The sequence below is a fragment of the Selaginella moellendorffii genome, unplaced genomic scaffold, assembly GCF_000143415.4.
Source record: "Selaginella moellendorffii unplaced genomic scaffold, v1.0 SELMOscaffold_31, whole genome shotgun sequence".
In the NCBI taxonomy this organism is placed as follows: domain Eukaryota; kingdom Viridiplantae; phylum Streptophyta; class Lycopodiopsida; order Selaginellales; family Selaginellaceae; genus Selaginella; species Selaginella moellendorffii.
In genome coordinates, this window is record NW_003314292.1 from 737534 (window position 1) to 804732 (window position 67199).

At 44.1% G+C, this 67199-nt stretch overlaps 6 protein-coding genes, 1 non-coding gene and 1 pseudogene across 8 annotated transcripts; 1 reads left to right on the top strand and 7 right to left on the bottom strand.

The window, feature by feature from the left end:
* Nucleotides 1-2181: 2181 nt before the first annotated feature.
* LOC112348607 lies at nucleotides 2182-4269 on the bottom strand. Its single transcript, XM_024681448.1, has 2 exons — nucleotides 3172-4269; nucleotides 2182-3091 (listed from the first exon to the last, which is right to left on the bottom strand). Exons 1-2 carry the CDS (start codon nucleotides 4267-4269, stop codon nucleotides 2693-2695), a joined length of 1497 nt encoding a protein of 498 aa, XP_024537216.1. The 3' UTR covers nucleotides 2182-2692.
* Nucleotides 4270-4920: 651 nt separating this feature from the next.
* Nucleotides 4921-5004, bottom strand: TRNAL-CAA. Its single transcript has one exon. It is a non-coding gene; the product is annotated as a tRNA-Leu (tRNA).
* An 824-nt stretch (nucleotides 5005-5828) lies between these two features.
* Nucleotides 5829-8244, top strand: LOC9649147 (serine/threonine protein phosphatase 2A 57 kDa regulatory subunit B' theta isoform). 2 transcript variants are annotated; one of them, XM_024681503.1, is made up of 3 exons: nucleotides 5829-6094; nucleotides 6150-7567; nucleotides 7631-8244. In XM_024681503.1, exons 2-3 carry the CDS (start codon nucleotides 6314-6316, stop codon nucleotides 8000-8002), a joined length of 1626 nt encoding a protein of 541 aa, XP_024537271.1. In that variant the 5' UTR covers nucleotides 5829-6094; nucleotides 6150-6313; the 3' UTR covers nucleotides 8003-8244. The 2 variants fall into 2 exon arrangements, with proteins under 2 accessions (XP_024537271.1, XP_024537270.1); XM_024681502.1 differs by having other exon boundaries at nucleotides 6159-7567.
* On the bottom strand, nucleotides 8206-22265 carry LOC112348608 (annotated as a pseudogene).
* LOC112348626 lies at nucleotides 13046-15052 on the bottom strand. The gene is made up of 2 exons (XM_024681504.1): nucleotides 13971-15052; nucleotides 13046-13901 (listed from the first exon to the last, which is right to left on the bottom strand). The coding sequence occupies exons 1-2, from the start codon at nucleotides 15015-15017 to the stop codon at nucleotides 13503-13505; spliced, it is 1446 nt and encodes a 481-aa protein (XP_024537272.1). The 5' UTR covers nucleotides 15018-15052; the 3' UTR covers nucleotides 13046-13502.
* Nucleotides 22266-48749: 26484 nt separating the features above from the next.
* On the bottom strand, nucleotides 48750-49572 carry LOC9649149 (putative ripening-related protein 1). Its single transcript, XM_002976636.2, has one exon. It carries the CDS (start codon nucleotides 49508-49510, stop codon nucleotides 48815-48817), a length of 696 nt encoding a protein of 231 aa, XP_002976682.1. The 5' UTR covers nucleotides 49511-49572; the 3' UTR covers nucleotides 48750-48814.
* A 130-nt stretch (nucleotides 49573-49702) lies between these two features.
* Nucleotides 49703-50640, bottom strand: LOC9649522 (40S ribosomal protein S18). The gene is made up of 4 exons (XM_002976637.2): nucleotides 50552-50640; nucleotides 50336-50496; nucleotides 49959-50147; nucleotides 49703-49894 (listed from the first exon to the last, which is right to left on the bottom strand). The coding sequence occupies exons 1-4, from the start codon at nucleotides 50552-50554 to the stop codon at nucleotides 49789-49791; spliced, it is 459 nt and encodes a 152-aa protein (XP_002976683.1). The 5' UTR covers nucleotides 50555-50640; the 3' UTR covers nucleotides 49703-49788.
* An 11-nt stretch (nucleotides 50641-50651) lies between these two features.
* Nucleotides 50652-52128, bottom strand: LOC9649523 (two-pore potassium channel 1). The gene is made up of 2 exons (XM_002976638.2): nucleotides 50934-52128; nucleotides 50652-50853 (listed from the first exon to the last, which is right to left on the bottom strand). Exons 1-2 carry the CDS (start codon nucleotides 51860-51862, stop codon nucleotides 50700-50702), a joined length of 1083 nt encoding a protein of 360 aa, XP_002976684.1. The 5' UTR covers nucleotides 51863-52128; the 3' UTR covers nucleotides 50652-50699.
* Nucleotides 52129-67199: the final 15071 nt, after the last annotated feature.

The following is a 67199-nucleotide window of genomic DNA, read 5'->3' on the forward strand; positions in this document are numbered from 1 at the left end:
TCAAGTCTATATTGACTCCATCTTAGACTCCATTTCAGGTCCATCTCAGGTCCATATCGAATTCCATCTCGGATTCCTTCTCAAACTCCTTCTTGAACTCCTTCTTGTGTCACTTTTTTAAAGACTTATTCATCGATTGCTTCGTGCTTATTCCTCAAGTATTTTGTTCAGAGTTCCACTCCCACTCTCAACTTTCCAAGTTGGAGCTTTTGGTTCAAATATGTTATGGTTGTTAGACTTCCACTACTATGTGGCACCTTTTTTGCTTCATTTTGGGGCTTAAGAACTTGTGTCTCACACAATCTTTATGAGTGGCTGCACTCAAACCATTATACCATTGCAATGTCGTCCCTTGGAAATATGTGGGAAATTCATGCAAATACTGAGCATCATTCCAAGAATGATATGTGGCAATCATTATAAAGTGATTAAACCAATGATACACATCATCTTTAAGACTGCCATGAAAGCACTCCGACCAAACACAAGGATTAGCAGCAAGAGCAAAAGAAGCTGTACTATGTAGCATAAATGTTGCTATAAATTGAGTCTGATTGTTCAATTATAACTATATAGCATCAACCAAATGCACTAACTACTGTTCCAAAGTCAAAGGAGGAGAAGGGTATTACTTTGCTATGAAGATGAATGAAAAGGAAAAAAAATAAATAAATAAATTGAAAAAGCTAAAGGAAAAGGATATTTAGACAATGCAAAAGTTAAATCTAAATCAATCCAACTACTCTTTAAAGACAATCAAAGTTGATCTTTACCTCCACTAATGTGAGTGTATGGAATATAAAAATGAAATACAGAAATATGTATATCAATTAGCCTAAAAACATTAATTTATATACAGGAGCAAGTGGTTTAGATTGAAATCCATCCGACAGATATCAAATAACACTATGCTAATGTTAATATACGGCATTGTACTTAAACCTCATAATTATAAATTCACGGACCTTTATGGTTGTTAAACTTGGTTGATACTTTATTTCGTTAAAGTGGGACTTTTCATTATCCCACTTATGGTGTGTGGCCACATGCCATTTTTATAACAACAATAAAAAATTGAAGTTTTAACTTTATAATTTATAAATTAAAAACTTTTCATATGATTTTGTGTTATAATATTGTGAAATATAAAAAAATAAATTAAAAAACTGATAGAAATATTAATAAATATTAATTAAGTACTAGGAAATGCACATGCTAGTTAATGTCCCACTTTACTGAATAAGTCCCACTTTAACGAAATAAAACATGTTGTTAAACTTGCTTAGTTCCTGCTCAACATGCGGCTGCTTCTCCATCCAAGACTGATCAAATTCCGTATCTGGGCTTGAAAAAATCTCCACAAGAAACTCTTCATCCATTTCCTCATTGGAATCAAACCTATAAATCCCTCAAGGCTACCACTTTTCAATCATGTTTCTTTCTCTCCAGGTCTTCTGTTTTTCTTGTGTCTCTGCTTGAGAAAACCCTTTCCTTTGCCCTTCTTCTTGCACCTCAAGCATTCTCTCGTTCGTGGAGCCACATTTGGCAGCAAGGTTGCTGGTGGTATCCATGTGTCTCAGCTCAGAAGCATCATGAAGATGTCCATGGAAAAATACCACACTTGATTGCTTGGGCTTTTTCCTTGTTCTTGGACTCTCTTGTGCAAAACAAATGATGAACTAACAAAAGAGAACTTGGAAAAATACTTTGATATTCTGCAAAATTTTGAATTTGCATCAGCATTAGTGCTAGGCCGAGCTTGGCACTTTTTTGTTGCATGTTCGTGTCCACTTCACTCGACATTGAGATAACGGACTTGGATTCAACCGGGCCTTGATCATCATCAGGGCGTCCAGGCCATTACATCCCACTGATGGAGAAGGTGTTCGCCTTGGTGGACAGCTTGTGGGATATCTCGGTTCCAATGGTGGTCCTCGTGAATGGGCTCACAAGGTGCGAGTACGAGGTATTGTCTCCATCAACAGCAGCATTGAACAGTTTAATGGTCGGCCTGATGCAGAAGTTTTGACAGTTCACGACTTGGAGTTTGTCAACCGGCCACCATGTAATCTCTACCGTGCATCTCTTCAGTGCCAGCAGCTCAGCCAGGTGGCATCTTAATAACCAATCGATAAAAGGAAATTTTCAATTCGTACAGGCAAAAAAATCCGATCGAATTGCTTTAGACAACTCAATTGTATTATTATTCTTCGCAAGCACCTGTGATTCTCGTTCTTTCAAAGAAAAGACTCTTAAGAAAACTCTTCGACATAGACAGATCTTTGATATAAGCCTTCACGATCTGTCATTCCCAATAAGCTTGTGCCACTTGGACGCAAACTCTGTGGCGTTGCCCAACGAAATGCGACGGGCGACGCTTGCTCTCGATCATCTGGAGCTCTGCGTGGATGTGATGCGTCGCATCCCCACAAAGACGATGGAACTGTCCCCGCTTGCTCCTTCTTCACTCCTCACAACTCGGCCACCTTATGAGGTTTCATTCCCACGCCATCTTCGATCTCATCGGGCGATCTCCTGGCTCCTGGCTCCTGGCTTGGCATTTCGATACACCAGCAGCTGAACCACGCCCGCAAACTTCTTCCCGCTCGCCGCATAGATGCTCCACCTCTAGTCTCCAATGCGTTGACCGGTGGCAGATTGCCAACGCTGGCGTTGACCAGGAGGCGCTGGTTCACGCACACGCCTCCGTGTTCTCGTCGAAACCTGCGCACCGGTGGTGGATTGCAGTGTAGGGCGCCTCCGAATCAAGCTTGGGCTTCATGCAGCGCCAGACAACGCCGCAGTGCGGTGGCATGCCAAAGCGGATGGGATGCACCTTGACACGACCGGGGAACGCTGTGCCCAGCTCCACGATCGCCGGAGGCACCTGGGGCCGGAATTCAGGCGGCTCCTCAATGCACACAATGCCTGTTACTTCGAGCTGCGTCACACAGCTGCTGCTCACCACCAGCTCCTGCACAAACTCGATCTCGTCACTGTCCCAGCACGGCACCCGCTTGTTCGAGTAGGAGGTGTCAATGTGCACGCGCAGTGGCGCGTGCCTGCTGCTCCACCCCGCAAGGCTCAAGCTCTGAAACACAAAAACGAGTCCCAAGTTTGTAACTGGTACACAATATGGATACGATCCTTGAGAAAAAAAAATATATGTACCTTGATGGTGAGACGAGCAATGTAAAGCGCCTCCAGGCCATGGAACGGCTCCAAGAGCTGTGCGAGGTTAACGGATCTGGGCTCGAAGTCGGCCGAATCCATAAACAGGTCGAGCTGCTTGATGCCACTGATGCTCGACGTCCTCAAAACAAACGGCTCGAGAATTAGCTCGACGTGGGCATTGCCTCGGAAGGTATTGGTGACCGTGAGCCTGTTGAGCTTGGACATGACCAAGCCCTGGATGATTCGCACTTGCCCATGCAGCTGCACCCATTCCACGTTGCACGTAGACGGCGAGAGCTCCACGCGGGGTACCGCGTTGACAAACATCCACCGGAGCTTGGGCATGTCGAGCGCGAGAGAAAATTTGGTAACGCTCCTGCCGCGGACCCTGCTGGCGCGAATCACCAGGCAGTCGAGGCTGTGACTCTTGAGCAAATGCGTCCCAGCAGACTCCACAAGCAGCTGGGTCAGCCGGAAGTAGACGAGCGAGGGGCACAACTCGAGGAGCTGCGTCGTTGTGGCCACGTCCAAGCGTGTGCGTATGAAGCAGTAGACAAGCGCGGGAAGAATTGGAGCCGCTGCCTTGGTCGTGAGCGGGCCACCAAGCTCGACACCATCGTTGATATGGAGACACCGTAGCTGCTGGCAGGCGAGAATGCTGGACCAGAAACCATCCACACTGACGCTGATGGTAAGGGAGTGGAGGGTTTTTCCAATCACCGGTAGCCAGTCAAGACAAGAGCGTGGCTGCTTTGAAAAACCTGTCAAAGACAGGGAGCGGAGATTGCTGCTGCTGCTGCTGCCAAACCAGGAAAGGAGACCCTGTTGCTCATGCTCACCGGACGATTCCAACCTGAAGTGCGAGACTAGCCTTGCCAGACGCGCCCACCTCTTGCTCACCAGGCTACACCAATACAATTGGCGCGAGGAGGCGAGCAGGGACAGGATCCGGATGAGAACGTCGTCGGGAAGGTCGCCCATGGAGCACACATTGTTGCGCCTCTCGGCGATCCTCATCCGATCGACCAAGAAGAGCAGCTCGCTGTGCTGAATCTCGTCCGGAAGATCATCCAAGGCGCTCCTCGGCCTTTTCATCCCAGTGCCCTAAAATCTTGCCCTAAAATCTTGCCCTAAAACAATTAAGTAGCCTCGAGGAATTTATAGGTTCGATACCAGCGAGGAAATGGATGAAGAGTTTCTTGAGGAGATTTTTTCAAGCCCAGACATGGAATTTGATCAGTCTTGGATGGAGAAGCAGCCACATGTCGAGCAGGAGCTAAGCAAGGGGCTGCCACCACCGCAGACCTATATTCCCCAACAGCAATATGAATCTGGAATAAGCATGGATGGGGCGCGCACAAACACTTTCAGTGAATGATGTGTTGCAACACTTTTTTTTAAGGCAGAGTGTAATTTAAATTTTGCAAAATTTATAAATTTGTGAAGAAAAAACAGCTGGCGAAAATATACATTGCCACCGCAAGCACATCTATGGAATCACAATGTTATTGGAGCTATACTACAACTACAAGATTTAATTAAGTAACATCTTTGACACAGGCAAGAGCTATTCCTTTAACACTAACATTGGCCTTGATCTCAAGACTTCGCCACCTCAAATGAAAATCATTTTTAAGCAGCTTTTTGCCACGTCATTGTTTGAATGCTACGTGGATAAAATCCGGCGGTGAGCATTGAACGCCGCGGATTTTGCCACGTAATAGAAAAATTTATATAAAAATGCTTTGTCAGAAGTGGGGTTCGAACCCACGCCCTCGGTAGAGGACCAGAACTTGAGTCTGGCGCCTTAGACCACTCGGCCATCCTGACTGACTCCCGTTCAATCTCAACGTTACAATTGCCTCCAACGAATGATTGGGCTGAGTTAAAAGCGACTATAGATTCCTCTTTTTATTCCCTCCTCCTCTAGGGTTTTCTCTCTCTGCGGCTACGCGATGGGCCTGCCGCTTCCTCCCTCTCTGGCGGTCGCCGCCGCCGCAGCGATTGCCGCCGCGGAGGCCAAGCACCTCCAACAGCAGCAGCAGCAGCGCGCGCCTCTGGAGGAGGAATTCGACGCGATGGACGAGGGGGATGATGATGAGGAGGAGGAGGAACAGGAAGAACAGGAGGAAGAGGAGGAAGAGGAGGAAGGGGAGGAGCCCGAAGCGTATGATTTCGAGGAGGATAATCAACAACAGCAGCCACAGGCGGCGCCGCGAGAGGAGGTCACGCTCATGTGGCTAGGGTTCCAAGTGACGATGAATTCTTCGCGAGATTCCCAGAGCGAGAAGGAAGAGGAAGCGGCCTCGGAATCATCCGCGGCCCCAGAAGCAGCGGCATCGGCAGCGATTTGAGGAAAGGAAAGAAATTTCTCTCGTTGAATCCCTCTTTTCGTCGCGGCGGCCATGGCTGTGTGCTTGCTTTTTGTTCCATCTAGAGAGCATTTTCTCTCCAATGTAACAGCGCGGGGTTCGATTCTCTCGTGTAGCAAGAAAAAATTTGTACTGTGGGGTCAGACGGCCAGGATTGGGCCACGTTGACGCGGGGTCAGATAAATGGTTTTTCTTTTCAAATGTTTCTTAGTCGCGCATCTAACGGTTGTGACGGCGCCACGCAAGTGTGAGTGTGGTATATTTTGGGAATATCTCGAGTTTTTCTCTATCGTAAAACCTCTTGGGTAAAAACGTTATTTCTTTTGGGGTGTGTATAGCTACGCGCCTAGCGCTGCAAGTATTTTGCCGGCTGCGCAAGCGATAGATAGCGCTAGGGCATCGCGATTCGAGCGCTCCGCCAGGGACTCGAGGCGCCATCGCCAATCCAGCTCCCGGAAGAAGGCGCAGCGACCTCGGCGAAATCGAGCAGCGAAATGGCTGCGGTTGGGGTTTTGGAATCGTCGTGATCAGATCAGCGCTGATGCCAGGTTCTTGTAGCTAGCCAAGCTCCCGAGCTTCCTAAATTTTGGTGTTTTGTCCAAGAGCTTGCAGATCGCCGCCGTGATTCATACACCAGAAGCTGGGGCTGGATCCCAAATCCGCTGTGAATGAATCGATCTGGCGGCATGGAATGGGTCTAGCCTAGTCTAGAGCGGGGTTTGCAAGGGGGCATTTCTTCGATACAGGCGTACGATCTCTTGCCAGGTATGAAAAAGAGATGGAGAAACTTCTTTCCGGTCAAGAGCTCTTCATCAAAGATCGACAACTCTTCCGGCGGGGACAACAAGCCCTCCAGCAATCCATCGCCACTCCACAGCAATGGTAGAAGCCAGGGATATGTAGCACAACAAGGAACAGTGGCTGTGCCGCGATGGAGTACTCCCAATGACGTCATGAACTCCAATTCGATCACTCTTGGGATGGTGATGGGCAGCAAACAGGATCTTAGACACCTTCCTGGGTCGCCTGTAGATGGGCCGCCTGCGAATTCCTCTTCCGGATTTGAGCACTTACCTTCGTTCAAGGACGTGCCTAGCTCGGAGAAGCTGGCGCTGCTCGGGAGGAAACTCAAGCTTTGCAGTGTTCTATCTGACTTCACGGATCCCTCGAAGAACATCAAGGAGAAGGAGGTGAAACGGCAGACTTTGGTCGAGACGGTGGATTTTATAGGCTCTCCAGGGAACATCAAGCTCAACGAGGTGGCGTACGAAGAGATCGTGAAGATGGTTTCGGTGAACTTGTTCCGGTCATTGCCACCTTCGCCGCATTCTAGCTCTGTCTCCGAAGGGCATGATCCGGAAGAAGAGGAGCCAACCATGGATCCGGCATGGCCTCATCTCTCACTCGTCTATGAGCTCCTCCTGAGATTTGTTGCGTCACCGGAAACGGATGCAAAGCAGGCTAAGAGGTACATTGATCATGCATTCGTACTGAGGCTGCTGGATCTCTTTGATTCGGAGGACCCGCGCGAGAGAGATTACTTGAAGACCATCCTTCACCGGATTTACGGGAAGTTCATGGTCCACCGTCCATTCATCAGGAAGGCTATCAACAACATTTTCTACAGGTTCATCTTTGAGACGGAAAAGCACAATGGCATTGCCGAGCTTCTTGAGATCTTGGGGAGCATAATCAACGGCTTTGCGCTGCCACTCAAGGAAGAGCACAAGTTGTTTCTCGTCAGGGCGCTGATTCCATTGCACAAGCCGAAATGTGTGTCACTCTACCACCAGCAGCTTTCTTACTGCATCACTCAGTTTGTGGAGAAAGATATGAAGCTGGCGGACACGGTGATCCGGGGCTTACTCAAGTACTGGCCGATCACTAACAGTCAGAAGGAGGTGCTGTTTCTTGCCGAGTTGGAGGAGGTTTTAGAGGCGACTCAAGCACCAGAGTTCCAACGCTGTATGCTGCCGTTGTTTCGGCAAGTCAGTCGCTGTCTCAACAGTTCGCATTTCCAGGTACATTTTGGTGTTTCCCCTTGGTTTCTTTTGGTTTGCGGTCTGATTTGCTGGTTTTTATAGGTGGCGGAACGTGCTCTGTTCTTGTGGAACAATGATCATATTATCAGCCTGGTGACTCAGAACCGTCAAACAGTGCTGCCTCTCGTGTTCTCAGCATTGGAGAGAAACACCAGGAATCACTGGAACCAGACCGTGCACGGGTTAACTGTCAACGTACGGAAGATGTTTCTGGAGATGGACAAAGATCTTTTCGACGAGTGTCAGCGCAAGTATCTCGAGGAAGAGGAGAAGTCAAAGGGCCTGGAAGAAAAACGGGAGAACAACTGGAAGCGGTTGGAAGCAGCTGCCGCGTCTAGGATCGAGGCTACGGGTGGTTCGAAGACCAACACGCTTGGTTTGCCGCTGGGTGTGATAGCTGTTGCTGGAAGCTGAGCAGGCCAGATGGATCCTCGTTCAGTTTCTTCTTCAGCGAGCTCGCGAACGTCCCAGGTATTTTGCCACGGGCGTTTTGCGTCGAGAGAGATCTTTGTGCTTACTCACGGGATCGTGTATCTATATTTACTAGCGCAGCTCCTTATGAGGTGGAGGATCAGCGACACGACTTGAGAGTGTGTTTCAAATGAATCAAGGGGCTGTTTCTTGTATAAAGCAGATTTCTCTTACTTTATTGTGTATTTTTCCAGGCACATTTCTCGAAGTCTTGAGTCTTGAGTCATGGTGACTTTGTGTGACGCTTGACCCGTCCCTCTCGAGTGAAGTGTTCTGGTAAGTTGTCTCATTTATTTGTTTGTTTGTTAGTTCTTGACATCTTGCTCGTACTTGTGTCAGGTGCCGTGCGTTTACAAAAGTTTTCGAGATTTATTGGCTCGAATGGGATGGCTGAGCATCACTTGCGATGGAAGATCGGCATCAAGCAGCAGTGGTTAAAGCTAGAGCATCCCCGAAAGAAAAATGAAGACGAAGAATTTCAGGTACAGTGAGATTCGGAAGCTCTCTTGTTACGACGACCACTTTATTGCGAGTATAGCGAGAGCAGCTGCTAAAAGAGGTACATGGTTTGTAAGACACAGGGATCCGGAGGAAGCCGCAGCAAATGTAGTGCCCGGCGGCAGCTGCACAGCTGTTGCGTATTGACGCTCTCGAGGATCAATAAGTCGAGGTGGTGCTGGAGGTGGTGGTACATCGTCGTCCGTATCATAACAGTAACTCAACTGCTGATGACGGTGATGTTCTGAGGACACACAGCGTTAAAACAAGGTTTTGAGAAACTAGTCTGTCCCTGCTTTCGTTTCTCACCTCTATGGGTTTGGACAAGAGTTACTGCTGCTGATGCTGCTGGTGCTGTATCTGGCCAGGAGAGAGTTGAGCTCTCGATCGCTAGAAACTGAACCACAGGTACGTACCTTGTTTGCATTGAACTTGTAGTTGTTCCATCTCACATTTTGCTGGCAGATCAACCGGGACAAAAGACTTGGTGGCGTTGAGAAGCACGTCGCAGGTGCAAGATTCGGCAATTCCCTGGAGATTGTCGCAGCAGGCCTGTGTCGGCCAGTCGTGCGGAGATTGGGAACACGGTTGCAACATCAGTGTTACTTGCTGGATGCTACACGCTCGTGAGCCAGCAACTGCAGCAGCAAGAACGAAGGATAGAGTGGCGACGAGTGTCAGAGCCATGGAACGCCTTCACTTGCAGTCGTTCCTTTTTAAGTACAAACAAGACGTGAATTCCTGGGGTCGCAAAGCATCAGGTGCAACACAAGCGAGGTTCCAAGCGTACGAGGGTCTGTTAAAAAGTGATCACTGTTTGATTGTAATCGAGCTTATTTCCAGGACGAACAGCTTGGTCAAAGTGATCTCCTCTCGATCTTCCTGAGGTAAGCTTGGCAGATATCAACGATTTCCTATTTCTTGCAGAGACGCACACCTTCGTGTATTGTCTCCATCGACAGTTCAATGGTCAGCCTATGGACATCGATCGGCTTTTGACGCAGAAGTCTTGAAAGTTCACGACTTGGAGTTCGCCAACCGGCCACAATGTAATCTCTACCGTGCATCTCTTCGGGGCCAGCAAGATCAGGAGGCGACGCCATGGTAGCTGCCACTACCTCTAGTCTCCAATGCGTTGACCGGTGGCACCAGGAGGCGCTGGTTCACGCACACACCTCTGTGTTCTCGTCGGAACCTGCGCACCGGTGGTGGATTGCAGTGTAGGGCGCCTCCGAATCAAGCTTGGGCTTCATGCAGCGCCAGACAACGCCGCAGCGCGGTGGCATGCCAAAGCGGATGGATACACCTTGACACGACCGGGGAACGCTGTGCCCAGCTCCACGATCGCCGGAGGCACCCGGGGCCGAAATCCCGTGTCATGGAAAAACGCGAACGTATAACTAGCTGCTCAATATCCCGACAGAGATCAACAAGGCACGAGTAGCTGTTTGTCTTCGATTTTGTTTGCGAGCTCGTACCATCAACTAAAGCCTTGCATGCAAGCATTGAGAACACCACCCGAAACAATGCGGTAATGGAGTCCACAGTCTGTGCACTCCCTTGTAAGAACTGGATAGAAGATAATTATTTCTTACCAAGAGCCCGATCGGCTTTCAGTCATTTTAGCCGCTAAGGCGATCAGAAGGTTGTATTGATGTTCGTGCGTGTATGCTCGAGCATGTACACAATCTGGAAAACCGAAAGTTACTCACGAGACCAATAGCTAAAACACTTACGTTTGTCAAGAGCAGCTGTTGGATCCAGTCCAAACCTTTCCGCGATGGGAATGATTCGATCGGGACGGCTGCAAGCATCGTTTAGAATTCACAGCAAAGAAATTAAAGGAAAACGATCATACAATGCCATCTTGGTGTCGATGTCCACTTTTTACCATTAACTTCGTATAAGCCCAACGGCAGATGCTCGGCTTGCGCGAGCTGAGTTTTGCCAGTCCGGAATCGTTGCTCTCGCATGAGGAGGAGGACCTTTGAGACGATTGACAGGCGTCAGTCTTTAGATCGGTCTCTCGGCCTTCGAGATAACTTGTTCTTCCGGAATCAATGCCGGGGATGTGAAAAAGCTCCAGGACGCAGGAAGTCATACATGCAATGGACTGCAAACAAAGAAGGTGCGAATCGATTGATCTTTTCTTTTTCCCTTATCGGATTTTCTTCTATCTGCCAGAGCTTAACGGGATTGTCCGAACCAAAGGTCGACAAGACGGCAGAAAAGATAGTGGTAAGTGCCTTGGATCGCTTATTGCTATTTTCCAGCAAGTCGGCTATCTCACTGGGAATGAGGCTCTTCAAAGCGAAAATCCGTGACACTGGGAGCCAGCTTTTGGATGATCTTCTCGGTGGTATGCTTCTCTCTCTCTCTCTCTCTCTCTCTCTCTCTCTCTCTCTCTCTCTCTGTGGCGAACTTACATGGCGGCCGCGACCGGGATGTTCCTCATCACTGAAGCTCTGGGCAGGAAAGTAACCTTCAAAATGTGGCGGGAACGTGAACTTCTTGAGCTTGACAGGCCCTGGATGGTCCCCACGCCCCTGCTCTGCTTGATCCACTCGACGGCATGTAGACGGCAAGAGCTCCACGATTTTGTGGAAAACAACAGCTGGGAAATAAAAAATTTGCTAGAGTACATCTCCGATGCTGAGATAAGAAAGTGCCATGCTGAGATAAGAAAGTGTTGCGACCGCAAACGCATCTATGGAATCACGAAGAAGTTATGGAAGCTATACATACTCACGTCTACAAAGTCTAAACTTCTCTAGTAACTTCCCTGACACAGACAAATGCTATGTCTTCAACACCGAATCAACTTTGCCACCTCAAATGAAAATCATTGTCAAGCAGCTATCGATGCACTCGGTAACACAACAGGACCAAATGTCTTCGATCATCAAGGTATTTAATTTCTACACAGTTTCTTCTTTTAAGTTTTCCTTTGTTTAGAAAAAGACACCAGGGAAGAAAAAATCCGTTGAGACAAGAAAGAGTTGCTTCCGAAAGCTATGGAATCATGAAGAAAATATGGGAGCAGACACATACTCATGGGTACAATACTTGATTTATCCTGTTACTTCCTGGACATGGTAAACACAAACATTGGCCTTGGTCTTGAGTCTTTGCCATCTCAAATGAAAACTATTATCAGGCACCAATCGATGCGTGCATGCAAGACTTGTTATATCAATTGCTTTCAAACCTAATCTCATATGATAATGCTTGAGAAATGATGAATGTGAATTTTGAACTCTTATAAAGTATGAAATTCCAAATTGTCTAAACTTTGCAAACAAACAGTAGAGTCCAAGCTTATCATGACAATATTCCATATATTCTAGAAAATGCCTTTATTGAGCATTTGATTTTTCACTTATTTCCTTCAATAGACAAAGATACATTTGTTATAGCTTCTAATAAATCTTTTAGAATGGGATTACTGCTACTGTTTTGGGAACAAGAGCCACAATCTTTTAGACCATATGGTTCATCTAGATACTCTTCCATAGTCACATAACCATCCTCCTCTACATCTTTGTCTTTGATATTTTTTCCCTTTTATTTGAGCTCGTTACTAGAAGTTGGCTTAAACTATTGGCCACAAGCGTGTGGATGAAATTTAACCCCATTGGCTAGAACCATAGACCTAGAGCCTTTCTATAGCCAAATCTTTACTTTATAAATTGAGTAAGATCCCTTCTAAAGCACCATACAATCTGGAAAACCCTTGACCTACTCCATGGAATAAGGAGAACAATTGATAGAGCCATATGAAAGAAGAATCAATGCAATGAAATATAGAAAAGAAGTTATTGTCTACTAGAGGATGGACAACACTCCAATCTTTGAATAGTTCAGTCTTCCTGCCATGACGAACAACATACATTAGATAGTTTTGGCCCATCCTTGGCCCATCCTTGCTCATCCAAAACCCTAGATTTTCAATTTTTCACTACAATAGTTAGTACTTGCCTATTGACAAACTCTAAAAGCTTAGCTTATTTCTAAAGTTATAAAAGAAAATTTGGCATTTATATGAACTTATCTACTTTGTTAGCACTACCTTTCAGTTTGCTATTGCCTTTTAGTTTACCAGCAATTTCATGTTGCTATCTATAAGACAATCCTTGCACTTGTAGCTTTAGTAGGTTGAGTTCACATATTTATAAGATGGTCAAATGAAATTTTGGCAATTGCTATTAGTTGTAGTGCCTTATGTTTTGTTAAAGACCTTCCATAGTCCTTGCAGTTGGTTCAACTTACACTACAGTGCTATAGATGAGCAGTCATTAGATTCCAGGGAATATTTATGAATAATATTCCAGGAATATCCAACTATATACACACAGTCTTGACTTGGAGTTAGCCAACCGGCCACCATATAATCTCTACCGTGCATCTCTTCAGTGCCAGCAAGCTCAGCCAGGTGGCATCTTAATAACCAATCGATAAAAGGAAAATTTCAGTAATACCTTTTTAAGCAAAGACATGGACAACTCATTGTATTATTATTCCTCAGAACAACCCGTGATTCTCGTTCCAAAGCTACGTTTTCAAAGAAAAGGCCCTTAAGAAAACTCCACCTTCAAGTTCTTTGACGTAGACAGATCTTTGATATGAGCCTTCACGGATCTGTCATCCTCCTCCCAACAAGCTTGTGCCACTTGGACGCAAACTCTGTGGCGTCGCCCAAAGACATGCGACGGGCGACGCTTGCTCTCGATCATCTGGAGCTCTGCGTGGATGTGATGCGTCGCATCCCCACAAAAGACTTTCGATGGAACTGTAGCCGGGCTCTCTCCTCCTTCACTCCTCGCAGCTTGGCCACCTTCTGCTTCTTCCCGCTCACCGTGTAGATGCTCCGAGCGCGTAGCTGCCAGTACCTCTACTCCCCAATGTGGCAGATTGCCAACGCCGGCGTTGACCAGGAGGCACTGGTTCACGCACACAACTCCGTGTTCTCGTCGAAACCTGCGCACCGGTGGTGGATTGCAGTGTAGGGCGCCTCCGAATCAAGCTTGGGCTTCATGCAGCGCCAGACAACGCCGCAGTGCGGTGGCATGCCAAAGCGGATGGGATGCACCTTGACACGACCGGGGAACGCTGTGCCCAGCTCCACGATCGCCGGAGGCACCTGGGGCCGGAATTCAGGCGGCTCCTCAATGCACACAATGCCTGTTACTTCGAGCTGCGTCACACAGCTGCTGCTCACCACCAGCTCCTGTACAAACTCGATCTCGTCACTGTCCCAGCACGGCACCCGCTTGTTCGAGTAGGAGGTGTCAATGTGCACGCGCAGTGGCGCGTGCCTGCTGCTCCACCCCGCAAGGCTCAAGCTCTGAAACACAAAAAGAGGAAGTTCTGGTACACAAATATAGATACGATCCTTGAGAAAACCAATATGTACCTTGATGGTGAGGCGAGCAATGTAAAGCGCCTCAAGGCCATGGAACGGCTCCAAGAGCTGTGCGAGGTTAACGGATCTGGGCTCGAAGTCGGCCGAATCCATAAACAGGTCGAGCTGCTTGATGCCACTGATGCTCGACGTCCTGCAAACAAACGGCTCGAGAATTCGCTCGACGTGGGCATTGCCTCGGAAGGTATTGCTGAGCGTGAGCCTGTTGAGCTTGGACATGACCAAACCCTGGATGATTCGCACTTGCCCATGCAGCTTCACCCATTCCACGTTGCACGTAGACGGCGCGAGCTCCACGCGCGGTACCACGGTGACAGACATCCACCGGAGCTTGGGCATGTCGAGCGCGAGAGAAAAGTTGGTAACGCTCCTGCCGGGGACCCTGTGGGCGCGAATCACCAGGGAGTCGAGGCTGTGACTCTTGAGCAAATGCGTCCCGGCCGACTCCACAAGCAGCTGGGTCAGCCGGAAGTAGACGAGCGAGGGGCACAACTCGAGGAGCTGCTTCGTCGTGGCCACGTCCAAGCGTGTGCGTATGAAGCAGTAGACGAGATTGGGAAGGATTGGAGGCGCTGCCGTCGTCGTGAGAGGGCCACCAAGCTCGACACCATCGTTGATATGGAGGCACCGTAGCTGCTGGCAGGCGAGAATGCTGGACCAGAAACCATCCACACTGACGCTGATGGTAAGGGAGTGGAGGGTTTTTCCAATCACCGGTAGCCAGTCAAGACAAGAGCATAGCTGTTTTGAGGAACCTGTCAAAGACAGGGAGCGGAGATTGCTGCTGCTGCTGCTGCCAAACCAGGAAAGGAGACCCTGTTGCTCATACGATTCCAACCTGAAGTGCGTGACTAGCCTTGCCAGACGCGCCCACCTCTTGCTCACCAGGCTACAGCGATACAATTGGCGCGAGGAGACGAGCAGGGATAGGATCCGGATGAGAACGTCGTCGGGAAGATCGTCCATGGAGCACAGATTGTTGCGCCTCTTGGTGATCCTCATCTGCTCCACCAAGAAGAGCAGCTCGCTGTGCTGCATCTCGTCGGGAAGATCATCCAAGGCGCTCCTCGGCCTTTTCATCCCCAGTGTCCTACAATCTTGCCCTAAAATAATTACACCCAAGTATATGCGTAGATTCTCCAATCTTCGGCGGAGGTTCGATACCTGCTCGGCGCATCAATGTTGCCGAGATCACGACTAGCTGTTTGTCTTTGATTTTGTTTGCAAGCTAGTACCATCAATTAAAGCCTTGCATTCAAGTATTGAGAACACCACCATTGCTTCTTGCTTCGGCTCAAAGCCTCTGCCATAGGACAGTCCATACTATGATAGAAAATCTTTGTGTTCACGTATGAAAATATAAAATATACCTTTTAATATCCTTAAGATATACCTTTTGATTGAGTACGGTTTTTACCAGTGAACTCCATTAATGACCTTGCTGCAAAATGTGGCTCCAGATAATGGAGTATATTGTCTTCCTTGTAAGCCTAATCTGTCCTTCAGTCATTTTAGCCGCTAAGGCGATCAGAAAGTTGATGCTCGAGCATGGAAAACTGAAAGTTACTCACGGGACCAAGAGCTAAAACACTTACGTTTGTCAAGAGCAGCTGTTGGATCCAGTCCAAACATTTCTGTGATGGGAATGTCGATCAGGACTGCAAGCATCGTTTAGAATTCACAGCAAAGAAATTAAAGCAAAAGGAAAACGATTATACAATGCCAGCTCAGTGTCGATGTAGGCCACTTTTTACCATTATGTAAGCCCAAGTGCGGCAGTGTGCGCGAAATGAGTTTTGCCACTCCGGAATTCGCCAAAGACTTTGGTGAGTGCCATCGTTTCTATACCACCTGGTGCGAGAGAGAGAGAGAGAGAGAGGATATGGATCACGGATTTTCGCTTGTGAAGAGCCTCATTCCCAGTGATACTGGAAAGCCAGAAGAAAAATCCAGAGTTGCGATCCAAGGCACTTACCACTATCGTTTCTGCCGCTTCCAGGATCTTGTCGTCAATCCCGTTAAGCTCTGACAGATAGAAGAAAATCCGATAAGGGAAAAAGAAAAGATGGATCGATTCGCACCTTTTTTGTTTGCATGATCAGTCCATTGCATGTACGACTTCCCGCATCCTGAAGCTTTTTCACATCCCCGGCATTGATTCCCTGGGCGGTGACTGGAAGAACAAGAAATCTAGAAGGCCGAGCGATTGGCTTGCCTGTGAGCCTCTCGATCGAGGTGAACCTGCGAGTACCTCCCATTCTTGTAGTCCTTCTGTTGAGGAAGATCTTCAGCTGGCGGGAACGTGAACTTCTTGAACTTGACAGGTCTCCATACCCCTGTGCTGCTTGATCTACTCGACGTTGCACGTAGACAGCGAGAGCTCCACAAGCCCGGCACCTTGATGACTGATGGCGAGAGAAAAGGTCCGCAAGAGAATCGAGGCTGTGGCTTTTGAGCAAATACTTCCCGGGGGATTCCACCAGCAGCAGGCTCAGACGAGCGAGGGGGCACAACTCGAGGAGCTGGGCACAGACGAGATTGGTGCTGCTTCCGCCGTCGTGAGAGGGCCGCCACTTGATTTCTGTAGAAAAAAAACAGCTGGGAAACAAAAAAACTCCACTAGAGTACATCTCCGATGCTGAGATAAGAAAGTGTTGCCACCGCAAGCGCATCTGTGGAATCACGAAGAAGTTATGGGAGTTATACATGCTCACAGCTACAAGTCTAAACTTCTCCAGTAACTTCCCTGACACGGTGCTTTCAACACCAATGTTGGCCTTGATCTCAAGACTTTGCCACCTCAAATGAAAACATTGTCAAGCAGCTATGGATGCACTTGGTAACGCAACAGGGCCAAACTGGCGATATTAATCAAATGTCTCCGATCATCAAGGTATTTAATTTCTACATGGTTTCTTTTTAAGTTCTTCTTTGTCAGGGAAGAAAAAAATCCAGATAAGAGTACATCTCCTACGGTGAGACAAGAAAGAGCTGCTTCTGAAAGCACATCTATGGAATCATGAAGAAAATATGTGAGTGTACACATACTCACTAGTACAATACTTGATTTATCCTGTTACTTCCCAAAGAGTACATCCTCAACACAAAAATTGGCCTTGATCTTAAGACTTTGCCACCTTAAATGGAAACCATTGTTAAGTAGCAATTGATGCACACGTTAAAGCAAGTCAGTGATAACCAAAAGCTGGCAGATCATAACTTGAAAGGTTTAGAGCCAGAGGAGCTAAGATTCAACAAGGACTCGCTCTTGGGGCTGTGTAATTTAATCTTTTATCCAGTTTTACAGCATTCAATATCCACTTTAGTGTATATTTGAAACATATACTTCAAATATGTAGTGAAAGGTTTAAAGATGTACAGTATTATTATAAGAATTCCATTTTTCACTAAAATATAGAGATCATCGCAAGCAAATTCCAATGTAATCACTCATAATATACTTGAATGATAAAAAGGTGGCAGTGTGGGTCTTCCCTGACTTTATGTATTCTATGACAAAAATAACAACTTTTCTCTTCTACCGAATGGTAGGGCACCTGAAATACAAATGGTGTTTAAGGCACCTTTGAAAAATTGATTGATGTTTAAGGCCAGATTGAGCAAAGGTCACAGTTTGTGTTCATATCACAGACTGTTCTAAAAGTCTTACAATTTCTTTGCATTCAATCATCTTTTAGGGCTATTATTAATCACTAAAAAAATAGGATTGGGCCAATAATGTAATTTTTTTCAGTTTTGGAATATTATTTTGCATTTAGTGGCCAAATGATTTTACTTGGGTGGCACTGTTTGGTTTTGTATAGATGGATATTAAATAATCTTGCGTACTTAATGTAGCAGAAATAATATAGTGGAGGAAGTGTTTCCTCTCTGTTAGTTAATACAAAAATTAAGTTGTGTAATATTCTCATGACTTTGTCACAAAATTAGAGTACTTAGAAGTTTTGTTTTTGAGAAATGTTGCTAATTATCAATGTTTTACATTTGATTTTACCTCCATTCATATAGAGGGGATTAAAAAGTTGTAGAAGTTGCTTACACATCATAGTTTCTATATCAACTGCTATGAAAGATTCTTTGTTACCATTATTAGTTTTTTTTAATTATTCTTTAAGATAATTTAGTATGTGAGGTCCAAGTGTACAACTACAATGCCATATACTATCCAAAGGTAATAACCAAGCTATAATGAAATCAACGTAGGGACAAGTCCAAACCTTAAGAACAATGCAACAGTGTAGGCAAGCAAAGTTGCTATGGTATCACTCCAAGAGAATGTCTAGAAGGAACCACCTTTGCTAAACCTACAAGACTTTAATTCTTCCAGATTAATATTAGCATAATGGGATTTTGGTAGCTGTTAGATTGGTTTCAATCCGGACCATTTGCTCTTATATATAAACTAGGGATTTTGGGCTAATTGATATGCACATTTTTTATATTCTTTTTCCATAGTCCATGCACTCACATTGGTGGAAAAGAAGGGCACCTTTGATTGCCCTTGAGAAGTGTTTGGATTTGGGATTTTGGTTTAGATTAAACTTTTGCATCGTTTAGATCTAGCTTTTTCCATTTCCTTTCTTTTGTTCTTTCCTTTTAGGATTTTGGTTTAAATTTAACTTTTTGCATTGTCTAGATCTCCCTTTCCTTCTAGTATTTTTTTCATTTTTCTTCTTTTGCTCTTTCCTTTTCGTTCATCTTCATGACAAATCAGCAATCTCCTCCTCCTTTGACTCCAGAGTAGCAATTGGTACAATTGCTTGATGCTATGCAATTGCAATTGAACAACCAAACTCAATTAATGGCGGCATTCATGGCACGTGGTACAACTCCTCTTGCTCTTGGTGCCAATCCTCATGTTCAACCAGAGTTCTTTCGCAGGAATCTTAGGGATGATGTATACCATTTGTTCGATCACTTCACAGTGATTGCCACATATCATTCTTGGGATGATGCTTGACGTTTGCATGAGTTTCCCACGTGTCTCTAAAGGACAGTGTTGCAGTGGTACAATGGTTTGAGTGCAGCCATTCATGGGAATTGGAGTGTTCTCCCGGATGTATTCAAACGCATATTCGGATATGCCAATGATTGTGATGATGCCTTCCAACAATTGCATCATTTTTGTCAAGGGCCATCTAAGTTAGTAATGCAATTTGACATTCGTTTCTAAAGTCTTTCGCTTTGTGTGGAGCCAAATATATCAGAGCAAATCAAGCAAGGAATGTTGTGGCTAGCACTTCGTCAAAATCTTGTCGTACTTGTGCATGCACTTGCTCCCACCACCCTTGATGATGCTTTTCACTTGGCACAACATTATGAAATGTCGCCTCTTCCATTTTTCACTGCATGTCCTTCAACTCCACTTTCTGAGGGTGATGGTCCTGTTCCAATGGAGGTTGATGCTGCTACTTGTCAAAACCCCCAACAAAATCAAGACTGGAAAATGTAGAAGACAAATAGAAAAGCTAGTGGAAATGAAGAAAGGGCCTTAGACTGGCATTGATTTAGATTGTGGAGAAATGGAACAAGGCTAACCTATATATACTATAAGTTGATGAGGCTTCACCACTCTTGGATCGAGGATGACCTAAATATAGTTGAGGTCGAGGAGGCACCACGTTATTATCAAGAATGTGGTTCAAGACTCAGGAATCATATGGGAAATCAAAGAGTCAGGAATAGGGAAGTGTTTCGAGAATATGGTTTGTATGTTTGTATGTCAGGAATCCGGCGAGAGTCAGGAATGTGTCAAGAATTGGGGGATTCTTGACAACACCCCCTCCTCAAGAATGAGTGGAACAAGGATGTGAATGAGAATGAAGAGGAGGATGAGATGGGTGGCGAGGGATGGGAAAGGGAGAATGAAAAGAATGAGGACTAGGACAAGAAAGATAGCGGCGGTGGAAATCTTGAACAAGGTCAATAGAATAAATCAGGTTATTTACAGGTTCCTAAGTGCGTTCCTCAAGTTCGTAAACCTTCTAGTCTACAAGATAGTAGAGTTTAGACCATGGGATCTTGGAATCAAGAATGTCCTAAACCTCGTACTCAGACCCATCCTTGAGCTGCACTAATGGAGGTAGAAGAATGGCCTGATTTGGAATAGGACTGGGAATATAAAGTTTAAGGAGAGAGGAGTGAAAAACGGGGTGAATTTGATATAAGGAGGGAAGTGCAAGGTGATAAGTGATAGGATTAATGATGGCAATGATAGAGAAAGGACTGAGGCATTTGAATTGAGTTTAGGACATGGCCTGGTGGTGGAGATATTTCACTTGAGGAGCCAAACTTTATCCCCGATATTGTAAGGAGGACAATCTTGACGATGGACATTGGTGAATGTTTTGTGAGATTCCTGAGCACAATGGAGGTGGAAGGAGATGGAGTTGTGGATTTCCTAGAGGTTGGAGATAAATGCCTCAGAGCGGGGATTTGAATGAGAGGATTTGGATGGAGAAGGAAGTGAGAGATTGAATCGAGGATTTCAGCTAGAGTTTGCAAAGAAGGGGGAAACTTGAAGGGAGGAATGAACAGAGTTGTTATAGGAGAACTTAGCAAGGGAAGGATATCGAATCAGTCATCCTGATGATAGTTGATGAAGCACCTCAGGAATTATTCCAACGTCTGAATCGTTGACTCGGACTGTCTATCAGTTTGAGGATGATATGTCGAAGAGAGGTTGGCCTTCACTCCAAGCAACTGCAAGAACCATTGCTAGAAATGAGAGATGAACTGAGGTCCCCGATCCGAAACCACATTTGCAGAAATCCCATGAAGTCGGAAAATTTCTTTGAATACCAATTTTGCCATGTCCTCACCCGAAAACTCCTTGGTACACGGCAGGAAGTGTGCCATCTTTTTAAAGCGATCCACCACAACTAAAATGTTGTTAAAGCCTCCAGAACTCGGAAGATCACTCAAGAAATCCATGGAGATGGATTCCCAAGGACTTAAAGGGACCGGGAGGGAACGAAACAAACTTGAAGGAAGGTGGTGAGGTACCTTATTTTAGGCGCAAGTGTCACAAAAGGTAACAAAAGCTTTGATGTAGTCGTCCATGTAGGGCCACCAAAAGTCCCATGCAACCAGCTCATAGGTTTTTGAAATGCCAAAGTGACTAACAATCGGGCTATCATGGCACACCATTAGGACCAACCTTCTAGCATCACCTTCAGGAATATAAAGTTACTCCCCACAGTACAACAAGCCATCTAAGAACTCGAACTCATCAAATTGTTGACAGTCAGAAGTCACTAAGTGTCTAGCCGGAAGATGGGGGAAAATGTCGCTGGCGAGGTCATCAGATTGAAGATTGTTTCTGAATGCATCCATCAAGGAGGAGTCCTGAGGGGCCAGGGAAATTGCCATAACATGAAGTCGATCAGGACTGAGGATAACTTGATCTTGTTGATCGAAGGTAGGATTACCAGGCCTGAGACTGAGATAGGAGTGCCTTGAAAGAGCATTAGGAAGGCCCTGAAGCTTTCCAAGTTTGTACTTGATAACAAAATCAAACCGACTTAGGAATTGTGCTCACCTTGCTTAATGATGGCTCAAAACTCAGGAAGTGGCAAAGTACTCAAGATTTTTATAATCCGTCCAGACCATTGTTTGATGGCTTGCCCCCTCCAAGAAATGACGCCACTCTCCAAAGGAATCCATGATGGCAAGGAGCTCCTTATCGTGGATTTCATAATTGATCTCCACATGCTGGAATTTTTGAGAATGGAAAGCAATTGGATGAAATTCCTGATCCGCTCCGAGTTGAGACAGCACAGCACCGATGGCAAAGTTAGAGGCATCCGCCTCAATGAAGAAAGGTTGTGAGGGATTAGCGTGGATCAAGACGGGAGTAGAATTGAAAGCTGCCTTGAGTGTGTCGAAGGCGTACTGGGCAGCAATAGACCAAGAGAAGGGAACATCCTTGTGAGTGACATGCATGATAGGAAGGATAATATTAGAGTAGTGAGCAATGAATTTTTGGTAAAACTTGGCAAAGCCAAAGAAAACTTAAATGTTTGACATTGATTGTGGAGGCTCCCATTCGAGAATAGTCTTGACTTTGGCAGGATCCATTGTGATACCCTCAGGAGTGACAATGTACCCAAGGAATTCCACAGACTCTTGATCGAAAGAACATTTCTCAAGCTTTGCATATAGGCCGTGTTCCCACAGCTTCACCAGCACCTTGCGCACATGCTTGTCGTGCTCCTTTTGAGTTTTTGAGTAGATAAGGATGTCATTAAGGTAGACAATCACCATTTAATCAAGAAACTCCCAAAAGACGTCATTCGCCATGTGTTGGAAAGTTGCTGGAGCATTTCTCAAGCCAAACAACATGATAGTGTACTCGAAGTGGCCATAGCAGGTTCAGAATGCAATCTTCCATTCATTACTAAGCCGGATCCAGATTAGGTTGTATGCTTCATGGAGGTCGATCTTGGTGAAGAAGTGGGCACTGCCAAGGTGTTCCAATAGGTCCGAGATCAGGAGCAGTGGATAATGGTTCCGAACAATCACCTTGTTCAAACCTCGGTAATCGATGACTAGCCGCAAACTCCCATCCTTTTTCTTGACAAAGAAGACAAGCACTCCAGCTGGGGACTGCAAATGCTAAATGTACCCTGAGGTAAGGTTCTCATTCAAGTACTCTTTGAGGGCCTTAAGCTTGGATGGGGATAACCCGTATGCCCCCACGGAGGTGACGCTCCTTCCTGTAAATCAATGGGACAGTTGTAAGGCCGATGAACAAGTAGTACACTAGCTTTTTTCTTATCAAACACATCCCCAAAATCATGATACTTCTCAGGAAGATTGATAAGAGAAACATGCAAAGCAAAAAGGAAAACATGTTCTTCATGAAGGAGTTCTTTCATAATGATTGTGGAGATAGGAGGAGGTGTATGACTGAATGGAATGATGAGACGTGGATACTGTCCAGTGTAAGATGGAAGAGAGGGGAAAGAAGAGGGTGAAAACTTCGTAGAGTCAGGAATAGAACCGTGGGAGATGGTGACGTGGGAGAGACAAACTGTAATTCCTTCCAATAGATCTGAGGCTGGTGCAATTGGAACCAAGGAAGGCTAAGCACCATAGAGGAGGACTTGCTGTTGATGATGTTGAAGGTGATATCAGTGACAGTGGACCCGTTGTGTACTCAAACAGGCAATGTTTCCCTAAGTCTAGAAGATGGAGACACAAAATGTCTACAGATGCCTTCAACCCTCAGATCCCATATAGTAGGAGAAAGAAGAACGTGATATCAGGCAGCAAAGTCCATGTCCATGAAGCAGGATGTTGCACCCGAGTCTAGTAGCGCCAGAGCCTTGAGTCCTGATTGTCCGGTGAAAGAAAGAAGACATAGGATACGAAAGTTGCAGGAATTGGTGGTGGCTTTGATGAAAGATGGTGAGGAGCTTGATAAAGAAGAAAAATGATTTTTATTCGGGGAGTCCAAACAGATAGCTCCTACTCTATTTGGACATGGTCGTTTCCCAACTGCAACGGAGGTGGATCTTGAGGTAGAGTGAACTTGAGCAGTCGGGGAGGCTTCTTGGGACACACAGCTGCTTTGTGATTAGGATCAACACAGTAGAGGCAAAGATTATGAGATACTCAATGTTGCTTCTCAACAGGACTCAACTTCCCTTTAATGAGTTAAGGAGTACCAAAGATATCCATTAGGATCGGAGCAGTAGGTTCAGGAGTATGCCCCAAAGACTCAAGCTAGGATTCCTGAGTCTGGGATGGGAAAACGGTGGTGCGGTGACTTTTCTGATGACATTCAAAGAGATGATTGTCGCATTGAACAGCTTTGTTGATGGCGTCCGACAGGTCCATAGGATCCTCCATGGTGAGCAACAAATTCTTGATACTGTTGTTGAGGCCGAAACGAAATTGATCAATCAAGGCCTACTCATCCCATTGAGTGTCCAATGCAAGGAGTTGGAACTCCGTAGCATAGATCAAGGCAGGACAAGACCCTTGAGAGAGATGTCTCATCTTTGTGGTGGCAGCCCAAACTTGATCCGTCTCGCCAATGTAGGAATAATGATGAACACGACAAGCAGTCCGAATCGTGATCAGATCTCTGGTGATTTCTGATTTGATTGAAGTTGTATATATATATACAGCTATATATGAATCAATGTGTGTTGAAGTGAAATCTGTTGTTCTTGCTCCACTTTTCTTTCTTGGTATCGGAGCGCTGGTTTCTGAACTCTTTCTTCTCCTTTCTTTGTGCCTCACATCATGAGCTGCAGCAAAGTTGGATTGATCTTGCTTCAGGGAGTCACTGCCTTTGATGGGAGGAGAGGGTTCAACACTTGGTCCGAGAAAATGATGCGCGTGCTGCAGATGGAAGAACTCTGGGAAATCGTTTCACCACCAACAATCGCTGCAGATGCTCGTACGCGGCGAGCCCTTGCTACGTTGGGAGCTTCAACTTCAGTGGAAGGAGAAGTCGTGGATGAAGAGGCAATTCATGCCTCTGTTGCAGCAGCTCGACAACAGCTTGATCCAGGGGAACAAGCTGTGCTGGAAAAGAAGGAATCTCGAGCAAAAGGATTGATTCTTTCTAAGCTTGCAGATGCCCTTATGATGCGTTTGCGTCATAAGTGTGCTTGTGAGATCTGGGCTCATCTCCACAACAAGTATGCTGTTCTTTCCCTCTCCAAGATTAGCATGGTCGAGACTTGCATTCGTGAGACCCGTTTTCATCCAGGCGAGAACTTTGAAGAGTTCCTCGCCAAGATGCAAGATCTGTGGATGGAGCTTGAAGGCAGTCCAGCAGCGTTCAACGAAAGCAAGAAAGTTCTGGCACTTTGCGAGGCCATGCAAGATTCTTCTTTTAGTTCTTTCGTCCCTACCGTTCGCATGATGTCGCTCAACTTTGAACAAGCTGAGCAAACGTTACGCTCGGAGCTGGCTGCGAGAGGTTTGATTGTGGACTTTGATCAAAGGCCTTCCCATGTTTTGATCTCACAGTCTACATCAAATGCTTCTGCATCAAGCAATCAGTCAGGGACTGATTCAGCTCTGTGGGATGGAAATCATCGAGGCAGAGGAGGCCGCGGAAGAGGAGGACGAGGCAGAGGTTGCGGGTTTAGGGGAAATCCGCAGCAGCAGCAGAATTCAGGGAATTCTGGTAAAGAAGCAGCACTTCGGGATTGTTTTGTGGGCAAGAACAAACAGGAATGCTGGACCTGTGGGATGCCAGGGCACTACTCCAAGGATTGCCCAGTTGCAGCTTGGCTGCAGCGCATGAACATAGGGCTCGCAGCAAATGCTCAGGAAGGGGAAACACAGGAACTTGCGGCATCATCTGAGGTAGCAGTTCCAAACGTTTCTGAAAAACTGACCATCGATTCAGGTTCAGAGAGACACCTAATGCAAAGCGGGTCGAACTTTGTGCAGTTGCGTGCTGCAAAAGGGAAGTGCATTCGTGTGGGAGATGGAAGCATTTTACCTGTTCGCGCAACTGGGGATGTGCGAGTTCCACTGGGAAGAAAGTCTCTGCTCTTGAAGAATGCGTGGTATGTTCCAAAGATAGTGAAGAATCTGGTTTCTGTAGCCAGGCTTACGGATGAAGGTCTGGATGTGAATTTCTCCAAACATCAATGTCAAGTTCTTGCAAATGGCCATCCATTACTGCATTTTCCCAGATGTGGTAACCTGTTTGAGAAGGAGATAGCTTCTGGAGAAAAATCGAATGCTCCTGAGATATGCATGACTGCAGATAGCTCTCTCTGGCATTCTCGACTTGCACATGCCAATCCCCCTCTCATCAGGCGTATGCAGAAGCAGGAGCTTGTGGATGGCTTCAACGACCACGTTCTTCAAAGTTCAGCAAAATGTCACACTTGCATTCTTGGCAAGCAAACCCGTCGTACTTTCAAACCTGCTGTGACCAGAAGCACTCGTCCCTTGCAGCTCATTCACTCAGATGTTTGTGGACCCATGCGACTGTTTGCTCAGAATGGCACGAAGTATTTTGTGACATTTACAGATGATTTCTCCAGGCACACGGACGTCTTCTTTCTTTGTCACAAAGATGAAGTCTTTAGCAAATTCAAGCAATTCGTAGTAGAAGCCGAAGTGAAAACTGGTCAGAGGGTTGGTTGTTTACGTACTGATTCAGGAGGGGAATACGTCAACAAGTCCTTTCAGCAGTTCTATGCTGAACGAGGAATTCTTCATCAGCGTTCTTGCTCTCATACCCCTCAACAGAATGGAGTCTCTGAGCGCAAGAATAGGACAATCATGAACGCAGTTCGGTGCTTCCTTCAAGAATCAGGACTACCAAAATTCCTTTGGGCTGAAGCAGTTGGATCAGCTGTGCATATTCAAAACCTTCTCCCTCATTCTCGCAATCCCAACAAGATCCCAGAAGAGCTTTGGACTGGTCAAAGACAATCGGTGGTGCATCTCAGGCGTTTTGGTTGTTTAAGCTTTGCAAAAAGGGTGGATGAGCATCTTGGCAAGTTGGAGAGCAGAAGCAAGCTGGCCTTTCTTGTTGGATACGATTCCAATTCAAAAGGATATCGCCTGTACCAGCCTGGTAATCATCAAATTTTTGTAAGCACTGATGTTTGTTTTGATGAAGGAACACTCTACAAAGATCATGTTCAAGAAGAAGGAAGCTCAGATCAGAACATGAACTGGACTCCAGAAGAATGGAGTTGGGATGGTGTTGAAGACGGTGATGAAGATGACGATGATCTGACAATCATCTATCCCTCATCTCCTTTAGCAGATGATCATCCAACACCAGTCTCTGGATCTTTTCTTCCTGAAGAACAGGGCGATGCTACTCATCGTGCACGAACTGGAGAAGTCGACAGGCTCACACGTGATCTACCATTCAATGTGGAGAACTATGGGCGGACATCATCTGGACGATCAAGCAGAGCACCTCATCCCAAGCAATGGTCTTTTGCAGCAACAGAAATAGCTTCTGAACCAGTCAACTTTGAGCAGGCGATTCAAGCTCCTGATGCAGATAAGTGGATTTCAGCAATGCAAGATGAGTTGAATTCTCTTGATGAGAACCAGACTTATGACTTGGTGGAAGCTCCTGAAGGACGTGAAGTTGTTGGATCACGCTGGGTGTTCAAGCTTCACAGAAATCCTGATGGATCGGTACAGCGTTACAAAGCAAGACTTGTTGCTCAAGGATATTCACAAGTTCCTGGAGTGGATTTTGATGAGACGTTCTCACCAATTGTGAAGCAGACAAGTATCAGAATGCTTCTGGCTTTTACAGCGGAGTTTGGTTTGTGCGCACATCACATGGACGTAAAAACAGCCTTCCTTAATGGGAACTTGAAGGAGGAGATATTTATGCGGCAACCCCCAGGCTTTGAGCTTTTTGGATCCGGTTGTTCCGAACTCGTCTGCAAGCTTCGCAAGGCTCTTTATGGCCTTAAGCAGGCTTCCCGTCAGTGGTATGAATGTTTGGATTCTTTTCTTATGGATCTCGGTATGCAGAGGTTGAACAGCGATGGAAATTTATATCTGCTTCAGCAGGGTGATCACTTTGTTGTGATAGCAGTTTATGTGGACGACTGTTTGATTGTCAGCAACAATCACACTGTTTTGAAGGATGTGAAGATCAAGCTTATGAACAGGTTTGTGATGAAGGACTTAGGAGCTGTGCGGCAGCTGTTAGGGATGGAAGTTGACAGGGATGAAGCAGACAGGACAATCACCCTCACACAGTGCCAATATGTGAAGAAGCTTCTCAACCAGTTCAACATGACAAGTTGCAAATCCGTGGCTACACCAGTCGTCACTGGCATCAAGTTCACAAGCAAGATGGATGATTTATTTGATCAGCCCTCGGTCTACCGATCGCTTGTTGGAGGACTACTCTACCTCGCCAACATGACTCGCCCCGACATCTCCTTTGCCGTTGGTCTCCTCAGCCGATACATGCAGTCTCCGAGTTGTTATCATTGGCAGATGGCGAAGAGAGTTTTGAGGTATTTGAAAGGAACGGCTGCTCATGGATTAGTTTACAAATGCTCAGGTCAATCCAAACTTGTTCTTCAAGCTTACTGCGATGCAGATTGGGCTGGCAACTTGGATACACGACATTCAACCTCCGGAATTTGCTGCATAATTGCCGGTGCTCCGGTTTCATGGGGAAGCAAGAAGCAAACGACAATTGCTCTTTCCAGTGCAGAAGCAGAATACGTAGCTGCCAGTACAGCAGCAAGGGAGATCATCTGGCTTCGTCGATTACTTGGAGAACTCAATCAACAGCAATCAGATGCGACCATTCTACATTGCGACAGCAGAAGTGCAATCGCCATGTCAAAGAATCCTGTGTTTCATGCTCGTACGAAACATATAGACGTGCAGCATCACTTCATTCGCGAACATGTAGCAGCCGGAGATCTTCACCTGGAATACGTTCCTTCACAGTATCAGTTGGCGGACCTTCTAACCAAGCCACTTTTGGAGCTCACATTCATCAAGCTGAGGAATCAACTTGGAGTGTCAAGCACACCCTCAGCTTGAAGGGGGAGTGTAGGAATAATGATGAACACGACAAGCAGTCCGAATCGTGATCAGATCTCTGGTGATTTCTGATTTGATTGAAGTTGTATATATATATACAGCTATATATGAATCAATGTGTGTTGAAGTGAAATCTGTTGTTCTTGCTCCGCTTTTCTTTCTGCCAAAACATGCTTCGAGCTTTTCTTTGAACAACTGAAGATCCATTAACTCCGGAACCACAACCCCTTTCATGCTCTTCTCCAGGAGAGGAGAAAACCATGACAAAGTTGCACCTTCGAACAGCATCTTGATCGCACCGATTTGAGACTCGGGAGTGGGGTACCGCTAATGTTAAAGTGCGAAGATCAGCTCCATCTAGTTCAGGAATCCACGAAGCTCCAAACGCTTGCTTGAGAACTTCGCCGGGAAACTCACCTTCGGTTCAGGAACTCTGCTTGATCCTTGAGCCGAAAGTGAAGCAAGCTCTTGTTGCATATGAAGAAGGGTCACCTTCAGCTCGGTATTCTTATACTAGATTTTTGCAAGGGCTTCGGCAAAGAAATTAAGATGGCTTGGAGACTCCATCGGCAAAGAGGAAAGAAAAGGGGGGAAAAAGGCAAAGGCAGTCAAACAATCAAAATGAGCTAAAGCAAAAGCAAAAAACACAATCTAAATCAAATTGTCAAGACCCCCAAGAGGATCAAGACTGGAAAATGTAGAAGACAAAGAGAAAAGTTAGTGGAAATGAAGAAAAGGCCTTAGACTGGCGTTGATTCAGATTGTGGAGAAATGGAACAAGGCTAACCTATATATACTATAGGTTGATGAAGCTCCACCACTCTTGGATCAAGGACAGCCTAAATATAGCTGAGGTCAAGGAGGCACCACATCATCATCAAGAATGTGGTTCGAGACTCAGGAATCATACGGGAAATCAGAGAGTCAGGAATAGGGAAGTGTTTCGAGAGTCAGGAATATGGTCTACGGGTCAGGAATCCGGTGAGAGTCAGGAATGTGGCAAGAATTGGGGGATTCCTGACACTACTGCTTGATTCTAAGGACAAGGGCGAGGCCATGGTCGTAGCTGTGATGTTTGTTGTTGGGCGTGTGATAAAGTTGGTCATATTTATTGGCGTTGTCTGTATTTTCCAGATTGGCCATTTCCTGGGTGAAGACCTTGGCGTCAACAACATCCTATTGGTGTTGTTGCAGTGGAAGGTTTAGACACTAAGATGCATATGGGAAACAAGGAGTCACACAAGTAACAGAGGGACCTTATGCGAATAAGTCAATGACCCTTCCATCTTTCTTTTGGGAGTATCATCAAGGGAATCACTCGGCACCAGTTCATCTAGTGTTTACTTTCCAAGCTTGTTTTTATAACAAACGGTCTCTTATCATTCTCTCCATGTTGGTTGATATAAGTTCGAGTTTATCTTTTATTGCTCGACCTGTTGCCACACATTGCTATTTACACTTGCGTCATGCAGTGGAGTCAGGTTTCATTCTTTATGGCAACTGCCGTACACATACATGTGCACGGGATGAGGTTGTAGTGCACATGGTTTTTACCCTTTATCCTATGGTGATTTACCATAAGATAATACCACGAAGTGGAACCTAAACCCTCCATGTGCCACATGTCATATGCCATATGAGACATGCCATATGTCCAAAAGACAATGGTGTGGAACATGAGGTTCAAGGCCTTGGGCCACTGAACGAAGGAATGGTGCCAAACCCCCAAGCATGGAGATAAGGAGTGATGGAACTAGACCACAAAGTAACTCCCAAGCATACAGCCCAAGGAGCGAAGGGACAGAAGCACAGAGTGACTTGAAACAATCCTAGAGCAACCAGCATCCCAATGCCAGGACTAGCATGCAAAACGGAGCCAAATAGAGTCTAGCATTATTTCAGCATACTCATGGCCTAACACGAGGATATGGGTACTCTACTAGTTAGCATGGTGTGGAGCTTGGGCTTAGACCCAAGCCGGACGTAGAATAAGGACAGGCACACAAGTGAGAACTAAACTATGTCTCAGATTGGTTGGCCATGCCCAACCTCCCCACCATCCCTACTATACATTTGAAACCCCCCACAGCACCCTTTTGCCCCCCCTCCCTTGAGGAACACACGCTTTGGGCTTTCACCCTAAGCCTCCCTTAGTACTAGGAATTAATCTCTAGGACAAGCTCAAAACTTACTAAATATAAAGTGTTTCTAGATTGTGAATTTAGACATGGGACAAACACCATTGTGTTCAGAACAATCTCTACATTCTGTAAATATGCCAAATGAGCAGATTTAAACACTTTTTATAAATAGCATTTGGGACTGGAATGAAACTAACATAAAGGGCATGATAGTGAGGGTGTTTGGTAGACATGGTAAGCTATCATTTAGTGAATATTGAGGGGCCAAGCTCAATATCATAGGGGTTCCCAACACTAGCAAGTGCAAGTCAACAAATGAGTTTCTCTAACCAGGTCAAGTATGCTTAACTAATAACACTTAGAAATTCCGTCCTTATGCTCATCTGGTTAAGTGCACACGCAAAGATTAGTTTCTCAACTAGCTTAGGCAAAGATTGATAACAAGTCCAACAATACCGACTTCCTGGTAGTAAGGAAAGAATATCCGAAAGGACTAGCCGATAGGTAACTTTCGATACCCAAAGTCATATTTGCGATAAAGGCAGACTTAGTTGTGCATGTGGGTGATCTCGAGCTTATGTTGCAATCACTGTAGGTGGTGCCGAGTCAAGCTTTTAACCTCATCCTTTATATGGATTGATTGCAGCGCAATTATGCCAAGTGTGATTTTGAGGTTTCTCCCCTTGTTTCATACTTCTTTATATTTTATCCATTCTTCTCACTTCCGTACCTCTTCGTCCCTTTGCTTCTACTTCTGCTTCCATTACTTTTATCCCCCCACTACTTCCTCCTACGTTTCCATCATGCTTTACTCTTCCCTTTTCTGATCCCTCTGACAATCTTTGTGTTGTAGCGGTTGACTGGATCATGAAGGAGTATTCTGATCTCTTTGAATTTGACCTATTGTTTGGGGCCAAGATTGCCACACGTCATCTGATTCTAATCAAGGATGCTCATACAATCAAGGTTCCTATTCATTATTGGTCACCCACTGCACCATTGTGAGTGTTACTGAAGTCATCAACGTCTTATTTCATCTAGCCTTTGGATTGTGAGTGGGCATTCATGGATCTCAAAGAGCTATTGTTGACTCCCCCAGTTTTGGCATATTCTGATTACATTTGACCTTTTATTTTGTGCATGGATACTTCTGATATTGGTCTTGGAGGTGTGTTGATGCAAGAGAACCTAAGTGTACTTGGTCAATGCCATCCCATTGCATATATAAGCCATACATTACAACAAGTGGAGGTGAACTACTCCATAATAGAGGAGTGTTTAGCAACAGTCTAGGGTTTCAAGAAACTTCATGCATATTTATATGGTTCTCAGACATTACTTAAAGGTGATCATGCTGCCGTTACTTCATTATTGAAGTGAAAGAACTTAGTTGATCATACTACTTAATGGGCTTTGAAGCTTCAAATATATAATTTTGATGTTGTTCATCACCCAGGGAGTTCTATGGCTGATGTTAATGCCCTTTCTCGAACTCCTCTTCCTTCTCCACTCTCTCTCATGTTTTTGACAAGCTTGCTATTGCAGCATCTATGGATTTTCTAGACAAGGATTCTGTGTTGTTAGCGATTGTTATACTTGACATTTAGTATTCATAAAGTGCAAAGCAAGATTTACCTTCTCTTGATGAGGTTTATGAGGCTCAAAATATTGAGCCGTGGATTTGAAAGCTTTGAGATGGGTTTGAGAATCCTACATCACTTGCTGATGACTTGCCTTTTAGGCATTTACATTCTCAATATTGCTTTGAAGACCGCCTTTTTTATTTTGTGGGGACGGATTTTAATGATCATTTACGGCTAGTGGTGCCTTCAATATTTATTCTATGGTTTCTCTATGCCTACCATAATTCTCCTATTTTAGGTGGGCATATGGGACATTGTTGTATGACTGAGAAGCTATGCAAGTCTTTCTATTGGCCAAAGATGCAACATGATGTTATCCGTTATGTGCGTAGCTGCGTTTTGTGCCAAGCTCGTAATACTCCCCCTCATGCCGCGGAAGGATGGTTAAAGTCAATTGTAGTTTCCCATCCATTTGAGTTGGTGGTGTTTAATCTTATGGGACATTTTCCATGATCGACTACTGATAATGAATATGTTATTATTGCTTCTGACTATTTAACTCGTTGAGTGGAAGTTGGTGCTCTTGCTAGCACCTCTACAACTATTGTTGGATACTTCCTCCTTAATCAAGTGGTATTCTAGTATTTTTGTCTAGAGTAGATTCTTTTAGATAATAGTCCCGCATTTATGGTTAATGCATTTCATGTTTTAACATCTCAATTGGGGATATGCCACACTTTCGCAAGTGCTTATCATCCACAGTCAGACAGTTTGGTGGAACGGTTTGTTCGGAACTTTAAAGGAATAATTGTGAAGTACATGAACTTTTAGCATTCGGATTGAGATGGTTATTTACCGCCTCTTCGGTATACATATATCACAGAAGTGCCGAGTTTTGTTAGTGCTTTGCCATATAAATTTTTATATGGTCATGATCCAATATTACTAACGAAGTTGGGTTTACTTTTGCGATTGCCACAAGCTGCCGATGCTAGGTTTTGGGATCAGTATTTGACGAACATTCTTCCATTTGTCTGAGCAGAGTTTATTGAACACTTAGGCCATAGATCTCTAGGTGATGTCGCGAATGTGACTTCGGGTATCGAAAGTTACCTGTCGGCCAATCCTTACGGACACTCTTACCTTACTGCCACGACGGCAGGAGGTCGGTATTGCTGGACCCGTTATTAGTCTCCGCCTAAGCTAGTTGAGAAACTGGTCCTCGCGTGTGCACTTGACCAGATGGGCATAAGGACGGAATTCCTAAGTGCTATTAGTCAAGCATACTTGACTTGGTTAGAGAAACTCATTCGTTGACTTGCACTTGCTAGTGTTGGGAACCCCCGCGATATTGAGCTTGGTCCCTCAACATCGCTATATGATAGCTTACCGTGTCTGCCAAACACCCTCGCTATCATGCCCTTTGTGTTAGTCTCAATTTGTCCCAGATGCTATTTATGGAAAGTGTCCAGATTTGCTCATTTGGCATATCTACGGAATGTAGAGATTGGCCTGAACACAATGGTGTTCGTCCCGTGTCCAAATTCGCAATCTAAGGACATTCCATATTTAGTAAGTTTCGAGCGTCCGGCTTGGGTCTAAGCCCAAGTTCCATTCTATGCTAGTTGGTGGAGTACCCATATCCTCGTGTTAGGCCACCGGTATGCCGAAATAGCGCCAGACTCCGTTTGGCTCCATTTTGCGTGCTGGTCCTGGCATTGGGATGCTGGTTGCTCTAGGACTGTTCCAAGTCGCTCCGGGCCCCTGTCCCTTCGCTCCTTGGGCTATATGCTCGGGAGTTGCTCCGTGGTCCGGTTTCATCACTCCTTGGCGTCACGCTTGGGAGTTTGGCACTGTTCCTTCGTTCAGTGGCCCAAGGCCCTGAACCTCGGGTTCCTATGGACACGTGGCACGGACACGTGGTATGTGACACGTGGCATCTGTCACGTGGCACAAAGAGGGTTTAGGTTCCGCTTCGTGGTGTTATCCTATGGTAAATCACCATAGGATAAAGGGTCAAAACCACGTGCGCTACATTTGGTATCAGAGGATGAGTCTCAGCGAGTACTATTCAATGAGATTGGGCAACTAGTCTTGTTGCATACGCAGAGATGAAAACGATGATCCGAGTGGGTACACGTTTGGGTGCAAAGACTTCGCAATCGTTCCTTGGGTATGGATTCGGTTACCTTCTTGTACCGTAATTATGTGAGCTTGCTCTTGGGCTCATAAGATGGATTTGAGTTGTTCCAGTAGCACGAGTTTGCGCTTGGGCTCGTGAGTGAGGCACGTTAGCAACTCAAGGTTACACTTTGAGTTGGCAGGATTAATGTTAGCCTATCATTGGTTCCATGAGTTATTCCTTGTACCATGGGTGAAAGCAAACCTACTTGGGTTTGCTATGAGTGGCAAATAGGCTGGTCCGTAGCTGTTTAGCACGGCACTAGTGGATCCTTCCTAGGCATGATTATAATTGGATCAGTCAAGACTGTAGGGAATAGTCTATTGGTGCAAGTAATCATTGCCATGCTCTCTCATAAACTTTTCTTCGATTGAACTGAAGGCAGTGCGAAAGCAAGCTTGAGGTTTGGTCAAAGATGAGACCGAAAAGAGAGTCATCGGGGACGAAGGATCAAACACGTAAATCATTTTCTCTTCTTGGAGAGATGATTTGCAACGAGGTGTTAACTCATTGCTTGTGTTCACATCATGCAATCAAGAGTCCCTATCCTGATGCATGTTGGAGATGGTGGTTTTACAATGGTGAGTTGTGGGATGGATAGCAGTGAAGCGCTAAACCATTTTATCTAAGCTTGCTATTGGAAGACTTGGGTTGCAATGCTCAATTCTTTTCCGGGGAACCTTGCTATTGCTCCTTGAGTAGCTTGGTGTTGGATTAGTGTTGAGTTTGGTCAGAAAGAGAGTGGCATGAGCTTGTCCGTGTTATGAACAAAAGTTAGTGGTGTTGGGTGTCGTAAATCTCTATTGGTGGAGTGTGGCATTTATATTGCATTTTGTCGAATCGAGTTGGCATTTGATACTCACATAAACGTTTAAAGTAATGACATAAGCCTTGCTCATTGCGTTACTCAATTGATGATCAAGTCATTGTGATTTATATCATATCCATGTGATAATGAGCAATGTGTTTACGAAGTTGCTTGGGTAAATGATGATCAACCCCAAAGTGGTTGATGGAGAAGCTAGTCTACTTGCACGAAGTAGCATTGTAGTAGCTTTGACTGAATTCTCGGAGATGGTCCATTATGCTAAGCTTAAGTTGGTACCTTGTTTCCTTGAGGGTTTGCCCATAAGGTGTTAGGAATGGGTTGTAGCATTCATTTGCTATAGCTCATATGTTGATCCGTTAGCACTTGGAGTAGATTATTGGATGGAGAAGGTGTGAGATGGATGCATTGACATCGCTAGCACTTGTGTTAGTGGAAGTGGCATTGTTGATTCGAGTGATGAGGAATTTTCCTTAGAGCTTGATTTTCCATGTCATTTTTCTTGTTAGTGTTTTGGCTTTACATTGGATCTTGAAGGTGGTTGAAGAAGAGTGTTAGTGCAATGTGGATATCTGAAGATGTGGTCTTCGTGATCAAGCCTTGGATGTTCATTTTGCATTTTGCAGATGTCGGTGTTGGATGTCGGAAAAATGGGCAAAGATGTTCGATGCTTAAGCATGTTGTTCGATCATGAGAATTTGTGTTGAGGTGAGCCTATGTGAAGTTGTTGGTAGGAGGAAGTTGGTTGAGTCTTGAAAGTTTGCATTCCTGGACTGAGAGTTATTCTTTCTCTAGGATGGAAATTTTCCACAAATTTTCTTAGACTTTTCCAATGGCTGATCTATTGATCATTTTGTCCGAAAACCATTCCATTTTCGAAAGCCAGTACAAACTAGTGAAGGGGTTGGAGTTGACTTCGGTTGGCTTAGATCTTAGTAAGTAGTTTGTATGATGCAGCCCGAAAGGGATGCTGACTTTTGAGGCTAAGGCAATTAAGTTGGATAGAGTCTAGAGTTGGTATAGAAAAGTGGCCGTTACGCTTTTCTAAGAAGGGTGACCCTTGTGCCTTTCTTTTGTAGCATTATGCTCGGTGGCAGGTTGTACCTTGCATTACGTTAGACTCTATGAGAGTAGTGAGCTCTCACTGATCTTGACTTAGTCTTGGTAGCCCTGCACCTTGGCTGAGGATGGTGATGTCCAACTTAGTTGTTTGAGTTTGAGATGTTGGTACCCATACTATAGCTTTGTCTATGAGGAGGTTGTGTACCAATATAGATCCATCTCATGGTCTTCACTTTAGTTTCAGCTGAGTGTTGATCATGCATAGCTAGCCTCTTCAAAGCATGCTCAGAGCTATTAGCTAAATGCATTGGTGAGCTTATTGCAGTTGAGTTGGATTCGAGTGGTCATTTAGTTTGTGCTTGTCAATGAACTTTTATCTCATACCGAAGGTATCATGTTCATGTTGGACAAGTGTATGACTCGATGACGTGAGTTTAGTGTTTGGGTCTTGTAAAGACAAGTTGAAAGAGTGATTGTTAGTTGCTTTGCGACTAATGATTGCTTGTAGACTTTGTCAAGAGACTGTTGACACTTGCTTCACTCGATGATGATTTAGCAATGATAGGTTTGCTTTACCGGATGGTGTTGCGGAGGATCGTGTCGTTAGACTTACATGGTTTTTCCATGTTGACATGTCGACTCTATCTCTGTCGATATCATTTGGTTGCATTTAGTTCGTGGTGTTGGATTTCATTGAGTCTTGGATGTGGTGACTCACTCCTTGAGGAAGTGTTATCTGTAACTGAGTTTTGCTAAAGGATTGGTCTCGGTTACTAATTAAAGTATCTTCGACCTTGGTTAGCTTGGTTGCTGGAAAGCTCCGAGTGGTGATTCACTCATGCTTCCTTCTAGCTTTGTTTTGGTGTTGATGGCATTGAAGTGATGCTTTGTCATTGACATTGTTGATATTGAGATCTGAGTGAAATGAGATATCCTTCCAAAAGATTGATATTGAGTTTCATTAGTCTTGATGAATATAGTATTGATGATTTGGCTATAGCTTTGTGTTGTTGGCATTCGTGCATTTGCTAGTTAGCAACTGTGTTGACGTTCAAACGAACTGAGTGGCAAGTTGAGTTAGTTGTGTTCTAGACGAGATTATTTAGTAGAGGGTTGAGCTTTAGCTTTTCCTTGAAAAATGATTTAGTCGTGGACTATGCTAACTCTACGAGAAGAAGAGTTAGTGATCGATATTAGAATGTTGAGTCCTTGCTGGATTTGAGTTCGGAATATAGCAATCATTAATGATTCTTTTTGAGCTTGTTATGAAGTGAGTTACGTTTTGCTATAGATGGATTCATGGAGGATCGTTTGATGATCACTTGTTAAGCATAGCTTCGTTATGCTTAGCTTTTGGATTGATGCAGAAATGCTCTTCATTAGCTTTGGCATTATGAAGTTTGGCTTATGGATGTGTTGAGGAAGATATTGTGGGTTGCACCATGATTTCTTCTTTAGCATTGAAGTTAGCTTCTATGAGACTCGTGATCATTATTAGGCAAGACTTAGTTATAGGCTTCTTCGAGCTTTTGGTTCTTGAGTTTTGTGCTCATTGTTCCATTTGTTAGAAGTTGTTGGGGAAGGCATTTTGGCTCATTAGCTTCGATGTTGAAGTTGGTTTTTGCATCTGGCAATCATTGGTGATGATTAACTATCATGTTGGATAGTTGATTATTCTTATCACTACATTGATGGGATGATTGATGATCTTTCATGATGGTTAGTTGTTCTCTTTGATGGCTTATGGCTTTTCGCAATACCACATGTTCTTTGTGGTTTGCTCTGGATTGGTCTCTTGGGTTTGAGACGTCAGTCGGATGTTGCTAACACTTGCTTAGGCAATTTAAGTTCCTTGGTATTGTTGGCTGGGATCTATTCAGATTGGCTTTTGTGATAGTTGGCAGGCATGAGTGTTTGTTGGTCTTACCATATTCATTCTCTTCTGTTGATTGTTGCTCGAGTTAGTTTTGATAGATTTGGATGTTATTTCCTTCGGGTGATACATTCGCGAGCATTGTGCTTGTTAGTCAATGATACTTTGTGTTCTTTGAGTTCTCTCTAGTAAGTTGTTGGCTTACTGTCTACTATCTTCGGTAGTTAAGTTTTATCATTGAGTTTACTTGATGATATACTTGCTATTGAATTTTGTTGGATGGTTAATCCTATGTTTTCCAATGATAGTGATCTTGGTGGTTCCTACACTATAAATACTAGTTTATCGGATGATAACTTATGTGGAATACTTTTGTGTTCTACTCTAAGATATAATCACTAGTAATTAAGCTTCTCAGATATCATTGTTTATGACTTTGATATCGTCCCTATATATTGATCTTTGAGTTTGGGCCAGTATAGGCAGACTGGCTTCGGCACTTCGTGTGCATGTTGAAATCTCTAGTCATGGGGTAGCTACTGTCGACTGGTCACATAACCCGCCTCTCTGTCGATGTTCCTTATTTTCGTTGAAAGGGCGTGACCGTGTAAACAACTCTAACTGCCTGTTGACAGTAGTCTATCTAAACCTTACCGACGGGTTTGGTTTCTTTGCTCAGGAGGGTTGGGGCCTCTGGCTTCTCTCTCTATGTCCCTGCGGGCAGGGCATATCACACTTTTGTAAGCTGGGTGACTCCCAGAGCAGCAGGGGTGGCTGACTCCATAGGTCATTTCCTTGTCGGTGACGGCCGGAAGGTGTCTGAGCTGGTAGCGCATCCGCGTTAGACAAAGAGGTTCCCCCTAACTCATTTAAGTTGGTGCATTTCTCACATAGTGTGAGTACTGTGAACTTTTTATGGAGTTGTTTCCTTGGCGGTATTCTAGACTGGAGTATGCATCGACGAGGACGTCGATCTTCCCCAAGGGGGGGAGAGTGTCGCGAATGTGACTTCGGGTATCGAAAGTTACCTGTCGGCCAGTCCTTACGGACACTCTTACCTTACTGCCACGACGGCAGGAGGTCGGTATTGCTGGACCCGTTATTAGTCTCCGCCTAAGCTAGTTGAGAAACTGGTCCTCGCGTGTGCACTTGACCAGATGGGCATAAGGACGGAATTCCTAAGTGCTATTAGTCAAGCATACTTGACCTGGTTAGAGAAACTCATTCGTTGACTTGCACTTGCTAGTGTTGGGAACCCCCGCGATATTGAGCTTGGTCCCTCAACATCGCTATATGATAGCTTACCGTGTCTGCCAAACACCCTCGCTATCATGCCCTTTGTGTTAGTCTCAATTTGTCCCAGATGCTATTTATGGAAAGTGTCCAGATTTGCTCATTTGGCATATCTACGGAATGTAGAGATCGGCCTGAACACAATGGTGTTCGTCCCGTGTCCAAATTCGCAATCTAAGGACATTCCATATTTAGTAAGTTTCGAGCTTGTCCCAGAGACTAACTCTTAATACTAAGGGAGGCTTAGGGTGAAAGCCCAAAGCGTGTGTTCCTCAAGGGGGGGGGGGCTGTGGGGGGTTCCAAATGTATAGTAGGGATAGTGGGTAGGTCGGGCATGGCCGACCAACCTGAGGCATAGTCTAGCTCCCGCTTGCGTGTTTGTCCTTGTTCTGCGTCTGGCTTGGGTCTAAGCCCAAGTTCCATTCCATGCTAGTTGGTGGAGTACCCATATCCTCGCGTTAGGCCACCGGTATGCCGAAATAGCGCTAGACTCCGTTTGGCTCCATTTTGCGTGCTGGTCCTGGCATTGGGATGCTGGTTGCTCTAGGACTGTTCCAAGTCGCTCCGGGCCCCTGTCCCTTCGCTCCTTGGGCTATATGCTCGGGAGTTGCTCCGTGGTCCGGTTTCATCACTCCTTGGCGTCACGCTTGGGAGTTTGGCACCGTTCCTTCGTTCAGTGGCCCAAGGCCCTGAACCTTGGGTTCCTATGGACATGTGGCACGGACACGTGGTATGTGACACGTGGCATCTGTCACGTGGCACAAAGAGGGTTTAGGTTCCGCTTCGTGGTGTTATCCTATGGTAAATCACCATAGGATAAAGGGTCAAAACCACGTGCGCTACAGGTGATATCAATTGTTCCTGATCCCTTTGTATGAAATGTTTTAACTGCTACATATGCACAATTTATAGAGGATTGACTTGTTAGACATTATGCCAAACCTTATAAATTTGCGGTCCAACTTGCTATAACACCCAATATGGTCCTTTCCACTAAACAAGGAGCCCTTTAAATAAACCACATACCGTAAGATGGGGAAAATGGACTAACACTAAGTCATCCACTTTGTACTTTGTAGGTGGACGTCCCCTCCTCTTAGAATAATGGAAGACCATTAGTTTTTTCTTGTAAATGGGTTAGAATTTGGAAGAACATCAGAAGGAGGCATTGGTGATGTAAGGTTCAAGTGTACATTTACGATGCCATATACTAATATTAGCGTAATAGAATTAGCGTAAGATTGGTTTTAATCTAGACCACTCACTCCTGTATATAAGCTATGGTTTTTGGGCTAATTGATATGCATATTTTCAATATTCCCTTTTCATATTCCATGCACTCACAAATACATTTATTTAAACTTTGTTAAAATATTCTAAATATATATAGCCAAACTGGATAAATAAACCCTTAATTGTACACACAGCTTCATGAGTTCCATGAACTAGGATTTTGGGGATGGAATCGTTGAAGTGGCCAATATTTTCTAGCAGCAACATGATTTCAGTGGTGAGAAAACGTTTTCAATGGATGATGAGTTTCTGGGGAACCTCTTTCCTAGCCCCATTGGCAGCGGGGTGTTTGATCAATTGCGTGCCGGTTCTGCTTGTTTGAGAGCGGGTTCGCGCTCTTTTTTGCCTTCCTTATCAACGTCTGTGTTGAATGGAGAAGCAGCTGCTCGTCGAGCTTGATGAGTCCCCAGTTTTTTATGCCAATGTTTTTCAGCAGCAATTGCAACATGAATCTAGAAGCATGGATAGCACCGAAGAAATGGATGAAGAGTTTCTTGAGGAGATTTTTTCAAGCTCAGACACGGAGTTTGATCAGTTTGGATGGAGAAGCAGCCATATGTCGAGTTTGATGAGCCCCTGGAGCGGCCACCACTGGATGGGGCGCACAAACACTTTCAGTGGATGTGTTTTTAATATAAAGTGTAATTTATTTTGATATACACAAAAACAGCTGGGAAAAAAATTGTACATTTCCGAGGCTGCAAGCACATCTATGGAATCACAAAGTTATTGGAGCTATACTATGGCTACAAGACTTAATTAAGTAACATCCTTGACACGGTCAAGAGCTATGCCTCAACACCAACGTTGGCCTTGATCTCAAGACTTTGCCACCTCAAATGAAAACCATTATGAAGCAGCTATCGATGCACTCAGAAACGCAGCAGGCCAAGCTGGCGAAACGTCTACGATCATCAAGGTATACATCTTCTTTTAAGTTCTCTTTCTTTATAAAAAGACAGCAGGGAAGAGAAAAATGCCAATAGAGCCAATGCTGCGAAAAGAAAGAGCTGCTTCCTAAATCCCATATATGGAATCACCAAGAAAATATAGGAGCTACTTGATTCGTGTTACTTCCGGGACATGGTCCAAGTGTTTACATCCTTAACACAAACACAATTGGCCTTGATCTCCCAAGATTTTGCCACCTCAAATGGAACCCATTGTCAAGCAGCAATCGATCACACGTTGACGCAGCAGGGCCAAGGTTGTGATGATCACAAGCTGGCAGATGAGGGTTTAGAGCCGGAGGAACTCGCCACCACCTAGTATCCTCACCTTCATTGAGTTTCATAGACGGGGATTTTGGAGATGGAATCGTTCAAGATGGGCAAGAAGTTGCCAATGGTTTGCAGCCGTAGAAGCATGGGTAGTTGCTAGGAAATGTGACTACCCTCGTCATATATTCTATAAATCTTGGATGGCAAATACTTTCAGACGATGTGTTTTTGGAGGAGATCACGTCGATCACGGATAGCACCATTGGCAACATTTTGGAGCTGTAATATTGTGGAAAATTTTGCAATAATTTGAAATATTATACATAAATTGTACTGATGATGGAAAGAATGAACAGGAAAATTTTACTACTTAAACGCTTGCTATACATGGATTTATATATGCGTTTCCTAGATTCCTGCTGTTGATTCTAGCTGCATGGTTGATTCCAGCTGCTCCAACAGACGAAGTGGCGGAGCGCACTGGATGATCTTCCCGACGAGATGCATGAGCTACTCTTCTTGGTGGAGCGGATGAGGATCACCAAGAGGCGCAACAATCCGAGCTCCATGGACGATCTTCCCGACGACGTTCCCATCCGGATCCTGTCCCTGCTCATCTCCTCGCGCCAATTGTATTGGTGTAGCCTGGTGAGCAAGAGGTGGGCACAGCCGGCAAGGCTCGTCACGCATTTCAGGTTGGAATCGTCCGGTGAGCATGCGCAACGGGGTCTCCTTTCCTGGTTTGGCAGCAGCAGCAGCAGCAGCAGCAGCAGCAATCACAGGTTCCTCAAAGTGGCTATGCTCTTGTCTTGACTGGCTATCGGTGAATGGAAAAATCCTCCACTCCCTTACCATCAGCATCAATGTGGATCGCCATTCTCGCTACGGAGGCTCTGGAGACTATGGAGGGAGGTGCCTCCATATCAACGATGGTGTCGATCTTGGCGGCCCTCTCACGACCAAGGCAGCGGCTCTAATTCTTCCCGCGCTCGCCATACGCACACACTTGGACGTGGCCACGACGAAACAGCTCATCGAGTTGTGCCCACTCATATACTTCCCGCCGACCTATTTGCTCAAGAACCACAGCCTCCACTATTTGGGGATTCGCGCCCACAAGGGCCCCGGCTGGAGCGTTGCCAGCTTTTCTCTCGTGCTCAACATGCCCAAGCTCTGGTGGATGTGTACCTCACGTGGAGCTCTCACTGTCTACGTGCAACGTGGAATGGTGGTGCTTCATGGGCAAGTTTGGATTGTTCAGGGCCTGGTCATGTCCCAGCTCAACACGCTCACGCTCACCAATACCTCCTGAGGCAGTGCCCACGTCTAGAAAATTATCGAGCCGTTTGTCAGGAGGGCGAGCATCAGTGGCATCGAGCATCAGACAGGCGCCACTGCGTGTCCACATCGACGCATCCTACTCGAACAAGCGGGTGCCGTGCTGGGACAATGACGAGATCGACTTTGTACAGGAGTTCCGCAGCTGCGTGGTGCAGCTCGAAGTAACAGGCATTGTGTGCATTGAGGAGCCGCCTGAATTTCGGCCCCGGGTGCCTCCGGCGATCGTGGAGCTGGGCACAGCGTTCCCCGGTCGTGTCAAGGTGCATCCCATCCGCTTTGGCATGCCACCGCGCTGCGGCGTTGTCTGGCGCTGCATGAAGCCCAAGCTTGATTCGCCCTACACTGCAATCCACCACTGGTGCGCAGTTTCGACGAGAACACGGAGTTGTGTGCGTGAACAAGTTGTGTGTGTGTGTGTGTGTGTGTGTGTGTGTGTGATTTTTTATGAATACTTATTAACAATGGTTCGTATACAAGCCTGAAGCAAAGAATGAGAAATTGAGATCACATTTTTTAGCTCGCCCCTCGTCGGGAAGATCGTCCCCATGCAGCCACCTAATTTGACCTTGAAAGAAATGGACTTTTTTCACGACCATAAGACACGGCATCCCTCGATTATCAACGTTGGCCAGACAAAGTGAGACAGGAGCTGCGCAAGGGTGGCCATGCATCCATGAAAGGATTGGGCAGAGCGCTGTTGGCAAAGGATCGAGAGGCGGCCACGATGCTTGTCCTGAATTCGCATGGAAAGCGAGTGGAGGTTTTTGCCAATCGACCAAGGGACCAGCTCGGCGGTATGAGACATTTCAGTTGCGCAGAGAACACGATGCGGATGGATTAATTAACTATCAACTAAACATAATAATAATACATTAATAAACATAAACATGCGATCTTCATAGATTTAAGGAAGATATCAAATCTTTGATTTTGCTAATAATTGAGGGAACAAGAATAAGGGTTTGTCCCCCAAACAACACACAAGGAAAATAACTATGTCTCCGGTGATCAAGGTATTTCGTAACTTCACGTTTCACCTCTTATAAATGTTTCTTTGTAGAAAAAAACAGCTGGGAAACAAAAAATTCCACTAGAATACATCTTGGATGCTGAAATAAGAAAGTGTTGCCACCGCAAGCGCATCTTTGGAATCACAAAGAAGTTATGGGAGCTTAACATACTCACGGCTACAAGACTCAATTTCTCAAGTAACTTTCCTGACACGGGCAAGAGCTATGCCTTCAACACCAATGTTGGCCTTGATCTCAAGACATTGCCTCCTCAAATGATAACCATTGTCAAGCAGCAATCGATGCATTCGGTAACGCAACAGGGCCAAGTTAACCAAATATCTCCTATCATCAAGGTATTAATAATTTCTAGATGGTTTTTCTTATAATTTTTTCTTTGTTGTTTCTCGTTCAGAAAAAGAGAGCAGGGAAGAAAAAAATCCCGATAGAGTACATCTCCAATGCTGAGACAAGAAAGAGCTGCTTCCGAAAGCGCATCTATGGAATCATGAAGAAAATATGGGAGCTACACATACTCACGGGTACAATACTTGATTTCTCGTGTTACTTCCCGGACATGGTAAAGAGTTACACCCTCAACACAAACACTGGCCTTGATCCGAAGACTTTGCCACCTCAAATGAAAACCATTGTCATACACACGTTAAAGCAGCAGGGCGATAACCAAAATTTGGCTGATGATCATAACGTGGAGGGTTTACAGCCGGAGGAGCTAAGATTCAACAAGGATTCTCCACCACCTCTAGTATCCTCACCTTCGATGAGCTCCATTGATGGGGAGCAACATAACTCTGGAAGCCTGGATGGGTGCGAGAAAACGTTTTCACTGGATGATGCCTTTCTGGAGGAGATCTTTTCAAGCCCAGAAAGCACTATTGACAATACAGAGTCTGGTCAGTCTTGGATGGAGCTCGTTGATTTTGACGAGTGTCCACCACCGCCAACCTATATTCCCCAGCAGGAATATGAATCTGGCATGGATGGCGGCGAGCAAACACTTTCAGTGGACAATATGCTTTTGGAGGAGCTCTTATTGATCCCAGATAGCACCATTGGGAACATGGAATTTATTCAGTCTTGGATGGAGCAACAGCCACCTGTGGAGTTTGATATTAACGACATGTACCTGGAAGTTCCTTGAGGACATTACAACACAATTTTGCGAATTGCAACATAGGCAGAGTGTAATTTATTTAGAGAGGGAAATTCCCCTTATGTAACTTAGGAGCGTAATAGATATTTTTAAGGACTGATGAAGCTCGCTGTGATTGCCTTCGACGTTCTTGGTCACGGGTTTGAAAGACAGCAACCGCCGTTATGATTGCAAAGAAAGGACATAAGGAACGTTTAAAGAACCACATCTCGATATTTTAGTACAGTATTAAAGGCCTGTTGCAAATGCCGATGCTGTGCTGTTGGAGTGAGAATCAGGTGGAAAAAATAATATGAAGATTTTCATTGTCTAAAATAATGTAATCATCAGTCATTGAAGTATAGTGGTAAGTATTTATGCCTGTCACGCAGACGACGTGGCAATGGTTTACTCTTTTATGTAGAGGACTGCCCTTTGGTAAAGTTGAGCTCTATTTTAACTAAGGTGATCTTGGTGGTGGGAACTAATTCAACTGCAGCGACGTAAGTTGTATGAATTTTTCTGTATTCTACTACTTTATGTGGGTACTAATTAAAAATCTGCCATATTAGACAGCTGTTACATCTGATCCGTCCATTCATGGTCTCTATGACAAAAGTGCTTGGTGTCGCAAAAACACTGAAGATCGTGGAATGACCCAGGAGCGCCAGATACCACCCGATCCATGCGCATCTGACTCCAGATCAGAAGGCTATTCGAGTAGCAGACTTCCTGAACGAGTGTCCTCTGAGTTAGATGTGTTCTTGGCTGCATAAATTTTTCCAAAGCTGAGAAATGAATCCACCAAAAAATAAAGCTGAGAACTTACCTTCGCTTGAAGCTAACAGAGCCCAAAACGCCATCCCCCAAGCTCGCAGCCACTCTAACTCTAGTGCATACAAGACCAAATGCATCTTCTTTCACCGGGGTCAATGTGAAATGACATGTTCTTGCTGGGACTACTTTAAAAGAAAATAAAATCAACGTAACTCTAATGTTAACTATGCGATGGATGTTTCCAACGTGCTTGTCCTCTCTACTCTTTTCCTGACGCCACTTATATTGGTCTAGTCGTCAAGATGGGTGCAACTCGCAAGGGTCAGCACGCATTTCAGGTTGGAATCGTCCACAATCTCCTCTGGCAGTGAGCAGCATAGACCCAACTCGGCAGGGAATGACGTTGTCATTGGAGTTTAAAGATTCTTCCCGTTGATCGCAATGCTTCATTGGTCGAGCTCATCTCCTAGAAGAATCCACCCCATCTGTGGTAATCGCCACAATTATCTTATTCAAGTCATGTTGACAAAGTTGATGATTCTCAATTTTAGCTGTATGCTGAAAATACTTCTAGTCACTAAACAAATTGTTTACATTATTATTATATTATTATTAAGATCATGTAAAAAGACAATCGATACACTAGATTTTATTAGATAGTTTGCAAAATTTATCCAAGGCATGGACAGAATTAGCTATTGCCTTTGTATAAATGTCAAGGAAATTCTCAACAGAAAACATCAGTCAATTAATCTTTTCTAATGGCAATTTCAGTGATGTCTTGCTTGATTCTCTGCTCCTTGTTAGCTCAAGCTACTGTTGGTTTGCTTGTACAATATGGCTCTGTCACGGTTGGGAATGGCAACTTCATCCCCTTGAGCAGCACTGACTCTGCCCCCACTGTTGACATTGAAGGATTCGGGAAGAATGGCACTACTCGTCTCTTCTCGGTTGTCATGGCAGATCAAAAGGCACTGTCAGTGCCAACTAAAGTATCAACTTTTGGATTGCAAACATTCCAGCAGGCAGCACCGGTGAGTGATATACTTCAAATCTTTATATGATCATGGTGGCTTGGCAGGAGCTGTGAAGGGCAGCATTTTGGAGCCTTATGTATCTCCTTCCAACACTAGCAAGAACATTCCATACCCAAATCCATTCAATGCAAGGAACCACACGTATGATTTTGTGCTTGTTCCACAAAGGAATCCCTTGGTGAAGCCCATGGATAGCCGGCTTGTCAACTCGCTGGCTGATATCATCGGACAATACCACTGTGGAAGCCCTCTCCAGACCGTCTCCTTCACCACCTCTGTCCATTGATGTTAATCCACTAAAAAGTATTTGCCAATAAATTGAAAAATATTTGTTATCAGGATGAAGATAACCAAGATGCGCAACAATCTGAGCTCCTTGGATGATCTTCCCGACGAGGTGCTCTTCGGGATCCTGTTCCCGTCGCGCCACTTGTACCACTTGTATTGGGGTGTAGCGCGTCGTCACAAATTTCAGCCTGGAATCACACAATCACTGGTGAGGATGAGCGGCAGCAGGGCCTTCTTTCCTGGTTTGGCCGGTGCGGAAGCTGCACAAGCTCCGGTGGATGCTCGTCAATGATGCTCTCGCCGTCTACGTGCAACGTGGAGTGGATCAAGCTTCATGCGGAGGTGCGGAGCATCCAGGGCCTGTAAATGTCTAGGCTCAACAAGCTCACAAGCACCTTTCGAGGCTCGCCCAGCGAGAGGTCGCATCAGTGGCGTCGCAGCTCTGGATTCGGCCAAAGATCTCTCAACCTTGCCGCCGCCTTGAGGTGCTCGTATCTCCATGAAGGTTCATGGCTAACTTTTGGTGTCGTAGAGCTTGAGCCTCGAGGACTGGAGCAGCAGGCACGCACCTCTGCGCATGCACATCACCGCCTCCTACCCCAAGGGACCGGGTGCCGAGCGGGTGAGAGACGAGATCGACTTTCTGCGGGAGCTCGTCATGAGCAGCTGCTGTGTGACGCAGCTCAAAGGAACGGGGGCTGTGTTGATTGGCCTGCCACCTGATTTTCAGTCCTCATGCCCACCTCATATGAGATTGAAAATCTTGAGAAATCTAGTTTCAATCTTAAGAGGAAGAGAGTTGCGATCGTGAAGCTGGGGACAGCCTGGGGGTGTTGAGGTGCATCCCCACCACTTTGGCCTGCCGCAGCACTGCGACGTTGTGTGGCGAGCCAAAGCTTGATTCGGAGTCGACTGCAATCCACCGTGCACGAAACCATGATCGAAAACCAGTCAATGTTGGTAAAACTTTATCAGTCAATGGTTGTCAACACTTCTAGTCAACAAGAGAAAGAGTCAACTACCAGCATGATAAACAATTTGTATAGCTTTCGCGGGGTCGCAATGAATGCGCCTCAAAGATAGGTCAAAGAACTTCCACTATAACAGTGCTTGTAAGAATTGGCCAATGCTTCAACTTCTTTCAAACGTCTTGGCAGCTTTTATTCTTCTTTTTGACCAATTACTGTTATATAGATTTCATTCACATTGTTAAGCATCTCTCCAGGTGATGGACATCTGACCGTAGAGGGGGTCGCTGGAGCTAATGCCCAGCGCTTTCCACACAGCATCAGAGCCATCCACAATGTTATTCCGGCATGGTGGCTGCCAAGCATGAGGCTTGTCACAGCCCATTGTAGAATCACACTCGTCCACCACTTTGGCAGTGGTGGATCTCCCATTTGGAGCTGTGATACTGATGAACTTCAAGCACCGGGAGCCCCCGCTATACCATCCGGTTGAGAGAGCCACGACCCTCTCGGTGTTGGAGTGGAATTTCCCATCGCACTCCGAAGGATCTCCGCCATCGCCACCAGCTTGGAAGTCGTTGACAGTGAGAATTGCTTTGGTGCTCTGCGAGACTGGGGGCGAGCATCGATAGATCGGATAGTTTGTGTTGGCCTTGCAGCACTCGCCGCACTGGTGGGCCGAATTGCCCTTGAGAGTTCCACTCTGCTGGCAAGTTCCTGAGCCACCGCCACCGCCGCCGCCACTTCCAGCGCAGATGTGAGTTCCCAAATCCGGATCGTCTTGACAAGTGCGCCCCCCTCCACAGTAGAGCTGACCATCGCAATCGTCGTTTGTGGAGCACGATTGCCCGCATCCCCTGGACTCGACGAGAAGATCACGAGAACATATCGAGAGGACGATCAAAACACGCACAATTGAGCCAATTCTTAAAGCCATTTGAATGCTTTGTGAATGAATGGATGTCTTGCTGTGATTATATATACTAAAGTTTGGTTTCTCTAACTTTGGGGAATCTTCGTGAGCAGCATCCCAGTCATTAAGGCACCGGTTTGACCAGGTCAATGGTAGTTGACTGGAGTGTTTCTCGGATTTCTACATTGGTTTTTTTTTCTTGAGAAAATAAAAGAGTTCTCGGCAAGAAAATAAGGATGCATTTGTCAAAAACTTAGGAGAAGAACCAAGCGATGCTCGTACAAAGCCATGGAGGATACTGTCTATCGCTTCTTGGAGACTCCCACGGTTCTTCCACGGCGTCCGGTGGTCTTGGTGTGCTGCCCGCGGACGCGCAGACCCCAGTAGTGACGAAGACCACGGTGGTTCCTGTCAAACAATAAAGAAGTCAATCCATCCATCCCCAAGAGATTGAAAGGGAAAAACGGCTTGCCTGATCTTCTTGAGCCTCTCGAGGTCGTCCCTGAGCTTCATGTCCAGCGCGTTTGCCACAACCTGCGAGTACCTCCCGTCCTTGTAGTCCTTCTTCCTGTTGAGGAACCAGTCGGGGATCTTGAACTGGCGGGGGTTGGCAACGATCACCATGAGGTTCTCGAGCTCCGCAGCAGTGAGCTCACCAGCCCTGTTCGATGGAAGAGAAAGAAACAAAGAAAAATGATAAGCACAGATTTTTTTTTTCAAATCAATGAAGAAGCTCAATCAATCAATCCGAAAGATCAAGGAAGATAGTCATCCATAGAAGAAAATGACGAGAAAACAAGATCTTTCAGCTCACCAGCAGAGCAAGAGGAAAAGAAAGGGCAAACATACCTCTTGTTCATGTCCACATCCGCCTTCTTGCAGACGATGTTGGCGAATCGGCGCCCAATTCCCTTGATGGAAGTCAGCGCGAACATAATCTTCTGCCGCCCGTCCACATTCGTGTTGAGCACACGAAGAATGTGCTGGAACTCCTCATTGCTCACCAGAGACTGCCAAAACAGAGGCGCCGGAGGATTATTTCAACACCCAACACAAGAATCATACCATCTTGCCGCCGAGCGCCTCAGCTCCCGACCCGAGATCCCTTGCTCTTACTGGCGGCTGAAGAACCCTAATTCCAAAAACCCTAACACTTTGTTTAAGAATTAGGGCAAAACTTTCTCTTATTAATATATGTTAGTAGAGGTGTTCTCTAGCTACCAAACTGTGCTAAGTTGATATCTTGTAGAGATATAGTTCCAGATCTATCCACATCAAGCTCTTGGAATTGTCTCACAATCGCCTCTAAGTCCTCTTTCTCGAGCTTGCCCATCTCTTTGAGCTTATACACCATATACTCGGTGAGGCTGCAAAACAAAGAACACCAAGATCAAACGAGTCGTTCTTACTAGCAAACGCTGGAAAGCTTCGAAATAAGACAGCCCACCTGAGAGCTCCGTCGTCGTCCAGATCCGCCGCCTCGAAATCCGAGTAAGTGATCTTCCTGGAGAGAATCCACTTGGTGAGCGAATGCTGCCTTCCCTCCGTGACAAGCTCCGCGATGTAGAGGACGAACTGCGCAACACTAACCGTGCTCATCAAGATCCACACCACCGCAAAGATCCTCCCGCCGGCGCTAGTGAAGCTGCGATCGCCATAGCCCAGCGTCGTCACCGTCACGGTCACGCAGTAGAACGCATCCAGGAAGCTCATCCCCTCCAGCTTCACCAACACCGAGATCCCGGCTCCAAACAGCACCAAAACCAGCCCCGCCGCCACCGCCACCTTGCAGTGAACTCTCCGGATCCTCGCATCGGTGTCGGTGTTCTTGTGATGGAGGTACTTCTCTCTTTTCTCGATCGCTCTCTCCAGCAGCCTCTCCTGCTTCTCCACCAGATAGTTTGCAGCGTTGCCGAGCAGCAATCCAAAGATCGCGAAGCCCACGAAGACGAACAGGCACGTCATGAGCTTGGCCGTCGCTGTGGCTGGAACCAAGTCGCCATAGCCGACGGTGGTCATGGTGACCACGCAGAAGTACAAGGCGTCGACGAAGCTCAGGGTCTTGGTTCCATGGAGCTCGTCCCTGACGTGGACGAAGCAGAGGATTCCAATGGCGAGGTAGAGCGCGAGAATGAGAGCCGCGGTCTTGCCTGGAGAGTAGGATTTGGTGGTCATTCCAAACGCGGGCGTTGGGGAGATGTTCTTGGGCCTCATCTTCATCGCTCCACAGTCGGAGGAGGGAGCGCTCCTGGATCTTCGGAGCTTACCACAATTTGAGATGGTGGGCATCGCCGATTCCTCATCGTGGTCCTGCAGGAGTGGCTCCTGGAGAAGGATCTCGAGCTTGGATGGCCTCCTCTTGGGCTTGCTGTGCATTCTGTGTGAATTCACAACCCAAACCTATTTTCCGATCAAATGGATCATGTTCATTTGACTTTGCGGCTGTGATTCTAATGTACTTCAAGCACCGTGACCCTCCGTTGTTGAAAAAGCCAGTCGTGTGAGAAGCATTCACCATCTCATCCACTTTTTCATCTAGAGTGAGCCTCGACCCAAAGTCTTGGATGCAAACATTAATGCTAAGCTTGGTGTCATAGAATGGAAACAAGCCAAGGCTAACATTGCCAAAAACATTGCAAACATACCTCTTGAAACTCTCACATTTGAAAGAATCACCTCGTAAAATAGGTTTGGATGGAGACTTGAATTCACAAATGAAAAGCAAGCCCCAGAGGAGGATTGAGGCCCTTCTCTAGAAGCCTTTCAAGAGACATTCTTGCCAAACCACAACAACGCTCAATATTGTAAGCTCCAAAGATCTAGAACTCCATCCTCCTATTGTGGATTATTAAAGTTGAGGCACTCTCTCCAAAAAAGACTATGTGCTCGACTGTGGGTGCTCAACTGGTTTTCGATAGAATGCTGTATCATGACATGGTTCTGTTTCTGTGGAATACAGAATAAAAATTATTTTATAACTTTTCGAATTTTACTAATATATTAAGTGGAGAATTTCTTCAATCTTTAAACTAACAATACAACTATAATATTGCACTATATTAAAGACTTAATAAGAGGCTGAAAAGATTTTTATATTTTACATATAAAATACCCAAGCTAATCAAATTGAAAAAAAGGATTATAGTAATTTAGTTTAAAATAATTCAACAACTTTAATAATTTTAGAAATTTAACTATGTGAGTGTATAAAATATGGAAAGGGAATACAAAAAAAATGCATATCAATTAGCCCAAAAACTCTAATTTATATACAAAAGTGAGTGGTCTAGATTAAAACTAATATGATGCCTACTAAAATCCCACTACGCTAATATTAGTATATGGCATTGTAGTCATACACTTGGACCTCATATTATCCCCTCCTCTCGAAATAATAGAAGACTATAAAAGTTTTCTCATAGATGGGCCAGGATCTAGAGGAACATCAAAAGGAAGCATTAGTAAATTTATAGGTGGTATCAGTTGTTCTTGATCCTTTCGTATGAAATGTTTTAATTGTTGCATATGCATAATTTTTGAAGGATTAGCATGCTAAACATCATGCCAAACCTCATAAACTTGTGGTTCACCTTGCCACAACACCTAATATGGTCCTTTCCACTGAGTAAGGAGCCCCTTCGATAAACCACGTTTCGTAAGATAGGGAAAATGGCCTAACATTAATTCATCCATTTTGTACTTCATAAGTGGATGATGATAGAAGTTGTAATGCCATTGTTGTCCCACTTGTACGCAACTTAGGTGTTCAATAAACTTTGCTTAGACAAATAGAAAAATGCTTGCCAAATACTAATCCCACAATTTAGTATTGGTAGCTTGTGGTAATTACAAAAGTAAACCTAGCTCCATTGGTAATATTGGATCATGACTATATAGGAGTTTATATGGTGAAGTGTAAATTCCTGAGTTTGAACTTCCCAGGAGGTCATCTAGCCCAGTACTATTCAAACCCAAGGACGCTTAACCCCAACTATCCCAAGACCCTTAACCAATTGGAAAAGGGGGTGCACTCTTATTCATGGGCGTTTTTTCTCTATATTTGAACCCCATGGATCGCCTCTCGAGTCGTTCCCTTTGGTTTCTTACAATCCACCACACTTCCCTGCAAGTTCACGCCCTCGTAAACGGAAGCTGAGAGCCACAGCTCTCTTGACACCTTACCCCTCGGGTCGAGCCCAGCGGGAGCAAACTGGACCAGCCAGATGTTAATCAACATGTGGTGTGATTCCCTTCACCAACCAACAGAGTCGGACCCGAGACCCCTCTGATACCAAATGTAAGCTCCTGAATTTGGACTTCTCGGGAGGTCACCCAACCTAGTATTATTCAAACCCAAGGACATTTAACCCCAAAATATCCCAAGACCCTTAACTGATTGGAAAAGGGGGTGCACTTTTATTCATGGGCCCTTTCCCTCTATATTTGAACCCCATGGATCGCCTCTCGAGTCATTCCCTTTAGTTGTTTACATGAAGCACCAACAAAACTCTACACCCCTATGACATATGTATACCAAAGAAATGGCAAATAACCATTCCAATCCAAATGCTGAAAGTTCACGTACTTCGCAATTATCCCTTTGAATACCCAAAGGAGCCATTTCACAAAATTGTATGACTGTGTATGATAAACACTTATGAAAATGTGGCATATCCTCAAGTGAGACATCAAAACATGAAATGCTTCTACTATAAATGTGGGACCATTATCCAAAAGAATTCATTTCGCACAAAAATGTTAAAATACTGCTCAATTAAAGAGGAAGTATCTAATAGAAATTGCAAAGGTGCTAACAAGAGCACCAACTTCCACCCAATGAGTTAAGTAGTTAGAAGCAATAATAATATATTCATTACCAGTAATTGATTGTGAAATTTTTTTTGTAAAATCAAATACCACAAACTCAAACAAATGAGAAATTGCAATTGACTCCAACCATCCTTCTAAAGCATATGCCTAGAATAGAAGAAGCATGGTAAGCATCAAGAAACCATGGAATAAAGATTGAAGGCACCATACCCATAAATGATCATTAGAATCCATCCCCACAAAATGAAAAAGGCTATTTTCAAGATGATATTGAGAATGTAAATATCGGAATGGCAAGTTATCAGCAAGTGATATAAAATTCTCAAACCCATCTTGAAGCCTTCGAATTTATAATCTTTTGAGCTTTGCAAACCTCATCAAGAGAAGGTAGATCTTGCTTTGTACCTTATGGACACTGAATGTCAAGTATAACAATTGCTGATGGCATAGAATCCTCGTCTAGAAAATCCACAAATGCTGGAATAATAGACTTGTCAAAAACATGAGAAGAGAACAAAAAAGGAAGAGGAGCTCGAGAAAAAGCATCAGCCATAAAACTCCCTAAGTGATTGAACAACATTAAAATTATATATCTGAAGTTTCAAAGCCCATAGAATAGTACGATCAATTAAGTTCTTCCGCTTCAATAATGAAATAACGGCAACATAATCACATTTTAGTAACGTCCGAGAACCATGTAGATATGCATGAAGTTTTTTTAAACCCCAGACTGTTGCTTGTAAGTTCCTAAATTTGGACTTCCCGGGAGGTCACCTAACCTAGTACTATTCAAACCCAAGGACATTTAACCCCAAAATATCCCAAGACCCTTAACCGATTGGAAAAGGGGGTGCACTTTTATTCATGGGTCCTTTCCCTTTATATTTGAACCCCATGGATCATCTCTCAAGTTGTTCCCTTTGGTTGCTTACACTGCTAAACACTCCTTCTTTGTTTTGAGGTAGTTCACTTTTGTCGGTTATAATGTATGGTTGATATATACAATGGGATGGCATTGATCACATACACTCGGGCTCTCTTGCATCAACATACATCCAAAACCAATATAAAAAACATCCACATGTAAAATAAAAGGTCAAGTATAGTCAGGATACACCAAAATTGGAAGAGTCGTCAATAGCTCTTTGATATCCATGACTGCCCGCTCATAGTCCACAATCCAAATGAAAAATAATATTGATGATTTCAACAACACTCGCAATGGTATGATGTGATTAAAAAGATGATCCACAAAACAGTCAAGATATTGCACCTTGCCTAGAAAGTGTTGTACATCATTCACACACTTCAGAGTAAGGAACTTTAAAACAACCACAAGTTTGTTAGGATCAACTTACAAACCTTCACAAGCAATACAATACCCAAAATAAGTCATGTTCTTGGACCCAAACACGCACTTTAACTGCTTTAGCTTTAAAGCAACGTCCTGTAGCCAATCCAACACTTTACAAACATCATGAACATCTCCTCCCATGTCCCCTTCGAGTGGATCAAGACATTATCAATGAAGTCAGCACTCACCTCTGGCATATCGCAAAGAACTTTGTCCATCATTCACTAAGAAGTTGCTAAAGCACTGTTCAAACCAAATGGCATTACCAAGAACTTGTACAAACCAAATGGTGTACAAAAAACAATCTTATGAATATCTTTTTCGGCCATTAGTACTAGGCAGTACCCAAAAGCAAGATTTAGCTTAGTGAATTAATGATTTTTCTCTAAACAATCCAAGAGATTAGCAATGTGAGTAGTGTGACCAATGATATAGCACACCTGAATTTGGAGTTGAACTCTAAGTCCATTGCACTACGAAATAAGGGTCCAGTACAATCCCAAGAGCACCAACCCCCCATATCCAGCTCCCCATATCCAGCACCTACATGCAAAATGATGTTAGATGGAGTGTGGCACAATTTTGGCATACCAGTGGTTTAACACGAGGAGGAGGGTACCCCATTGACTAGAGTAGCATGGAGTTTGGGCTTAAACCCAAGCCAGACACAGAATAAAGAGTGACACAGTCTAATGGGAGCCAAACTAATATCTCAGGTGGTTGGACATGCATTCCAACCACCATCCCTACTATACATTTGGAACCCCCTATGCCCCTCTCCCCCCCCTCCTCCTTAAGGAACACATGCTTTGGGCTTTCACCCCAAACCTCCCTTAGTACCAGGAGTTAGTCTCTAGGACAAGTTCAAAACTTACTAAATATGGAATGTTCCTAGATTACAAATTTGGACACAGGATGAATACAATTATGTTCAGGCCGACCTCTACATTCCGTAGATATGCCAAATAAGTGAATCTAGACACTTTCCATAAATAGCATTTGAGACCGAAATGAGACTAACACAAAGGGTGTGATAGTGAGGGTGTTTGGTAGACACAGTAAGCTATCATCCAGCAATATTGAAGGACTAGTCTCAATACACAATGGATTTTGCCAAGCCAGTGCAAGAGAGAGCAAAGTAATTATTAAAGTGCAAGACAGAGCAAAGTAATTATTAAAACTATTTGTTAAGTAATAATTTCATGTTTACAGTTTTATGATAGAATATTTAATCAGTATTACCATCAATAAAATTTTCAGTCATAATATTTATACTATATGTTTAGCCTTCTTGTATTATAAAATATTTTAGTAACTATTCATTTTTAATTGATAAATATTCAATATATTATTAAATATAAATATTAGTATTATTTAGTGAAACCTAGAAGCATGTGAAGTTTTTCTAATTATTTTGGAACCCTCCATATTGAAGTTTGCTCAACAATATTAGAAACACTTATATGACCAGTATCTTCAACGCATAATGCCATTGGTTTCCAAATATTTTTCCAATAAATATTATATGACCATATAACATTATGAAATTCATCATATAATACTAGATTACCATCAACTTGCATTGTTAAATAACAATTAGTTCCTTTATTTTCTGTATTAGTCTGCCATATGGTAATAGTTTCTTTATATAATATAACATTACAATTTAGTTGAACATGTAATGAGTATTTTTTATTTAAAGATTGCAGAAATTCTCCACTTAATAAATTAGAAAAGTTTGAAAAATTAGATGTACTTTTAATGCATGTACGCCTCCACATACAATCTTTATTTTGATTTAAATAACTTAAATAGTTTATCTTTTGTATACTTAGAATATAAGTATTTTCAACTACATATTCAATACTTAGTGTCCCTAAAATATATTCTGTAATACCATAGTGAATTATGTCATCATCAATACGGATGTAATTATTATAAATTCTTTGAAATTCAGCTCTTAATGTCAAACCTTCCCATGGAGTAGTGTAATTTGGAAATAAACTACAAAGAAGTTGATAGCTAGGAGGAGATATTTCCGAATTCATACTAGATAATAATATCCTAATTCCATAATTCTGATAGTATCTTGTATATCCAGTGTAAAATGGAGCATTAACATCTATTTGATCTATAGCCTCTCTTATTGCTCTTAAAATTAATAATTTTGTAGATAATGAGAGATTACTACGATTATCTCTTACAATAAGAGCTGCTAAGCTGTTATGACTAAATATTATCAGCAAAAATAAAACATATACTGTAATATAGCTATAAATCATTATGATTTTTAGATTTAAACTTACAGCTAATCTATATTAATAGTAGTGGAACACACTAGGCAACAGATTACTATTTTGGACTTGTTAAAATAAAATAAAATTTCTCTTAAAATAAATAATTTATGTTTTTGTGGTTATTTAGTTAGAAGTTAAAATAAGAAACAGGAACATCTACTACTATAGTAGATAAGGAGCAAACGCCGAACTTTGTGGGCCACCAGATCTGGCCAATCATAGCCGTCTGATAGGGGGTAACTGTAAAGGGGTTATTTCTTTAACCACGTGTTTGAGAATAATTGCACTGATGTTTGCTCCCGGCCAATGGGAGGTGGCCAAGCCGCGTGGTGGGAGAGGAAGGCCTAGCGACGCGTGGCACATGCAAAGTGTTGACCAGAGATTGCTGCTCCAGGGCATCACTCCGGGCAGGATCAAGTAGGTTGCAGCCCTTGGAGCGTGCTGTGGATTGCAATTTCTTCCGGTGGGTAAGCAAATCCACTCCCAAATCATTGCTGCTGGCTGGGATTCGAGCTTGATCGTGTCTACTGCGCTGATTGACATGTATGCTGCGTGTGGCAGCTTGCGAGGCGCGATTCGTGTGTTCCAAGGGATGAAGACAGTAGTAGCAGGATTTTGCTCTTGGAAGAATTCTTTGTGGCCTGTGACAGGCATTACGAATGACAGCAGGGATCCCTGCGCCGACACCTTTTGCACAGCAACACTGCCAATGCTTAAGCACTTTGGTGTTCGAATCGAAGGCCTAGAACTCAAGGTTGCTGCTCGCGGAGCTCCTCCCTTGGGTGGCAGTGAAGTCGTCCTCAAAGTTCCCATTGTCCCCAAGAGCCTCACGGTCAGTTTCTCGAAACTCCTCTTCTTTTCTTTCTCTCCTCGCTAAGAATCCTTCGCCAGGCTGCTACATGGGTGGACGAGGGCATGGTGAAATGTATCCGAGGAGTGAGTTACTCCACACGCGTCTCACCTCATATGGCCAATCGAATGTGGCGTGCTAAATCACTTGCTCCCCGATGTGTACATCTTTACTGATCACTACACTGGTTCGGAGTCCAGGAAGTAAGTTCCATGATTTTGTGCTGCAAGGTAAGCTTTTTTCATCTTGCTTCCTTTTTCATGGCACAGATCTCAGGGCTATGGGATCTCACTGGTGGCAGAAACGACCACCGGCTGCATTTTAAGCTCCGAGTGCGTGGCTACGCATTCTGGAGCATCCGAGCTTCAGCTTCCAAAGGACCTGGGGATGCAAGCAGCCATGTCCTTGCTATAGGAGATAAAGCTGGGAGGAGTTGTAGATTCAACTCACCAGGTATCTATCTATGAAGCTGGAAAAGAAAGAAGTCGATCTTACAAACTTTCCTATTTGCCATGCAAGGGTTGCTGTTCCCGACCATCAAAGATTTCCTGGGAGTGCAGTTTAGTATCAAGCCTGACTCAAATCAGTTACATGGAACTTTTTCTAGAAGCCATCGGTCTTTTCCAGCAGCAGCGCATCCACTCTCCTTGATGTGCACAGCAATTCGAGCTACGGCCTCAAACTCCAGCCAGCCATCCACGACGATCATCTGCCTCTCATTATCATCATCTGCTGATGCTCCCACTGAAGATAAGAAGCTGGAATACATTTTGGACGCCTTCATCGAGCGAAATAGTTATTGCGAGTTTTTGCATATGCCTAATGACGTGGCAATAATTAAGCAGGCCTTTGGGCCAACGGTTGTGATTAACCCAAAGTTAATCAATTGCTTCATTCAGGATTGCCCTCTCCGATGGCAGCGGTAGCTAGTGATTCTGATGTGGGGTCTCAAGATCATGTAGATTACAATTACCAGCCATTGCCAGATGATGTTTCTTCACAGCAGCAACAAGTTCTAGGTGATGTAGAAATGGGTGGAGAGAGCAGTGAACCAGGTTTGTGTTTATCTTGATAAACCAGAATTTAATCACTTTTCTTTCCAGGATCTGAGCACCTTACACAACTTAGTGCTTTAGGTACTTAGTCTATCCCAATACAGTGCTTTACAGCTTAACAAATAGGTGTACAAGAAGACTTCAAACAGCTGTTATAGCTGTTACATTTCCAAAGTCCTTTTGTTATTTTAGCAGGTACTGGCACTTGGCTTTTTTGCTTCATAAACCTTCTCTGTGGCCAAATCCAAGTGCTCAGACATAGACTTACAGCCAAGTGCCCTGTGGGATTATAGGAGGTACTACTCAATTTTAGAATTTTTTTTAGAGTTTGTAATGGGCTTTTTTAGTTAAGCGTAAATTATATAGCATTCAAGACCCTAGCGTATGGAATTTGATTGCTTCTTCTGAGGAAACACAATATGCATGTGTTCATATTACGGATCTACAGCTCCATTCAGGTGGTGAGCCGCTTTTTATATATGTATTATCTCGGTACGATAGTTATGATTTCCAACATGAGATCTACTCAACAAGCATGGCATCAACATCAAGGTTCCTTAATATCGATTTCACTGATAGCTACGGCATGCACCTTGCAACAGCTTCAATGGCAGCCAACGCTGCTGATAAATACAACCACCTTTTCAAGCCATCTAACTGGCTGTGTATTCAACACTACAAAGTCAGAGCTAAAAATCTGAAATATCATTTGGGGCTCCATCGTCTCTTAGTAGATATTTCTATGGCCACACATGTTCGAGTATGGCCAGAGAAGGCTCCTCTAGTGCTTGATTTTGTTAGACCATCAGACATTGTTCCACTGAGTCAGTTTGCAGTGGATGCTTCTGCTTATACTTCTTCAACGGTTGCTGCGGCAATCACTGGTGTAGATCAAACGCCTAACACTACAAACATCATATTTATTGCTGATGATCTTGAAGCTGAAAACACCTATAAGGTATTTGTAATATTCTGACTGGATTTTTTGGTGAACTTCAAACATAGGTGCATGTGCTGGGTGATATGGACCATGTCTATCATGAGCTCAAATCATCATGGTTTGCTGGGGCCATGCCAAGTCGTATTTTCTACAATCTCCGAGGAACTAAAGATAAAAATGTGTTTAGGATTGCACCCTCGACTATTGTCTTGAAAATTCCTGACGATACGCCTTGGGATCATATACAAAAGCAGTTGCACTCTATCTCATTCATATACAGAAAGAACTTCTTTGGGGTATGTCTCTCTTGATGTATACCAGCCGTTCAAAACACATGTTTTGTCAATAGGTGCATGGCCATTTCATCCCTAAAAACCCTCGAACAATCTTTGTTTGTTGCGGCTGCCATGTTTGCAAAAAGTTTAGGGTCGAGAAACAAATGTGAGATATTAGTTGGTGCCACCATTGCAAGAATGAACAAATGTTTTTTCAAACTTTGCGGGTCCATGGCAAATTCTATCCAGATACTAGCCACCCCCAAGACGTTTATATGGAGGACACTTATATAGACTAAGCATATGGTCTCACTCCTGGCCAGTTTCTAAGAATGTTCACTTCTACTTGAATGCCTGAGGCAATCAAACTTTTGGAGACAAAGAAGCCACCAACAGACCACTTCTTATTTTTGACTGGTGCCGATCAAAGCTCACCACAAGTTATTGCGTTCAAGGCTGATTAGAGTACTGTGCACTTTTATTTCCTGTTCTAGTGTGCTTTTATTTCCTGTTCCCGTGTGCTTTCATTTTCTATTTGTACAATGTATTGTCTACAAGCTTGATGCATAGTTGTTTATGGGATCCATTGTATTATTACAACCTCAAAGTCTCTTGCAAGACTCTCTGGAATGCGAGCTTCCCAATTGCTGCATTGCCCCACTTCTTGTAGCAAGCCAGCAACATCATCATGTCATGAAGCTGGGCTTGAAAGGCATCATCCGCCACGTCTAGAGCTTCCTGGATTGTTGCCTTGCACAAGGTTGTAACTTGCGTTAGATCAACAAAAACATTTTTTTTCAGGAAACTTACGTGCATGCTGTGCTCATCAGTGTAAGATGACCTTCATGCAATGGATTAAAATCACCGGAAGGAACGACCCTTCTGCCGGTTCTATAGTCTTTGCTACCTGTATCACAACTTATGAAAAAACTAACCAGTGAGCAAATTTTGAAGTACCTTCACCAGGATAATCGACCATGGAGACATTTCCATGTATTAGCTGCTTGAGCTCTTCATCCTTTGTGTAATTCAGCCTAGAATCTCAAATTTCTTCCTCAGGGCTCTTCAATTCTCCCGGTACCGTATTCCCAATCTCACAAACATCAACCATAGCCTAGACATAAATCAAAAGTTTGGGCAAACTAAAAAGCCTGGTCATAAAAATCATAACCTTGATCAGGAGCTGACTGGATAGACAATCCTCTCCAAAACAATCTCTATATCCCTGGAGATGAGAAAAACAATCGATTAAATTTGTTGCTGTAAATACACAAGACTTGTGATCTCCTCGCTTGGGACTCCCAGTCGTCAACGCACCAAAGTGCCTGCACTACATTCCAAGAAAAAATCCGCTTACTCGATCAAGAAAAAACTATCTGCATGCAGCACAAGTTATTTATAAAGCTTAAGAGCCGCCATCATTGAAAATTGTGGCTACGTTCAAGTGACATATTAGAGATGTTCCTAAGATATGATAAATGACAGTATACCTGACTTTCTCTACAAATGAGACCGTTCATGAGGAGACATGGATACCAATTGCTTCCAAATGCTTCCTTTCTATAATCTTCACCATTCTTCAATTTGAAAAAAAACTCCATAGTGCTGGTTTCATTAGTCCTATATTTTATAAGCATTAGCATTGGAGTTCAAATTGACAGCAACAAAGAAAAGTTTACCCTGAGTGATTTAACAAATCCTTTAGCGAAGGGAAGTGGCCTCGGTATAGTTTTCTTCAGAATCTTCAGAATAAGAATCCAAAACCTACAAATGCAAAGAAGTCTCATAATACTGGAAATCCCACCAAACTCTCATGTTTTTTAGAAAGGTTTTTACGATGCAGCAGATGAAATGTAATTCCCAAATGTAGCTGAAACGGATTCCTACACTTACGACATCAAACTAAAGCATAAGGAAGTTGGAGAAGAGTACCTGGTGTAGAACTACATTGCTGTGGCGATTTACTTGTTTTCTTGCAGTACCTGGCACTTGGTCTTGAAGAAGATGACATGGGCGGAGCAAGAGCTACACTTGCTATGGACGCCATGATTGAAGCTAAGAGCCGGCAGGATTGGCTTCACTTGCGGCTCCTTGTGAATTCTCCACACAGACGAGGCTGGCAGTGAAATCCCACTTCTGGGCGACAGCGCCGGCGAGGGCCTAGGGGTGCAGTTTAGTATCAAGCCTGACCCGAATCAGTTATGTGGAACTTTTTCTTACCACGCTAGAAGCCATTGGTCTTTTCCAGCAGCAGTGCGTCCACTCTCCTTGATGTGCATAGCAATTCGAGCTGCGGCCTCAAACTCCAGATTCTTGAGCTATTGTGACAAGCTTGACACTGCTGTAGCTAGGGCAACGACATCTCGCAATGCCCTAGAAATCCCGCTCTCCCAAAAGCACCAGATCCAATCTGTCACACTTTTTTTGCTAAATCTCACGATAACCCTAAATCTCACAATTAGGCTTTGGGCGATCCAAATTGGAGGTGCTGTGTCAACGCTGGTGTCTTTGCTCCTGAGAACCCCATCGCAAGTTGTTATTTGTGAGGAGTTCCATCAAAGCAAGGTATTTGTGGTGCATAGAATTTGTATGATCTTCATTCTTACTCCACTGCCAGGAAATGGGACAAGGCGATTTAAGCTCTTAAATGCTTTGAAGCACATTCAGTCGGCACAGCCTTACGCACCTGGACGTGAAGCTTGACCACATCTACATCTGCAATTGCCGCCACACGACGGGATGATCCTCCATTTGAGCTCGCAGATCTGAGGCGCCGCACTGCTCCACGAATTCCTGGGCTGATCAATTGGAGTGCGCGCCTCGCAAATCCCAATTTGGTGGACAAAACATGGCACTCGCAGTGAGGTAGAAAAAATGTAATTCTTGCGAGAAGACACTGTATCAGGTAACACACATCAATCTGCTCTTTTTTGGCATCACCCGATTGCATTGAAAAGGTTAGTTTTTATGCCTGTCCATACCCCTCAGTAAATATCTTTTGCTTTCTATCTGCCCTAATATCTGATCTCCATTTCTAAAAGAAACTGTTGAAAATAATGTCACACCTTCGACATCTACTGAATGCTATTCGACACAGACATACACATTCCACATACAATGATAATGTTGAAGACACTAACCAGCACCAGCATACATATAGCTTTTACAACAGTAATATTCAAGAGGATACAGAGTATCGACATCAAACAAATCTTAATAATCACACTGAACAACAGTCAATTTCCAATTCTTATTTGCCCCCTTCACCTCAGATTCGCAGCACATTTGCTAGCAATTACCTATATAATGATACATCTGTTTTGACATTGAATATAGGTCCCTTATCATATATTTGTAAGTATTGTCATGCCTCACACTTTGCCGATGAGAACAAGTCTATTTGTTGTCAGAGTGGACAGGTCTACCTGCCTCCAATACTTCCATTACCACCTTTTCTGTATTCTGTATATAACTCACACAAACACTCTAATTTCAAGAGTAATATAAGACAATATAATAGTGCACTTGCTTTTGCGTCTATGGGAGCTAGCATTGATACTTTTATGGGTCATGGTCTATACTGCTATAGAATTCATGGACAAATCTATCACAAAATTATGCCACAACATCCTTCAATACATCAAAATCCAAGCTACAGTCAATTGTACATGCTAGACTCCAATGAGGCTACTGATATCAGAAAACAAAACCCTTTTAACATTAACTGTGATTATAATTTACTATTTCAACTAGATACAATACTTCGATATATTAATCTATATGCACAAGCTTTTAGAATGATGTATGAATTGGAACAAGAAAATCTTTCAAGAACTATTATTTTTGGTAGCAATTTACGTGGAGTTTATATATTTATTAAAAATGAAGGCACAGACCATCATCGATATAATACTCCACAAACTAATGATGTTGCAATAGTTTTCCAAAGTGAAGATGGTGTGCCACCTTTTGACCGTGAAATATGCATTCATCCAAAATCATCAGAACCACAACATATATCTATTTTAAATGGTAATTGTGATCCTATGGTTTATCCATTACTTTTTCCACATGGAGATAGAGCCTAGCATGACAAGCTTTCTTCTAACAAGCATGTAACACTCCTTCAATATTATGCCTATCATTTGTCCAAAAGAGATTCAACATTATTAACCTCTACAGTTACATATGACCAAATTTTACATGCTGGAAAACTCACCCAACAATATATTGTAGATGCCTATGTTAAAATTGAAAGAAACAATTTACAATACTATAGATCTAATCAAAAAAATATGAGAGTTGATTTTTATACAGGTTTGATGGATTATGTTGCTGGCAAAGCTGCTAATGCAAATGCTTGACCAGGAAAAATTGTTATTTTACCTTCTACTTTTACAAGAAACCCAAGAGCTATGCAACAAAATTACCCAGATGCTATGGCAATTGTAACAAAACACTCAAAACTTGATATTTTCATAACTTTCACTTACAACCCTAAATGGCTTGAGATATTACAAAATCTGTACCTTAATGAAGGACTTGAAGACTAACCTGATTTAGTTGCTAGGGTTTTTAACATGAAGTTAAAATATTTTCTCCATGATATTACACAAAATAATATCTTTGGAAGATGTATTGCATTTATATATGTCATTGAGTTCCAAAAAAGTGGTTTGCCACATTGTCATTTCCTAGGCATATTAGATAATGAAAGTAAAATTAAAGACCGTGACACTATTGACTAATATGTATCTACTCAATTACCTGACCCTTTATCAGAGCCTGAACTATTTGAAATAATCACATCACATATGATACATGGTCCATGTGGATTACTAAATCCTTAAAGTCCATGTATGGAAAACAAAAAATGTTCTAAAAACTATCCCAAAAACTTCAATGACGGAACTACATATTGTGTGGATGGGTACCCAGAATATTTTAGGCCAAACAATGGTCGCACCTTCCTTAAAAATGATGTTCCAATTGATAACAGATGGATTGTCCCATATAATAAATATTTATGTAAAAAATACAAAGCCCATATAAATATAGAAATATATGCATCAATTAAAAGTATTAAGTATCTTTTTCAATATGTTTATAAAGGATATGATTGTGCAACCATTCAAATCCAAACAGCTACTCAATCTGCAAACGTATTAAACTGGGATGAAATCACGAATTTTATAGATACCCGATACATTTCAGCACCGAAAGCTATTTAGAGGATATTTAAATTTAAAATGCATGGATGCTCACACCCTATAATACATCTGCCCATACATCTTCCTGACTTCCAAAATGTGTATTTTATAGAAGGCTCGGAACACAATGCCTTGCAAAGAGCAGCACGTAATGGAACAATACTAGCAAAATGGTTCGAACTCAATATTCATGATCTGAATGCAAGACAATATACCTACGTTGAAATACCTTTATATTATGTTTTCAATAAATCTGCTAATGTATGGCAACGTCGAAAAAAGAAAAAGGTTATTCCTCAACTATACTTAGTATCTCCTCTAAATACTGAATTGTATGTCGCGAATGTGACTTCAGGTATCGAAAGTTACTTGTCAGCCAATCCTTACGGACACTCTTACCTTACTGCCACGATGGCAGGAGGTCGGTATTGCTGGACCCGTTATCAGTCTCTGCCTAAGCTAGTTGAGAAACTGGTCCTCGCGTGTGCACTTGACCAGATGAGCATAAGGAAGGAATTCCTAAGTGTCTATTTAGTCAAGCATACTTGACCTGGTTAGAGAAACTCATTCGTTGGCTTGCACTTGCTAGTGTTGGGAACCCCCGTGATATTGAGCTTGGTCCCTCAATATTCGCTAGATGATAGCTTACCATGTCTGCCAAACACCCTCGCTATCATGCCCTTTGTGTTAGTCTCAATTCGTCCTAGATGCTATTTATGGAAAGTGTCCAGATTTGCTCATTTGGCATATCTACAGAATGTAGAGATCGTCCTGAACACAATGGTGTTCATCCCGTGTCCAAATTCGCAAGCTAGGGACATTCCATATTTAGTAAGTTTTGAGCTTGTCCCAGAGACTAACTCCTGATATTAAGGGAGGCTTGGGGTGAAAGCCCAAAGCGT

What these genes read in the sequence shown, in the direction of transcription:
- LOC112348607 (XM_024681448.1), bottom strand. Translation starts at nt 4,269, where the DNA reads ATGAAAAGGCCGAGGAGCGCCTTGGATGATCTTCCGGACGAGATTCAG. An exon ending in TTGCTCGTCTCACCATCAAG is followed by an intron (nt 3,092 to 3,171) that starts GTACATATATTT and finishes TTTGTGTTTCAG; the next exon opens with AGCTTGAGCCTTGCGGGGTG.
- LOC9649147 (XM_024681503.1), top strand. Translation starts at nt 6,314, where the DNA reads ATGAAAAAGAGATGGAGAAACTTCTTTCCGGTCAAGAGCTCTTCATCA. An exon ending in TCAACAGTTCGCATTTCCAG is followed by an intron (nt 7,568 to 7,630) that starts GTACATTTTGGT and finishes TGGTTTTTATAG; the next exon opens with GTGGCGGAACGTGCTCTGTT.
- LOC112348626 (XM_024681504.1), bottom strand. Translation starts at nt 15,017, where the DNA reads ATGCAGCACAGCGAGCTGCTCTTCTTGGTGGAGCAGATGAGGATCACC. An exon ending in TTGCTCGCCTCACCATCAAG is followed by an intron (nt 13,902 to 13,970) that starts GTACATATTGGT and finishes TTTGTGTTTCAG; the next exon opens with AGCTTGAGCCTTGCGGGGTG.
- LOC9649149 (XM_002976636.2), bottom strand. Translation starts at nt 49,510, where the DNA reads ATGGCTTTAAGAATTGGCTCAATTGTGCGTGTTTTGATCGTCCTCTCG.
- LOC9649522 (XM_002976637.2), bottom strand. An exon ending in GATGTGGACATGAACAAGAG is followed by an intron (nt 50,148 to 50,335) that starts GTATGTTTGCCC and finishes TCCATCGAACAG; the next exon opens with GGCTGGTGAGCTCACTGCTG. An exon ending in GAGAGGCTCAAGAAGATCAG is followed by an intron (nt 49,895 to 49,958) that starts GCAAGCCGTTTT and finishes ATTGTTTGACAG; the next exon opens with GAACCACCGTGGTCTTCGTC.
- LOC9649523 (XM_002976638.2), bottom strand. Translation starts at nt 51,862, where the DNA reads ATGCACAGCAAGCCCAAGAGGAGGCCATCCAAGCTCGAGATCCTTCTC. An exon ending in GACGACGACGGAGCTCTCAG is followed by an intron (nt 50,854 to 50,933) that starts GTGGGCTGTCTT and finishes TTTGTTTTGCAG; the next exon opens with CCTCACCGAGTATATGGTGT.